At 41.3% G+C, this 72,089-nt stretch overlaps 5 protein-coding genes and 1 pseudogene across 6 annotated transcripts; 2 read left to right on the top strand and 4 right to left on the bottom strand.

Annotated features, from left to right (window-relative positions):
• Window positions 1-2,408: 2,408 nt before the first annotated feature.
• On the bottom strand, window positions 2,409-2,977 carry LOC123614321 (olfactory receptor 52D1-like; annotated as a pseudogene).
• An 11,449-nt stretch (window positions 2,978-14,426) lies between these two features.
• LOC105061861 (olfactory receptor 52H1-like) lies at window positions 14,427-15,371 on the bottom strand. Its single transcript, XM_010945996.3, is given in 1 exon segment — window positions 14,427-15,371. A coding segment is annotated over 1 exon segment (942 nt). The 5' UTR covers window positions 15,369-15,371.
• Window positions 15,372-21,566: 6,195 nt separating this feature from the next.
• LOC105061841 (olfactory receptor 52H1-like) lies at window positions 21,567-22,508 on the bottom strand. Its single transcript, XM_010945977.3, has one exon. The coding sequence runs from the start codon at window positions 22,506-22,508 to the stop codon at window positions 21,567-21,569; it is 942 nt and encodes a 313-aa protein (XP_010944279.1).
• An 11,505-nt stretch (window positions 22,509-34,013) lies between these two features.
• LOC105061860 (olfactory receptor 52H1-like) lies at window positions 34,014-34,964 on the bottom strand. The gene has a single exon (XM_010945995.2). It carries the CDS (start codon window positions 34,962-34,964, stop codon window positions 34,014-34,016), a length of 951 nt encoding a protein of 316 aa, XP_010944297.1.
• An 11,141-nt stretch (window positions 34,965-46,105) lies between these two features.
• OR52B6 (olfactory receptor family 52 subfamily B member 6) lies at window positions 46,106-47,116 on the top strand. Its single transcript, XM_010945994.2, is given in 1 exon segment — window positions 46,106-47,116. A coding segment is annotated over 1 exon segment (1,011 nt).
• A 6,287-nt stretch (window positions 47,117-53,403) lies between these two features.
• On the top strand, window positions 53,404-67,705 carry TRIM6 (tripartite motif containing 6). Of its 2 annotated transcripts, none has more exons than XM_045509872.2 (8): window positions 53,404-53,540; window positions 59,444-59,933; window positions 60,424-60,519; window positions 61,294-61,524; window positions 63,647-63,669; window positions 65,237-65,337; window positions 65,626-65,652; window positions 65,877-67,705. In XM_045509872.2, the coding sequence occupies exons 2-8, from the start codon at window positions 59,511-59,513 to the stop codon at window positions 66,437-66,439; spliced, it is 1,464 nt and encodes a 487-aa protein (XP_045365828.1). In that variant the 5' UTR covers window positions 53,404-53,540; window positions 59,444-59,510; the 3' UTR covers window positions 66,440-67,705. The 2 variants fall into 2 exon arrangements, with proteins under 2 accessions (XP_045365828.1, XP_045365827.1); XM_045509871.2 differs by having other exon boundaries at window positions 53,408-54,243.
• Window positions 67,706-72,089: the final 4,384 nt, after the last annotated feature.

The raw sequence follows: 72,089 nt of genomic DNA, 5'->3' as shown, positions 1-72,089 counted from the left end.
GACTTCCAGGCTCTTGCCTGGGGTACACCTCGAGAGGACCAGGAGTTTGGTTCCTGAGGTCCAGACCAGGAGCCACAGCCGTGTTCCCAGTGCCGGCCACCCTCGATTACTCTGTGTTCTTCTGCTCTATCTCTTCTCTGAGTACTTGTCAGGCAGTGACAAGTCTCACACCCACCCAAATGCCTAGAAGGATGTTAGATTTCCTATGAAGAGTGTGTTGCCTCCATGTTTCCACTGAGGAGTTTGGGCTCTGGAGATCTGCTGTCTAAACCCTTTATCATTTCCCTACTTCTCACTGCACCCTCAACTTCAGGTACTGTGAGCACTTAGCAAAAGGGCCCTCTGCTGACTCATCCCATCCTTTAGAATCCTTTATCCAGCACATAATACCTCTACTTCCCCTTCTAAGGAAAGGATCTCAGGGATCAAGTGAAAGTATAACTCCAGGAGGATGTGCCCAGGGCTCTGCTGGGAAAGCCTCGGCGAAAGAGCATCCCTTTGTATCTTGCTGTGCAGATTTTCACCCTCTGACTCCCTGCCCAAGGCCAGGAGCCCATTCTCCATTAACTCCCCTGGTCTGGCCTTGCTGTAACCATGGGGTCCAGAGGAATCACAGAGGTTGGGGAGGTAGGAGAAGAAGGAGTTGAAAAACCTAAGCTTTGTGGAGTGCGAATCCTATCCAGAATCAGTGCCAGTAGCCAGCAAGATTACAGAGCTTACATCAAAATGTAAACCTAAAGGCATGCTGTGGAAAATGACAGCTAAATGAATAATGGGTTTTGTGCTAGAGTAAGAATGAGAAATTGTATAAAAATCAATGTGTTAAATTCAAGGTAATTCTCTTTATTGTGTGATAGCATGGAAGTTGATCAAAAAAGTTTCTGCCTGATGAAGAATGATAGTTATTGTAAAGAAGAGTTCTACTGAGATGTTTGAACTGTGGAACAAAATTTAGTGTTTTTGCAAAATAAGAAACCTTTTTGGTCTCACTTTTTTCTTGAAGTTTTTTTTGGAGGTGGCAGGTAATTCAGTTTATTTATTTATTTTTAGAGGAGGTACTGGGGGGGGGTCCCCACTTCTTAAGGATGTAAATTGAGCAGGCTTTCTTATTTGATGACCTTTGGTAGTCTTAATATTCTGAATACTTTTATGCAACATATTTTCCAATAGTGGATAAATTTTACAGGCAAATACAGAAGTTAGAACTTTGGAAGATCAGAGTTTCTATGGAATGTTAATAGAACTTTAGGGAGGGAGGGATGGAGGGGAGAAGGGTAGGAGAACAGACAGAGCTTGAAGCCTGACAGCTTGTGCTGGGGTCACCTTCCTGTATTTTGCCAACTAAGGCTAGTGAGCGGCTCTAGTGGAAAAAACGGGAGAACGCTCAACATGTGAGCAAAGTGCCTTCAGGAGGCAGCACAGGGTCGTCCACGCCCTTCCCTCCCAGGGCCAAGGTCTCCCAAGATTTAGATAATAATCACCCAGGTCAGGAGTCAAGTCAGTTTCCAGGGCTGTTTTCTGTTTTATTCCTGTTGTGGCATTTCCCCAGCCCCTCCTGTTTTCATCCCTTCAGCAAACGTGGAGCTCCTGCTCCGTGTCACACACAGCAGGAGAGGCCCCATTCAGAGCCACCTTTCAGCAGTCCGGTTCTAGTTGTGCAGAGTGATGAAGACGAGGTCCTGATCCCGGGCTGTGTCCTAGGCCTCCCTGTCCGCCACCGTCCAGGCCCAATGTGTGTGATGCATCTACGGAGATCAATACTGAGTTAGAAAGAGGGAGGAATCGTGTCAGCACGGCAGACCCAGGTAGAGAGTGGTCAGTTCAATGTGCGCTTTGCCCCCATGACCGGAATAGGGCTGGAGTCGGCCTAGAGCCACCTAGTGGCAGACGATGGAGGTGCCTTGGTTAGAGCTCTGCCCAGATGGGTCCCTGAGGGGACGTGTTGAAGAAAATCGGGGCTCACTCATTCCTGTGGGAGGCCCTCTCAGGGCCCACATCCCTCAGGGTTCCCGCCCAGCAGAGCTGAAGCCAGCGTCTGAGCCTCTCAGCAATCTGTTGGGTCCGCACTCCATAGACCACGGGATTGAGAGCTGGGGGCACCACCACGTAGAGGTTGGCCAGCAGGATGTGGATATGGCTGGGCACCATGTGGTGGCTGAAACGGTGAGACAAAAAGGAGAAGAGGGCAGGTGTGCAGAAGAGAGTGATGACGCTGGCATGGGCCCCACAGGTGCCCATGGCCTTGCGGCGGGCACCACGGGATGGCAGGTGACACAGCCCGGAGAATGAGGGCATAGGAAGCACCTATGAGCCCTAGGTCCAGGGCTGGAGAGAGCAGTGTGGTGGCCAGTCCATACCAGACGCTGGGGCTCATGTTGCCACATGCCAACCGAGCCACGCCCATGTGCTCACAGTAGGTGTGGGGCAGGGCCCGATGCCCACAGTAAGGCAGTCTCCAGAGCAAGGCCACAGTGGGGGCCATGACACGGGCACCATGGGTCACCGCAGCTGCAGCCACAATGCCTGCCACGCACTGGGTCAGTAACGCACCATAGCACAGAGGCTGGCAGATGGCCATGTAGCGATCCACGGCCATGGCCAGCAGCACCGAAGACTCGGCAATGAAGGCCACGTGGGCAACAAAGAGCCGGGCTAGGCAGGCCCTGAAGGAGATCTCTCCCGACAGGCCCCAGAGCACAGCCAGGGCTTTGGGCACTGTGGTTGTGGCCAGAACCCAGTCAGCGGTGGCCAGAAGCCCCAACAATTGGTACATGGGGGCCTGAAGTGCCTTGTCAGCTGCTACCAGCCCCAGGAGAAGGGCATTCCCTGCCAGAGCTGCCACGTACAGCAGACACATGGGCACAGAAAGCCAGGCATGCAAGGCCTCCATTCCCGGTACCCTGAGCAGGACAAAAGGCCCAGGCCCAGGGATGAGCACAGTCTGGTTGAAAGCAGGCAGTGCAGGGCCTGGTCCCATCTCCTGGCTCCACCTAGCTCTGTCCCTGCAGGGAATAAGAGGGGCCTGAGAGAGGCAAGCACCAGTTCTACAGAGATCTGAGATAGGTGGGCGTGAGGATCGGGGCCGGGGTTGCCTCAGCCTTTGCTGGGAGCATCTTTGTGTCAGGCACTATTCTAGGGGCTTGACATACACCGACCTACAAATTCCTTAATTCTCTGTGAGTCTGTTGATGCTCCCTCCCAAAGGATAGATCAAGGAATTGGTTTCTAAGAGGCTAACAGACTTACTCCAAGTCATACATCTGGTACACAGAAGAACTAAGATTAGAATCCACTCATCTGACTAAAGCCCATGCTTTTCTGACAATCTTCTGGAGTTTCAAAGTCTTTTCTTCAGCCCAGGGGCATGGGGACATGGGGGTGTGCTTTCCCAGGGGAAGTCATTCCTGTTGTCTAACCCTAATCTAACCTCAGTTAACTGAGATTACAGGAGTTAGGCATCTGTGTTCCCTTCAGCCTAGGGGAGATGTAAGTGGGAAGGAAGAAGATATAAAACTGCCGTTTCTACTCCATGCACTGACAAGTGTTCAGACAAAACTCCTCTTCCAAGATCCTTTTCCAGAAGATACTTTATTAGCTCAGACACTGTCCCAAACATCATGTCCAGTGCTTTTACCCAGCTGCTCATGGCCTTTGGCGTCCCTCCCTCTGGCTCTGTTCCACTATACCTCTATATACTTGAATCATGGGACTTAATGTCTTCTTTGACCAGTGCAGACATCCATCCCCTGACTCAGCTTTGTGGCTCTTTTTCCTTCTGTCCTTTGTCCACAAGGACACCCCCTGGGTTCTATGGAAATTCAGTCTGGGGAAGTTCTGATCCCACTGAGGACACAGCAGAGCATCCAGGTTGGGTTTCAGTGGGAGGGCCTGGGGTCAGAGGCTGCAGTGCAACTGGTGGTCAGGTTAAAACGCTGGAGGTGGGAGGGCTTTACCTACCTGGGTTTAAGTGGGTAAAGGACAGCCTGGAAGAAGGATATAAGCCTGGGCTTGGCATGTTCCACCTGAGGACAAGAGTTACGTCCTTGAACTTCATGAGATATAGCACCTAGTATCTTTTCTTTTCTTTTCTTTTTTGGTGGGGGAGGTTTATTTATTTATTTATTTAATGGATGTCCTGGGGTTTGAACCCAAGACCTTGTGCATGCTAAGCACACACTCTACCAGCGAGCTATACCCTCCTCTCCCAGCACCTGGTATCTTAACCTGGTCCAGCAGACTGAGGAGCCGGGGGTAGGTGAGCAGAAAACAAGGTTTCTGGCCCTGGATGAAGCTCTCAGGGTCCTCACACTTGCGTCTGCTCCAGTCTTCTTTGTGGCACTGCCTCTTGGACGGTCTCGGGGACCCTCACACTTTGGCTCTTGCAGGGTAGAGGCAGGTAATGAACCAGCGAGGATTTCCCACGTGGAAGGCTTGATGGTTTCAAACCCAGAGCTTCCTTCTGAAGGGTGAGGCTTTGCCAAGTCACGGGGCCTCCTTCTGCCTCTCACAATGGGGGCCCTGCGGGGTCCTTTAGATCCTGGGAAACTTGTGCCAGGACCCGGAGGGCAGGCCCAGACTTGACAGGAGGCAGAGCATGCCAGCTCCCTCAGGGCCTGGGACTGTCTCTCCCCAAACCACAGGGCAGGCACAACCCATAGCCAGGGGCCTCATCAGAAAGGCCTGCACTCAGGGCGTGGGGGCCCTACTAGCTTACTTCCTTTTGGCAAAATTCCGAAGACAACGCCACCATCTCTCTCGTGTCTACAGCCCACACTGCTGCGTCTTCTGTTTCCTCCCACAGGCCAAGTGAAGGGAAAGAGGGGGGAGCTGGGGACCTTCCTCCCACCCTCCAGCCTCAGCCTCTGCCCTGTGTCCGGTTCTGTGCCCAGCTGCACCCTTCTCATCTTCCACCTGCCTGCTCTGCCTGCCAAGTCCCTCTCCTCATCACCAAGACATGACAAGGTGTTCCCTCCAGAAAAGAGCAGAACATCAAAGAACACATTAAGTGTTGCTGGAGGCATTCAGAGAAAAAGAAGGCATAGTGACAAGAATTCAAGAAATGAACTCAGATTCTTCAGCTCTACTTGAGCCTGGGTTTCCACACCCACCCTGAGGGTCTCCTTATTCTGACTCCATCCACACATGCGTGTCCAGCCTCACACAGCTCAGCTTCCCCTGTGAGTCAGAAATTCAGCAAGGGACACATTGAGGGAGAAGTGACGTAGTATCTACTCTCCCTGCTCTCCCTGAGCTCCCAGGGGCAGGACTGTCTCTGAGCTGTGCCTCGGAGTCCTGGAACATCTCCTGGGTGGTGATGCACTGCAAAGGTACCGTGTGATCTCGTGCCCCTTGCTCAGATCAGGAAACTGATGTACAGGAAAGAAAGAGTCAGAGAGACCTGGATCCCAGTCCAGGACTGTTTTGACCCCTGGATTTCTTGCCTTGCTCCTCACTTGACAGCAATATTCTTGTTGGTAGAGAAAGCTTTCTTTGCCACGCACACAGTTTCTGTGGCTCTATGTGACCCTGGCTTCCACCTCCACTCTAAGGGAATCCCCATTCTGACGCCATCCACACCCACGCTCCTTTTCACTGGCATGAGTCACTGGGGGCACTAGGGGACGAGACTGCATGAACGAGCTGCAGACAGACTTGTCTCCCACCGCCCGCTCCCTCCTCCTCGCAGGCACCCAGGCCAGCGCATCCCCTCCCTCTTCTTTTCCGTTGATCCTTCTCAGGGTGCCTCTGGCTCCTCAGAGCCCTTCTCCTTAGGGTGGCTCACATCCTGTGCCCTGCCTACCGGGCTTGGGGGACAGGTTTTCCCTCCAGGGGAGAGTAGAACATGAAAGAACATGCTGAACACGGCTGGGAGATTTAACAGAAAAAGAAGGCACAGTGAAGAGTTTAAGAAGTGAACTTGGGCAACATGTGTGTAGCCTCAGGTTTATTGCATGATTTGGGGTGAATCGATTAATCACTTTGAATCTTGGTTTAAACGGGATGTGTGATTCCCCAGCCTGATTTTGGGAGTGGTAACGGCGAGAAGGAGACGTGGCGCAGCATCACCGTTTTCTTATTTTTATTTATCCCCACTTGAGCACAGTGCTCAAAGTCTAGGGTGGGCTCTGTGGCCAGGTTGCCTAGTTTCAAATCCTCATACTGCCACACGTAAGCTGTGTGGCTTTGGACAAGATACTCAACTTCTCTATGCTTCAATTTCCTTATCTTTAAATCAGGGATAAAAATAAATGCACCTACTTTACAGGAATAGTGCAAGGATAAAAAAAAGGACCTATGTAAAGCAATTGCATAGGGTACAACAGTGCCTGAAGCACAGTAACTGCCCAGCGCACTTGAAATAATACTGTTGTTATTATCCTTGGCCCTCTTAGCTCTGTGGGAAGCCATTCTTTTCGTGGTCTTTTCTACTGCATTGGTTGTTTTACAAGCTGATAAAAAGTCCTTTATTAAATCTTAAAAAGAATAAGATGAGTTGGGGACTGAACTCAGGTTATTTGAAAGCATGGTCTTGAGTTCAAAAAAAAAAAAAAAAGGCTAAAAGGAGGCTGAAAGATTCAGATTGGATCTGATGAGACTAAAGAAAGAACTTCCTTTGCCAATAGGCTCAAGAAAAGGAAGTTGAGTACCAGACTGTTTCTACGTAAAATGGGGAATTTGGTGGCATTGTCTTTTTTTTTCCCCTTCATTTTTCAGTTTTATTAGGTAGAACTGTTACAATTTGACAGCACATATACAATATATTGCATGTAAATACATAAATACAATATACTGCACATTTTAAAAAAATTTACATATATTTGCTGTTCATTGTTTCTAAGAACAGTTTAGAGCTTTAGCTTTTTAAACTTACAGAGTTATCAAAGGAATAAAGCCAACCACAAAATAAGAATCAACAGAATGCAGTAATCCAACCATAAAGGACACTCAAATGTGCTTACATGTGTTCAAGAACAAATGAACTACTTATTATTTATAACTAAGATGATTGATTTCTTGAATGTGTGTAAGCACATTTGGCGGCATTGTCTTCTAATCATATTCTCAGTCCCCAGAGTCCACCTTTTCACACGATTCTGGCTCAGGAATGGTGAGAGAGAGCAAGGGAGTGGTGGTGCCTTACTCCTAGTTCTCAAACTTAACAGCCACACTGGTCCTCCTCTGCATGGGACTTGCCTTTGCATCCCAGAGTAGTTCTCCGAAAAAAAATCTTTAACAACTCATTTCCATCAGGACAGAGAGGCTTCCTGGAGCATCTCTTTAAGGATTGGCACTTTTAATGGGACTTTCAGTGTTTGGCTCAGTCTGGAATAAATCCAGGTAGAGGATAAGAAGGAGGCGTTTTCAGGAGCCCCCAGATCCTGGTTAGGATGGGACTGATCTCCCCTGATGAATTCCTGCTGCTGATGGGACAGGACCCTCTCACCTCTGCTGAAGAGGAAGGATTAAAGACGAGGAATGGGCATCCAGCCCCTATCTGCTTCAGTCCCTGCTGCTCCAGCTTGTCCATTCAGCTGTCAGTGCACCCAGGATCCAGGAGACTCCAAAGATGCTCTTGTGGAGAGCCTGGGAGGGAGCAGGTGGGGATACGAAGGATTTATGGCTCTCTCCTCTGAACCCCTCAGGAGGGCATGGGCCCTGAGCCCCTGGCGGGATCGAGAACTTGCTAGTCGCAGCTGGGAATAGTTAATGAGAAATTAACAGAGATCTGTGGTCATCTCTGCTGACTTTCCTGGACACATTCAGGACCTGGTAAAAGGTAGAGACTGAGCAGAGAGGAGACAGGACCCCAAAGAACCATTGGATGGGGCACAGCAAACTCAGATGCAGATGCACTACACTCTACGCAAGTGACAAACCCAGTTGTCATCTAAACAGGGACAGTCATATCATTTAGCGTTGTTTTTGCCTTAGTCCTATAAAGAGACAAAGCAGCTCCGTGGAAAGAGTCTGGGCTCTTGAATCGAGCAGACTTGGTTTTGAATAAGGCTCCACTGCTGTGAAGCCTTCAACAAGTCTCTGAACTCTTCTGACCTTAGTTTTCTCCTTCGTACAGTGATGATTGGTGTATCTTCCCCAAAAGGTGGGTGTGAAGAATTGAGTAACGTGTGTAAATCACCTAGCAGAGTGCTTTGAGCTCAGGACAATGAGCACAGCATCACTCAAGCCCGTGTGACTTGGAAAGAGTCGGCCTGAGAACAAATTCTGGCTTTCTGAGATAATTGCTGGACCCATATAGGGTAGCTCTTGGACCCTAATAATAGGCATTATTAGCTTCATAACATTTTCTCTCCTCCAAAAATGCATTCCCTTCCATTTAGAGGTAACTAAGAGAATGTAGTAATGACAGATACTTCACAATATGTCACCCACAGTTTATATTTGTTTTTAGTCCCTAGTTTGAATAAAATTATTTTGTGTTTACACCACAACAGAACAAATTCACAACTTACCAAAGACAAAAAAAATCCATATACTATTGTAATTGTGTTTTTTGATGTTCTGGAATCGTCCAACAACCCCCTTCTGTGCTGGACCATTTCCTTGTGGAGTGTGTGTGTATACATTCTAGCCTAGAGGGTCTGGAAGGAGCTATTGAGATGCGGCCCAGAGACCATAAACAACAAGCTCACTGTGCACATGAGACGATTTACTCCTAGGGGTTCTGGGGGAGGAATCCTTCCTTCACTACTTCTTGTGAGCGCACCTGCCCATCTTCCAACACAACATCATCTGACAGATTTAGAAGCTAGTTAATGACATGGAAGTCCGACTCACAAGACAAATAAAGCCGGCAATTTTTTAAAATTGCAGCTTGAATGTGCAAGTGTTGCTGGGACAATAATTATCTGATGTATGACTTGAACGTGAAAGTGCTGTGAAGGAAATTTTTTTTAACATTCTTGTTGACAAACCCAACTAAATCTGGACCGTATACGAAACTATGAAAGATACAATATGAACAGCTGTAGTTTAGGGTTTAGGTTTGGTGTAAAAGTGTATTCTGATGGAACAGTGGTAGGTTAGTTAGTCGGTGATCATTCTGCAGTAGCTAGCATGATTAAGGAGCTTACATCACAAGGTAAACCTAAAGGCTTGCTGTGGAAAATAAAAGCTCAAGTGAATAATGGATTTTGTGCTAGAGTAAGAATGGGGAATTGTATAAAACTCAAAGTGTTACATTCAAGATGGCTCTCTTCATTGTGTGATAGCATGGAAGTTGGCCAAAAACAAGAGTTTCTGCCTGATGAGGAATGATGGTTATTGTGGCTAAAAGTTCTATGGGGATGTTTGAACCATGGAATGAACTTTCAGTATTTCTGCAAAATAAGAAACCTTCTTGGCTCCACTTCTTAAGAATGTAAATTGGACAGACAGATTTTCTTATTTGATGATCTTTGTTAGTCTAATATTCTTAATACTTTGATGCAACGTATTTTTCAATATTGGATAAGTTTTAGAGGCAAATACAGAAGCTAGAAATTTGGAAGATCAGTCTTTCTGCAGAATGTTATGACACATTCCATAAAATAACGATAATTTTCAGTAAATAAATTGAGCTGCATGTAGCCCATCTACAAAAGTTATCACCGAACACCTTATAAATTTAATAGAATGTTCAAATTTTATTTTTCAACAAAACAAAATCCACACATAGGATTCAGAATTTCTTTTATTGAAAGGTCATATGAATTTAACTATAAAGCATAAAATAAATTGTTGAAACTGGCTACTAGTGAGCTCTGAAGATAAAATAATGAAAATACAGCATCGCTTGCATAATTTTGAATAAAATATAAAATGTTCTTATAATGATTAAATTTCTTTACAATCACTTGTTCCATTTTATTCAGTAGACCTTTGTCAGATAGATTTCCTTACTCTTCACATTAGAAAAAAAATAAACAAAACACCAAATTTGGTTTAGACGTAAATTATCGCCTACAAGCAACACTGTCATCAATCCAACCTATGTTAGACAAATTAACAAGAACAATGTGCGCTCATTTGATACCTTAAAATGTGAAGTATTGATACACATGGTGTTGCTTCAAAAGGTATTTAAGGCTTTCACTTTTCACTATAACTTTTGTTTAATTTTAATCACAGAATGACAAACTCTCATGATGCAATGCATGTTCTCTACATTAACCACCTGTACGCATACTCTCAAAAAAAGTGTGTATGATTTCTGTAAGTCCTTTATTTTTCACCTGTGTTTATTTTGGTTATAGTTACTGTAATATGTTTTATGTCTTTTGCATATAATAATAGAAGCAAGACTTGTGTATTCGACATTTATTTTTTAGTTTTATTTTTTCTACTAATTTATTTTTTGTACTTTACAGAAGTATTAATCTACAGTTTTTAGACATTAAAATTGTTAAAATTGTTATGTTCCTCATCAATAGTTCGAGAAGACCTGATCTAGAGACCGTTCTTTACACACGTCCACATATATGTAATCTACATTTGTGATTCGGTGATTTCCTTCTGCTGCTGAATGAGCTGGTATTACTGTTCTGTGGATTCCAACTCACTCTAGGGTGTGTCCTCCCAAGTTCAGACTTAGAAATAAAACAGTAAAAGTCAATCTGAATATATAGTCATATCATATTCTCGAATCCAATACTACCAGAAATAAAGTTCATACTTCTATATCCACTGTCTGACTCTTCTACTTATCTCACAATTAGGTTGCAAAAGGAAGTAGAGAATGTGTGAGTAATTATTAACTTTCAAATGTAAATCATAGCATCAAGCTACAGGACTGTTTACAAACCTCATCCACTGATATTCCATTCAGTTGCCTGCATCCACTGCAGGCTGGCTAATGAGCACCCATATTTGTCACTGCCCAACACCTGCAGCCCCTAAGCAATGTATCATCACCATGGATGGCTCCTCCATTAACCTAAGCTTTCAGATTTTTGAAATGCATGGTTTCCCACCTAGGCTTAAGCGATACCCTCCCTCCGGCAGGTCCCATTCCCCTTGTTCTTGAGGCTCAACTTCGTGTTCTTCAAGACAATCTCTGAAATGAACACTTCCAGGAAGCTTTCTTGGACTCCAAGGAATGGTTGGGCATCCTTCCTTTGTGCTTCCCTAACATCCTACCTCAATCATTGCAATACATAAAACTGCCTGAGTAAATTACCTACTTCTGTAATTTACCCTTTTGCTAAGCTACAAGCTTCTTGGTCGTAAGCAGCAGGTGTACTGGCTCTGTCTCTACTCCCAGTTTGTATGCATTTTCTTTCAAATAACAGGTACTTCATGGGTGCTATTGGACTGAAATTATGACATAAATCTTCTGTAAATTTATTTAGTAATATTAAGTTCAAAATAGCGGATACAAGGCGTGAAACCTCCAACTGCCCCCTTTCTTCCAAGGCAGATGCTGTAAATCTATTCTACAACTCATCTTTGGTAAGCCCTACATTATTCTTCTGAATACAGTAACTACATGAAATTGCCATTGGCATATGACAGAGCATATAAACAATACCGGGTCTAGGCACATGGTCTGGCTAAGATTGCAGAAAGTGGAATGGTGGAGTGAGTAGGGCTAAAAATCTAAGAGGCAACAAAAATGGAATCACAAAGACCTAAAGAATGGTATATATGGGACATCTTGAAAAGAGGGTGTTACGGACACATTTATGGAGCCCTACTATTTGTAGAATAAAGTTCTAAGTTCTGAGTTTAGGAAGATAATAAGTCAATTCCCCTGTTGAGAATGTCTTAGTATCTAATATCTAACATGAGAGATGGGAATTTGCAGAAAGGAACAGATGTAGGGCAAGACCATTTATGTGTGAGCAAGTTAACTGCTGATTTTTGTATAATAATCCTCTTTAATCCAAACCAGAATGGGTGATTTAATTCATGATTTGACAATGGAACAGAATATTTGCAACCAGTCTCGCCAGAAGGAGGCATCGGCAGCTAGGGCAGTAAATTTACACTTGAGGGAAGAGCAAAACCGGGCTTAACTTGTTTTCTCCTCCCATAAACAGAAAAAGGGTGGGAGGATTTTAAACGACAATGATGATCTCTACTTTGAACATGATGAGTCTGAGATTAGAATATCAGTGAAAATTGGTGAAAATCCTAACATAACAGCTAATATTAGAACAGTGTTTTACAGCCTGTGATGCACATTCATCTCCATTTTGCTTTTAAAACTAGTACTGAAATTTATCAAGAATATCGCATATTAAAAACTAAGATATAGAATTACCAACCAGCAGAGTCACCATTAAGCCACAGTAATAAAGGAACTCTGCCGAGAAGGGTAGAAAAATAATAACAGATAACTGGCCCAAAGACAGAGGATGGGAGAAGAAAATGGAGACCGTGCAGGAGACAGTCCCTTCCTTTGTTGGTTTTTCTAGGTCATTAAGCCTCCATGGGAGCCATTCGTGCGTGTCAGTGAATAACCATGGGTTTGAGTTCCTAACAGGATGAAACGAGTATGTACTTTTAAATGATCTCAGCTCAGACTCTATTTATTTATTATTCTTTCAGCAAACTTTTAAAATATCAGCTCTTGGCCAATCCATGTACTCAGCAAAATGGAAATGACAAGAAGAGTTTAAAAGATAACCTCTTCTGATACAGCATTTTTGGCAAGCTGACACAGAAAGCTGAGTCCTCATTTAGTCAGTGGCTTGACTGATGACTAGTGGGGTTCACAAGGACGATAAAGACAGGCTCTGACAGCCCCGGATCCTCTGGAGTCTGTTTTCAGAGAAGAGAGGCTGTGTTCAGTGGGAATATCACCGAATTGGAGGGCAGCAGATTCTACTCTAGCTCCACATTTGTAACTCTTGGCTATGTGCTTTGGAAAACTCAGTTTCACTTTATTTCCTCTTCCAAGAATGAGGTCTGGATGATTCCTGACCCCCGGGGTCTGGCCCTGCCCCTCCTCATCCCTCACTCCTATCCCACCTCCCTCTGCTCCAGCCACACTGCCTTTGTACTTACTGTCCTCCTGCCGTTGTCTTCCTCATCCATCACTTTGTTAGGCTTCATTTTTCTATTGACTGTATTACTATTTGAAAGTAACAAACATTTGTTTTCTTGCTTCTTCTTTGTCACACTCCCTGGAATATAAGCTCCGTAGAAGCAGGGCAGAGCCTCTCCCTGTTATTGATCTTCATATCCTGAATGCTTAGAACAAAATTTGGAATATAGTATATACTCAATAAACAATTTCCAGATGAATAGATAATTTTCAAAAAAAAATTGGAAGAACTCTTGATATCTCTTTGATTACAACATATTTTCTCCACGCTAATGCTTATGGAATTTGAATGCATCTTACGTTGAATGTATTGCTTTACTGTAGTTTTCTCCTTCCCATCACACTCCTCACTGCAGAAATGTATTTTGTAATTGATTTTCTCTTTTAATCAAGGAAATGCACTCTGTAGATAAGAACTCCACAAGTCCTCTGGCCATTTTTTTTTTCTTTAGTGTCCAAACAAACTGGCTTGAGGTCTCATCTATGTATTGTGGGCAGTCCAGCCCTCTTCTCAATCTCCAACTACTTTGGGTCATGCTCTCCTGGGCACCGTCTCTGAAGCTCACTTTCTCAATATGTCTTGGAGCCTGGAAGCTACTCTCTCCTCCCAGCATAGGTGCCAACAATTCTGGCATTCTTAACTATATTCTCCCGCTCCCATTATAGCACTGCTGATAGAACTTACTGCTTATAACAGACTTGTACTGAAAGGTTTTTGGGGGTGGGGTGGGGGGTGACATTTAAAGGGAACTACAGGTCTCAAAAAACTTACAAAACTGTGCCTTGATTTCTAACTAGAGGAACAGTTCTCAGAACTTTCTGAGATGCTCTTCCTGGCTTATCATCCTCAAATTTGGCTCAAATGAAATTTTCCATTTCTTTCTTTAAAAATAGAAAAAATTAAAGGGAACTACAGAAACATAACATGGACAATAATTAGAACTGATATTATCATAAACGCCCTAAATCCATCAACTAATCCCCTAAATGAAAACTTTCTTCTTAATAGTTTCAGTTTTAGTCTCTCTTCTTCAGTGTCTCTGTCCCATTTAACACATTTTCCTTTTTCCGTAAGTGCGAATCTCAATTTCCACATTCTTATTGCTTTTTCTATATGGAGTAATTTAGCTCTTTGTCTTCCCCTCCTTCTTTCTGAGCGTATCCTGTGCAACTTCATGTTCCACAAGCAAGCAGGTCGTCCAGGATTTTTTTATACATACAGCTATTTCTTTCATATAGATTATGTCACCTTCTTGGTACACAAAATCACTTGTAGACAGTTCTTACTTTAAATACCATTTGCTTTTTTTTTTTAAATTCTGGATACATTAATAGATATTATAAACTTATCTTAGCTTTTCCATTGGGCAGTGGAACATCATTCTCTACCTTTGGTAGAAAACAGTATGATGACCTTATCTCTGATCCGCTTGGTCTTTACTCCATAAACAATGGGGTTGAGTGCGGGTGGGATGACAATGTAAAGGTTGGCAAACATGATGTGGAAGGTGAGGGAGACATTGTGTCCAAAGCGATGGGCAAGAATGGAGAAGAAGGCAAGTGTATAAAACATGAGGATGACACAGACATGGGACCCACAGGTGCCCAGGGCCTTCTGGTGGGCTTCTTGGGAGGGGAGGCGAAAGACAGCACAGAGGACGAGCATATAAGAAACAGCAATGAGGATCACATCTGAGATGACCGTCATGATGGGAACACAAAAGCCATACCAGATGTTGATGGAGATATCAGCACAGGCCAGCCAGGCAACTCCGATAAGTTCACAGTACGTGTGGGGTATGATGCGTGTTCTGCAGAAAGGCAAGCGTGTGAGCAAGAATACATCTGGCAGGATGATGCAGAGGCTTCGAAAAGAGATGCCCACAGCAATCTTGATGATGGTCTTGGGGGTCAAGATAGTGGTGTATCTCAAGGGAGAACAGATGGCCACATAGCGGTCAAATGCCATGGCCATCAGGATCGCTGAGTCCAGGACAAAGCTATAGTGGAGGAAGAACATTTGTGTAAGACACCCTGACAATGTGATTTCTCGAGCCCCAAGCCAAAAGATACTAAGTGTTTAAGGCACTCCTGCTGTGATGAGGTCAGTCATGGCCAGTATGGAAAGAAAGAAGAACATGGGTTCGTGAAGGCTATGCTCCACCATGATGAGGTAGAGAAGGATGCAGTTTCCCATAACAGCCACAATGTAGATGATACAGAAGAGAATCCCAATCCACACATGGGCTTGCTCCAGGCCTGGGATCCCCACCAGAATGAAGGGTCCTGGGTTGTAACTGCTTAGGTTGAAAATGACCATGGCAGACAAGGTGACACACGTCCCAGCTCCTGAGGACAGTGGGTGATAAAGGACAGTCAGAGTCACTCTCACTTCCAACCACTCATCATTACTGACTCCTAAAGGTAAGGTGATCAGCTAATTTATCATTCAAAGTAGGGCACCTTTGAAGTGATAAAAGGTTGGTGTTAGAACAATGGTGGGTAACACGCATAAACCAGATTGTCTCAGATGTATTGGGATGTATGGTCATTCTATCGAGAACATCTTCTTTCTTTTGGCCACCTCTGTTGATTTACACAACTTTTCCAGGCAGCTTCCCATATTGGCTATAATCACTTTTTTCATTATACTGTATACGCTTGATACAAGCTAACAAATGACAGGGTGTACTTTCCCATAGGTTGGTGGATTATAGTTTATATGATGTTACATACATTATTAGTTAAGATCTGTCACTGTGGATTATCAATCTCTGCCCCAAGACAATTACTCATTCTTTTCAAGGCCACCTGATAACTGTGGCTTTTAGATATGTGAAGTCAATACCACTTTACTGTCATCCAAAAATTCAGTTTAGCAAACACTACCTAAGTTCCTACACTATGCTGAAAAACAGGTGTAACTTAAATTTAAATTTTAAAGTACTTTACAGTTGAGCTTCATGAGCCCTTGCTCCTACAAAAACACTGTTTTCTGCCACCCTAACACTATACAGCTGCATAATATCTTAATATTTTGAATTTAATAACATTATTGGTCAAGACTTCCGTACAAAAGAAGAATTTTTTTCTTTTTAAATACATATTCTATTAGATAGACACATAAACTCCAAGACATATACTCTCTTAGATATACAAACATACTTAGTAGTACTTAAAATCTCAAGCATACCTTGACCTATACTTACATTCTCACATGCATTTTACCATAATTTATTAACCCACACATAATCTTACACAAGGCAAACTCCCTTCCCCCATCTGTCTTACGCAGATATACACATGTGCACACATGCATGTGCACACATACCCACATGCACATACCATAGCCTCACAAGCACACACACCAAGGAAAATATAAACAAAAGATTTCATGCCTGAATTTTGACACTGCCATTTTCTTTGTAAATTCCCAAAACCTTTACTCTGGGAGTTAATCTTTTAAAGACTAGATTCGTGAAACTTTACCATTTGCTCCAACAGGGATGGACTTGGAGGGCATTATGCTAAATGAAATAAGTCAGACAGAGAAAGACAAATGCTGTATGATATCACTAATATGGGGAATCTAAAAAAAAAAATACAACAAACTAGTCAGTATAAAAAAAGAAGCAGACTCACAGATACAGAGAACAAACTAGTGGTTACCAGTGGTCACATGGGGGGTGGGGGGTGGGAGGTACAAGCTATAGGGTGTGACAGGCTACAAGGATGTGGTGTACAACACGGGGAATATAGCCAGTATTTTGTAATAACTGCAAATGGAGTGTAACCTTTAAAAATTGTATTAAGAAAAAGAAAAAAAAAGATTCATTTTCCAAGTGGGAACAAAGGTGAGCTGTTCCCTCGAGGCTAGAAGAGAAGGAAAGGGGGCAGCTGTAGACTCCTGTTGTTTGCTGGACAAGGATGTTTGTGACTCAGTTGTCCAAGTTATGATTAAATAACATCATGCACAAAAAAAGGCTAGGTTCTTCAATTTTCTTCCTTCTCCAGTAATGCATCTACATAGAAAGTGATTTAAAATTTAGAAATAACCAACCACATCACAAGGCCAGGGACTCCCAGGATCAGCACTAGGGAAGAGTTTGTGATGGCCACATGCCTCAGATCCTTAACCTGACAAGGCCAAAACTCAGGTCCAACCTTCTCCCTCCCCTCACTTTTATCACATTCTTAGGCCCAGACCACCATACCTGCCATCTCCCAGGCCAGTGCTCAGTTTCTCCACTCTTCCGATTTTGCCAAAGAGAAATCAGGCACTCTTTTCTTTCGGACCTTCCCTTATTGATAAATAAAATCATATTTTTTTATAGCAACTTAAACATTCCTCAACAGTGTCTCATCATTCATATGTTCCGGGTTCTGGGAACACAGTCCAGAGTTCAGACGGTGGTCCACAGTCCAGCCCCTTCCTTACATGATCATCTGTTCCAATCATTGGCATTCATTTGATGGAGCATGTATCCAAGTACAGGAGACCATGACTTCAGCTTATAAATGGGAGTTGCTTGGGACAGAAAGTTACAGTGCTCAGTCCATGCCCTAGAAAATGGAGCCCTGAGCTTTTCATTCACTCTGTCTCCAAATCCTAGTCCCAAACAAACCCTGCCAAAAAGCCAGCACTCACCTAGTCTTGGGGCTTGGGTCAAACAGAAAGAAGAAAGATTGTGCTGATAGTCACACAGAAAATCTGTAAGAGACGGGGACACACTAACCAAAGAAATAAGTGGAGGGGAAAGGAAAAGACTCAAAGGTTTAGTCCCTGCTCATTTATTTATTTTTTTCTGTCCGTTGTTCGATGTAAGAAAGAGGTAAATAGTTAGGGCCTGAGGGACCTTAACACCCTCTCTTCTCACTCTCAAGGGAAGAGTATAAAGAAGATTATATTAACCCTGCCCATGCCTGTGAGTTAACACTACCTCAGAGTTTGTCTTATGCACTTACAGGTGAGCTATATGCCTGTGGGTGTGTGGCCTCGTGTGTGCCCACCTGTCTGATCACCTAGGTTTCGAGCTCATGCCCTCCCCAGGTAAAGGACTTTGAATATGGTACTTAATATCTATTAAAAGGTGATGATGTCTTCCCTACTTCTCAAGATTATATAAGGATTGACAAATTAAATAGGGCAGTGCTTATAAAATGCTTAACACAGTGGCGGACTCACCGTGCACCTGTTAAAATGATTATAGGTCCATTTCAAGATAGCCTAAAACTGCCTTTCAGAGTAAGGCTCCAGGATCTTCATTCATAAGCTCTACAATGCATTTGTGCACCTTTTCTTTTCACCTGAAGGACTGGTTATATATGTGGATGAGAGCATAAAGACTGGAAAACAGGAAAGTGAGTTGGAACTGTCTACATCGGGGCAGAAGTGGAACGAAAACTGGATGCAGATTCCTCTGAAGGACCACATGGGATGGTCCTGCCAGGCACCAAAGGGCTCTTTGAAACATCCTAGGCTAAATATCCCACTTCAGCTTCAAAATCATCTGGTCCCAAACTGCATTCACTGCCCCCTCTCCAAACCTGTTCTTTCAGTGTTCCAAAGTTCAGCAAATGTCACACCTCACTACTTAGATGAATTTTTTAAAACTACATCATGCTGCTGTTTCCCTCTAAAGATCTCTTGAATCCATTCTCTTCTCTGTCTCCAGTGCCCAGCTACCATCATCACCTCTTCCCTAAGGTACTCTAATAGCCTCCTAAAGTATCATTTTATTTCTGTTTTGTCTCCCTCAGCGCAATTTCCACACTGAGGACGGACTGCGCTTTCCAAAATGTACATCTGACTATGTTGTTCCTTGGCTTAAATCTCATTTTGTTCTCATTGGAATCTTTACTTGCTGTATCTTCTACTTCTATTTATCTTCATCCTGGTCTTTGGGAGGCTGTCATCTTTTCATTATTTGAGACTCAACACAAAATGAAACTTCACTATAAATGTATCGTTGGTTAAAACAAATAATTAATGAAATACATTCCTGTGGGGATACATTTAGATCTGCCTGTTGGTACTGTGAGGAGTCCCAGATCTCAGTTCGTATCTAAGAGGCTTTTGTCCTACAACTCTAACAGCCAGGTTAATTTCCGTAAGTGTGGTAAATCCAGTCTTTCTATCTATATGTCTACAAAGATATTCAACAATAACCCTGAATACTGGGCTTTAAAAGTGCTCCTTTTTTGCCTTTATCTAGTCCACAGGCAGCTTTCCTTCTGGTTGGACACTGAGCACAAATAATTCCATTGCCAATGGCTATCTTTTTATATCTAACATTGAGACTATTGAAAATATCAGTCAAATGCACACCAGTGTTTAGTTTGATGTACTATTGAGTTTTCTTGGGCCAATATTTTTAAAGGAAAAGTAGGTACATTTAAGTAGTGAAAATTTCCAGTTCTTACCTTCAGAGTACTCTGGGATGATATGGATATTTATGGAGACATCTGTCCTTTTTGACTAGATTTAGTGGAAAAGAACTGGCCATAGGTAACTTGTATGTATTTTATATGAACACCTGGTCCAAACAAAAGGTTATGAAGAACTTACTTAGAGCTTAATGTTTCCATAACCTGGTTTAATAAAAACATATTTTTCTAGTAAATCAGTTACTGATTTTCATTGGACTAAAATAGAAACATATTCTGGTGTCCCTTCTCTATTTATAATTCACACCCTAAAAATGTAAACCACATCCCCCACTCTTCACCCCCAATTAAATAACAGCAAACAACAAACCATTACTTTACATACAAATGTTATGGTTCTATCAGCCCGATGCAGGAGAGGTGCCTTAGCAGACAGCTGGTCCTGCGACCTGGTATTGTCATCTGGAGCACAAATCAGCTATGTCAGCAGAATGGAAGACCCCACAATTTAATTACTATCATGTATGTAACAATTTTTTTAACTGGAAATCATGTTAGTCTTTTTTTTTATGATTAAGAGATTAAGTGGTTAAAATGACGAAGGTGGAAATTTCCATATGCCGGGTTTAATATTTTGTGCATATTCATTTTGACCCCTATCAATTACTTGAACTCCCATTTAGTGATTTCGTACAACGTGGACTCAGAGTTATTTCACAGGGACTCCTTAGCCTCAGAGAAAGATATTCTGTTGGTTTGTTTCTAATTGTTTTATCTTTTGACTCTACTTTCTCTTCTCCTTAAACTTCAGACTACCTTTATTTATACAGATAATGTTGAAAACAACGTATGTGGCTGTCACCCAGTAAAATGATATACTAAAATTTGACTCCCTGAGGTCAAAGACCATATGCTTCCTATTAAAATTTTATATTGAGAATTATTACAGAAATATAAATCTAGGGACATGAATGGAGTGGTAGTGTGGAGATGGGAAAGCAGTCTAGAAGGAGAGATACCATGTAGAACCTTGGTAGTTTGATTCAGATGAAAAGTGATGAGTGTTTGAACCACTGTGATAAGAGAAGGGGTGTTTACACCGGACTGGGGAATCTGAGAGGTCATCTGTAAAGAAGCAGTAGGCTTTAAGGTCATAGTGGATATGGGAGGAAATCTGACATCCGCTACCATTGGCACCCACCAAATACCAAAAATAGTTATTTCTTAACTGATTCAGAAACTAAAGGACTCACTAGACCAAGTTAAGCATATTGAATTTGAAGAGATAATGAATAATATAAATGGAGATACACTTTGGCATGAGACCACACTTCTTTTGAGATACAAGAATGAACAAGAGAGTTGGGACCAGCAGTGCTTCTAATTGGTCAAGTCTCAAACCCACATCTTAGTCTGTACGTGCTTTTCTATCTTATTGGCCATAAGAATTTGGCTTCCTCTGTGTATTCCTTCTTAGGGGACTCTACCCATCCACATCGCATTTGGGTTTCTCAAAATTAAGTAAAAAATGAGCTTTGGATTTCATCATTGCCTTCTTCCTTTGTCTCAAATAAACCCCTGCGCTCTCAATTTAATAACTGCATGGGTATTTGCCATTCATTTATTTGCTAAACAATGCTTATGCACACAGTACATGCCAAGACTTATGCTTCAAGCTGTCCAGGAACGGATTGAAGCAACCAAACTAAAACTCTAGGAGCTCACAGCATCATCATGGTAGAAATTCCTTGTACTACTATGATGTATAAACTACTCTGATGTATAAATCTGAAAAAAAAATCAGATTCCTTAGAAGCATCTTTGTAAAGAAAAAGAGATACTGATCACTTTGTTTTCATTTAAAGTTTTGCAATTACCTTAGGGAATTTAAAAGAAATTAAATTTTTTTAGGTTCCAGAAACAAAAATATGTATGTTATCTCCTAGACTAAAAAATTTTTTAGGATGTATGAGAAGACTTCTGCCTAAAGCAACAAAGGAAGCAAAACCATGTTTCTGACTAATAAGGAATTTTTTCATTAGGCTCTTCTCTGGGGCCAAAGCAACAAGTGCAGTCTTTAACCTAATGTACACTAGGAACTTGCCCCTGCCTCCTAGGCTTCAGGCAAACATCAGTGGGACCCCTTAGGAAACAGGAGAAGGATGATTTTGTCTCGGATCTGCTTGGTCTTGACCCCATAGACAATAGGGTTGAGTGCAGGTGGGATGATAACATAGAGGTTGGCAAACATAATGTGAAAGGTACGAGGGACATTATGTCCAAAGCGATGTGCAAGGATGGAAAAGAAAGCTGGTATATAGAATATAAGGATGACACAGACATGGGACCCACAGGTGCCCAGGGCCTTCTGGCGAGCATCTCGGGAGGGGAGGCGAAAGACAGCACAGAGGATGAGAGTGTACGAGACAGCAATTAGAATCACATCTATAATCACCGTCATGATTGGAACACAAAACCCATACCAGATATTGATGGAGATATCAGCACAGGCAAGCCGGGCAACACCTATGTGCTCACAGTATGTGTGGGGAATGTTGTGTGTCTTGCAGAAGGGCAGACGATTTACAAGGAAAACGCATGGGACAAAAACACAGAAACTTCTGAAGGTGATTCCCAGAGCAATTTTGACAGTGGTCCTGGTGGTCAGGATAGTGGTGTATCTCAAGGGTAAGCAGATGGCCACGTAGCGGTCAAAGGCCATTGCCATCAGTATAGCTGAGTCTAGAACAAAGCTGTAATGCAGGAAGAATAATTGAGTGAGACAGCCAGGGAAACTGATTTTCTGGGGACCAAACCAGAAGACGCTGAGAGTTTTGGGGACACAGGTGGTAGACAATATGAGATCAGTAATAGCCAGCACAGAAAGGAAAAAGCACATGGGTGCATGAAGACTGTGCTCCACTGTAATGAGGTAGAGAAGGATGCTATTACCCACAATGGCCACAAGATAGATAAAACAGAAGGGGATGCTGATCCAGATGTGGTACTGCTCAAGTCCAGGGATGCCCAGAAGGGTGAAGGCACCTGTGTTGTAGCCAGTCAGGTTGTACATGGCCACTGACATCTGATGAAGAGCTTCTGTGTCCTAAAATAAATTGTATATAATGAACGTTAAAAAATTGTATTGCAATTCTCCCTGAACTCTTGTCTTAGGACCATCACTCCTTTTTCTGATCTACCAAGAGAGAGCCTCCCTTTGCTATTAATAGTGAAGGTCATTTCTTCTAGAAAGATTCCCCAGACCAGTACTCCGGGTACTAATCCCCAGAGCTCCCTCAAGTCTTCTTCAAACTGCATAAAATGCTATTTCCATTTTAATGCTCAAGTTTTCCCTGGCTCTGTGTAATGTGTTGCCGTATAATTACAAGAATAGAGAAAAACAATCTAACCACATGCTGAGAGAGAAAAAAATTAGAAAAGTGGGGCATAATTGGGAAAATAAGGAGATAATTAATCTTTACAGACTCTTCCCATGGGCCAGACTCTTATAAAAGTAGGATCTCATTTAGAACCATCTTGTGAGATATTTATTTTTATCCTCCTCTTTTTTTTCCTTTCCTTTTTTTTAATAGAAGAAAACTCTGAGAGCTATCTTACCCAAGATCTCACGTTCTGTAACTGGCAGAGCCAAGATCATTACGGTCCGCAGACAACACTGTTTTTGCTGCTGCTTCACACCAGGTGACTTTCTCAACACACTGCTCAATGTGAAGAATTGAGAAGAGGCGGGAGACGTAGAGAAGGTGTAAGGAAAGGCCTAACACGGAACCATAACTTGTCACACCACCCCTATCGCGGCTGCAGGGATTTTCCTGACACTAGACAGTCTCGGGATTTGCAGATCACAATGTTTTCGAAGGCTGTGTTGTTTGATGCCTTACCATGGAGAATAATATGAGAAAAAGATTCACACACAGCTCAGTCTCTAGCCCACTCGGACGATTTAATGAGGAAATCAGTTTAAGTGTGCTTTTGATAAATACCAAGGTGACCTCTAGTGGAAGAAATATAGAATTTATGTATTCTAAATTCTGGGTCAAGATAAAAGGAAATAAGCAACCTCCAGAACAAAAGGTAATATTTTTTAGAATCTTCATTATTCTACACAAATCTAAAACTTTTTACATGTAATCACTTCTATGATCATCTTAAAAAAATTGTGAGATAAATAATAACGTTATCCACATTTTAAAGATGTAAAAACTGAAACAGAGAGAAGTTAAGTAACTTGCCAAAGCCACCCAATGAAGAAATGGTAGAAATGGGAATCAAATCCAAGGGGTATTTTCCTAGACTCCTATGTATATGACCAAAATTCTCTGTAAAGTCTGTGGCAAAGGGTATACACATGATATGTGTATAGTAAAAGATATTAAATAACTCAAATAAAAAATATAGAAAACCAGAAGCACAAAATAACTTAACAGCCTAAAATCAAGCACATCACTTACGATTATAAATGTATATTGTTGAATTCCTATATTTAGAAACATAGGCATGAATCAAGTCCTTTAAATAAAATCCAATGTCACATTGCTCTCATGAGAAAGCTCTAAAAGAAAGTAATGGAGAGGGTAAAAGGGACAGATAGACAAGGCTACTTCAGAAAAAATTAAAGACAAAGGAAGCAAACCTGACAAAATGAAAATCAAAAAGTGTAAAATTTAATTTTAAAAGCATTAAGTGAAGCAAAAGATACTTTGTACAATTAAAAGGAGCACTTCTAAATGAAGGCATGTCATACTGCCTGCAGACAGCTCTTCTAAACCCTCATTTAAAATGAAAAATAAATAATGCATCAATCTATCCATTTACACACTTCTTCTCTTTTCTAATTATTAGCCTTCACAGACTTCCTTGTAATTCCCTTCACTCTTTGAAGACACAAGCCCAGCTATTACCTGCAATAAATTTAACATCCTTGCCATTCACCTACCCAAAACTTGCCCTCAAAGTATGTAGCATCACCCTGGATGGCTTTATTTTGTTGCAGAGGGTCAGCCACACAACTCCAGGGCCATACCTTTGAAGTACTGTAACCTAAAATTGACTAATGTCACACATCACAAATGTATTTATTGTATCTGTTCAATTATGTGGTTCAGTTAATACTGATTCTCTCTTCAACAACCTTGAGCCCTGAAGGGTGTTGACTTTTCACTATGATTCACTCAGGATCCAAGTTTCTTTGCATCCCTTGTTACATAAGGTAAATTCTATGAGTCATCATTTTAACAACTCTCTTACAAACATTTTGCTCCCCTTGCTCCACTGACCTTCCATTTCATGTATGTGTCTAAACTCAACTACTAGATTAATAAACCCAGTAAGCACTCTCGATCATAATGGAAATCACTTCTTAACTAGGCACATTTGTGTTCCCCAAATTTCATGATCATGCACGGTTAACTTAATCTTCCACCCTGTCCAGTGATCCAACAGCCTGAACTTGTTCAACTCAGTCTCCCTCTGTGGCTTTTCCCCTCCTCTCCTCTAAGCACATTCACCACCCCCAAACCCCTCTTTCTCAACAGATAATCTTTTATTTGACTTCAGAGAGAAATTAGAATCCATTAGCTATGAAATCATGTAAGACAGCCATCACATCTGCCTATTCTCTACCCTTTTTCCTTGTTATAGTTGGAAAAAATGCCCCTTTCATTTCTGGGACCAAAAACAAACTCATACCCTTTATGTCAACCTTCCCCCATCATCAGGTACCTTTCATTATCACCCATTCTCTTTCTTGCCTTTGTCTTCAACCTAGTCCTTTAAAACTTCTGCTCCTTCAGCACTGAAACAATTAAAATGTGCTCAAATGTCTTCCCAACTAAATTATAAAGTATTATATTCTCACCTCTATAACTAAATACATAGTTGTCTACACTACTCATCCCCATTCTCAGCTCCCACTTACCCTCTGTCTCATGTTAATCTCATTTCTGTCCTCACCTTTCCACTGAAGCAGCTGTCACTAAGGTCACCCATGGTGTCCACAACCCATCTTTCAGTCCTGATGGACGTCTCAGCAGCCTTTGACACTACTGATCATCCCCTCAGTCTGGAAACATCCACTTAATGTTTATCACAAACTTTTTGAGTTTTTATTCAACATCACTAACATTGTACCTCATCCTTGACTGTTTCTCCTACTCTGTAGCTCTTAAATCCTGCTATTCCTCAAGGCTTTGCCTGAAGCCATCCTTTTTCTGTCCATACTTTTCCTGATCTATGTCATCAACTCTTCGAACTCCAATTAATAGCTATACATTGCCTCTCCCAATTCTTTAGCTCCCATTTAGATCTTTCAAGACACACATATCCATCTGCACCCTGGATGTGCACTGTTTTTGGATATCTCATGGGTACCTCATATTTAACATTTTAAAAATTAAAATTAAAATTCATCGTATTTCTCCACAAACTTAATGCCTTCTACTGTGTCTAATATTTCAGAGAATGTTAATATCATGCACTAAATGAGCCAACAGAGAGATTTGAAATACCTCATTTGTACCTTCTCTCTTTAAATCCACCATAGACAATATTGATTCAATTATTTTTTCAATCTAAATTAAAAATCCTTAACATAACTAACAGAGTCTCCACAATCTAGACTTACAACCTTTTCAGACTTCTTGCTATACTCTGTGAATGCTTGCCAGAAAAAAATCCTGCATTTTCTAAAAATACACATGTTAAAAGCAATGTCCATGTGAGAGATGATGGTAAATTCCTCTACCACTTCATTTCCAGGGTGCCAGCTACAGTATTTAATTATTTCCTCATATATTTTTACTTCAGTATCCACTGAGACTCCTATCTTTTCTCTGAAGATGAACAGAAATGAGGCCAATGATGGTGGAAACCCATGTGCTGAAGAAGAATGAGACCACAGCCACTCCCTAAGGCTGAGCTAACACAGTGCAAGGTGTTCAAAGTAGTACCCAAGCATGGAGTAGTCATGCATTGATACTGCACTTCTCTGAACAGTGGTCATTTGGATGAATAAAAGTCTAAACAGATAACGTGTGCTATTCTAAACAAAGGTAACCTAAAACGTGTTCTTTCCGTTCCTTCAAAGTCTCCTGACAGTGAGACTATGTACATACTTCTCGCTTGACAGAACAAGTATTCTCATCCCTACTCTTTTCCCCAAACAAGGCTAAGTTCTATTTATCATTCAAGTCTTAATTAAGCCCCTTTTTCATTCAGTTTAAACATCTCTTCCATGGGAACCATCTTCCTGATCTCTCTATATTTAGAAACTTTTATTTTGTACATGTATTTCCTCTTTTCTGAAATTCATCTTACTTGTAACTAATAGCTTATTGTCATTTATTTTCCTGATAGACTGCAATTTCTGCAAAGATGAAGATCATGTCAATTTTGTTTTTAAAATTTTTTTTGTTTCAATTATATCTTCAATGTTTGCACAATGGTAGCCCTTAAAAGGTGCTTATTAAATATTTCTGGAATTGAATATCACCAATGAGTCAAGACAAAAAGAATATTCTCATTGTCTCTGAAAATGCATTTGCAATCATTAAATATCTATTACTATGTAAGTAAAGGAAAATGAACCTGTGCAAACTGCCAGCTCATAATATGCCAAACCAGAAGAATGCTACAGGCATTTCCACTAAAGAAAAAACAAAATCATCATTATCCTTTTTATTAACGTTTCTCAAGAAGTTCTATCCAGGCAAATCAGACATTTTTAGGACTGATTACTTTTGTCCATGTCCTTTGTCTCAGCTTAGGTTTTCTTCCAGAAAACCTTTCCTTAACCCTCAAGACTGTCCTCTTATTTACACCCACAGAACCATGGAGTTATGAAAGCACTTGTCATAATTTATTGCATTTATTTGCTTATCATCTACCTTTCCTGAGTGTAAAGACATTTTCATATTCCTACTTTCATTTCCTTATCCTAATTTAATTTCTGTAAACACTTAAGTTTTATTAAATAAATGAATGATGCACAGACACAAGCTCCTGTGTGACACGGGACCTTTGCACTTTTGCAGCCACATCCCTTCCCACCCCTCCTCTAGTCTCCCTTCTATTTATTCCGTATTCTATTAAAGTGCAGGTCAATGAACAAATGGCTAAAATAATGAATTAATTCATGAACTAACACACAAAGACACATTTTTACACATATACCCAGAAATTGTGGAATCACAGGCATGTAAATTTACATGAAATCATATTATAGCCCCCACTTAAGAACCCTGATCTTAGAGTCGAGGCTCTGGAATTTGCACTTAATCTCTGCCTCTTTTTTGATTATACCAAACAAACTATTTGATTTCTCTAAAATGTCTATTTCCTCGTAGAATTTTTTGTGAATGGAAGCTTTGTAAGGAGATTTTTCTACAGGAGAAAAGTTCTTAACTCAATGAGTGGAAATGTTAAGCTCTCAATAAATAATGACTAGTGATGACATTGCAATCACAAACAAAAGCAAATACACACGAACGGCAGAAACTCTCAAATCGCGTGAAAATCACAGAGCCCAAGTCCATTCTTTAGATCCAAGTTCTCAGACCATTTGTTTTTGGCTGTTGAACTGTGTCCTCTAGACGGCCCCAGTCCTACTTGTTTCCTTTTGCTTTAAGTACCCATCCTCACTCCAACTGCTAAGATTTTAAAATCCAGCCTCACGTCTGCATAGTATATCCAGGGGAAAGCTGGACTGAGACCACCTTGTCTTTGCTTACTGACTCTTTGTCCCTCCTCTGACGTCCTCTGTAGGTCTGTCCTTCAGTCAGCTGCCCCAGGATCTGGGCCTGAGCCATGCCCTTGGCTTTCCAACCATACCTGCCCTCCCAAGTAGATCTCACCTGGAGACTCCGCAGTCCCCGGGCCCTTGATGAGGGTGGACAGAAATGGCACCCTCAAGGTGCCAATGTTCTTTCTCTTCCTGGGCCTTTGGAGAAGGCCCTCAAGCTGGTGGGCCCTCAAGAGGCTCCAGACATGAATCCAGTCAGTGAGCTGTGGGCTGCACGGTAAGGCTGTTCCCAGAGGTCTAGGTCCTGCAGTCCTGAGGTCCCACGGGCTGGGGTGGACTGAGTCCCTGCAGGCTCAGGTCTTCTGGGACAGGAGTATATGAGCAGACAGAATGTCCTGGGCTTTCAAAATGACAAGTGTTCTCTCCACTCCCGCTAAAGCTGCTTACGTGGTATTTTGTGTATTTGTTATGTACATGTGTGTGTGTGTCTATGTTTGAGGCAACCTGCATGTCTTTGCTGTTATTTTGTTTATGTCATAAATTTCAATCATTTGTGTAAATATGTGTAACGTTTGTTTTAGTAGGAAAATGCAAACAGATTTATAGAAGAAAAGATACAGAATCTTTTTTCTGGTTCAGGCTTAAACAGGGAATACCCTAGTTATCACAAATCATTCATATTGATCAAGTGCTTGAACTTTCATATGAAACTCCTTACACATACAGTTGTCATTTCTGTCAATGTAGACATCAAAATATCTTTAGAACCACTTTCTGAGACAGCATGGAAGGGGGCAGGGCACAGCCACTCAAGGAATGACAGCAATTTAACACCAAAATGGTGGAAGATTCATTCACCTCCTAGTTGGCCCTGAGGATTCAGAGGTTTGACTTCTAGTAGATCTTGAGCTTCATTATATGCTCATTATAACAGCCTGATAAATAACATGCCTGCAGGTGCCAGATAGCCCCAAAGCTAGCTGCAAAAGGCCAAAGAATGGGCCATGGCCCGATCCCTGGGAATCCCACCCCTTCGCCAGGGCAGTTGGAATGATCCCACCTGCAAGGTATAAAGCTACTGAGCTCGTAAAAGCTGGCAACACCGCACCTAGTGGCCCTTTTCACTCCCTCCTCTTTGGAGACGGCCCACACTCTATGGAATGTGTACCTACTTTTTACTTTAACCTGAGCACCCAATTCCCACACCCCTTTCCTTGCCTTTCTCTTGCCTTACACTCTTTATGTCTCTCTAAATAAATCTACCTTTACTCAATGGTGGCTCACACTTGAATTCTTCCCTGTGTGAAGCCAAGGACCCACACTTGGTGGGGCACGTCCCAGGGGCTCAACCGGATCCTGGGACACGATCCTCCTCACGCCCCACATCCATTCTCCTGCATCATTTCCTCCATCAGTAACTATTCTTGTTACTGATCTAAAGATTTCAATTCCACCCTACCAATCTACCCTCTCCTCCGAAGCCATAATAATCTTTCTAAAATAGATATGTGATTGTCATCTCTGCAGAGTCTTTAGGATAAAATAAATCTCCATTAGCATAACATACAAGATCTAGCAATTTCAGGCCCTTAACTTCCTCTTCAGTTCTGTCTCCTGCCACTCATCTCCAAAACACCCTGCATTCCAACTGGTCTCTTTGGATTTTCACACACACGTAATTTTGCAAGCATCTTACATTTGCATATGTTGTTTCTTCTTTCAGAGAACATCTTTCCTATTCTTTTCTGTCTGACTCAGCTTAGAACCTAGCATCACTTCATTTGGAAAGTCATCCCTCAATCACCCCTGTGTTTACCCCTTGCCTGGGGACTAACCACACCATGTTTCAATGATCTGTGTAGCTCTCTGTCTCTACCTTCAGAAGGCAAATTCCTTGGAGTTGAGGACCTCATTCTTAATGCTCACTATTGTCCACAAACTATGCTTTCAATCTATGTTCTCAATTATTATTAGTAGTAGAAATATCATCATGTATCTATATCACATTTATTTATATAACATTTTTATATATTGAAGTTACTAATGGCAATTAGAAAATAATTTTATATTACTTGATGCATCTAAAAAAGGCCTAAAACTTCCTGAAGTTACAGCACAATACAGAGAAAAGGAGAGAGAACACTGAATTGCTAAATCTTAAGAAACACTTTATTAGCTTATGGTGATAGCAAAAACTCAGATCACATTAGAATCATTTGACAAAAGCGTACCTTACATTAGAACCTCATTTTTACTGTAACATTTTTGTCCTCTTCTCCCAGTTCAAACTTTTACCTCTACCCTAGTTTTCAGAAAAGCCTATATCCCATGACAAGCATGATTAGTAGAGAAGAAAATAAGGAATTGTGGACTCTAATAGCTGCCCTCAATTTACTTTTGTCTTTGGGGAGGGGTTTATTCATGTTTTCTATAAATGCTTTATGTATTCAGATACAATTTTTGAGGAAACAATTGTTGTTCTGATTAGAATCAATGGTGACAAATATAGTATAAGCACTGTGGTTCATATGTAGAGCCCAGGGCATTTTAATGCTGATACCCTAACACATCAGAAAGATAAAGAACCTGGGTGATTATTAACAATGAAGCATGGTGGTTTTACAAAGTGTTCACAAATTTTGTGATACTGTTATCTTCAAGAGGTAGAGCTTAATTCCCCTCCCCTTTCGTACATACGGGCTGGACTTAGTGATTCACCTCTAACAAAGAGCATGTGGTGTGTGTAGCAGGGTGTCCCTTCTGAGACCAGCCCATAAGAGGCATCGAAGCTTCCTCCTTGCTGTTTCTCTTGAATTGCCCCATCGGGAAGCAGTTGGCCTCCACGACATGAGAACAAGCAGCTTGTGTGAGGAGGGATTGAAGCCTCTCACCAACGAACAGCACTACATAAGTGACCACCTTGGAAGTAGACCCTGCAGCTCCCACCAGCCCTTCTGAAGCTTGTGACCTCAGCAACACCTTGACTGCAACCTAGTGAGAGACCCAAGACAGAACCACCTAGGTAGCCACTCCTGAGTTCCTGTCAGGCAGAAACTGTTTTAGATAATAAATGATTGCTTTTGTTTGTTTGAACTGCTAACTTTAGAGGCAATTTGTTACACAGCATAGATAACTAATATGAAGAGGAATGCAGGTTATCATTACATAGCCCTACCCATGGATAAGGAAGTGAAGGTCAAGGCAGGGTATACAGTTCTTGGCCATTTAGGCTTCTTAAAGACAATCCGCTATAATTCTATTTGAATAACCCCCTTTGAAACTTACTTCAGCAGAAAAGGTCCCCTATCCTGTATGTGTGAAATATGGGAAGCACTATGAATAGCTATAAAAGGACTTCAAGATCACTTCTTTTTCACAACAAATATTTACTAAAACTAGGAATAATATGTCAGGCCCAGGAAACTAGGCATCAGACTGGACCCTGAATATTCAGAGATAAATAACAGTCTATTTACTTGCGGACATAAATTTCTAAGGTCAATAGACTTGTAGAACAAAATTTCAATACAGAATGAGAATCATAGGTAATCCAAAGATGTCCATGGAAACTGAGTGCAGGGGTATTAATACCACAGCCTAGGGATCAGAGACCATCTTGAGGACTAGGTTCACTTACTATGAGTCTTGAGGATGAATAAAGATTCAAGGAAAACACAGAAAAGTATTTTGAGCCAAGAGACCAGCATGTGCAAAGGCTTAGTGGTATCAGAGGATATGATGTGTTTGGGAAATGTGTGTCATTTAGTAGAGCCATGTGCACATTTAGTGAAGTTCTGAGAAACAAAATTGCTGAGGTAGACTGGCAACCTACCATGCATTCATGCATGCAGGACTTGAATCATTCAATACAGATACACTGAACACTCAGTAGGAACAAAACACCAAGACAGACACCAGTAATATAGTGAAAAGTGAATCAGACATAATGCCTTTCCTCGTGGAATATTCAATCCTTTGAGGAAGGCATGCATTATTCAAATATTCAACAGACTATAAGTGCAAAAATAATCACTACCTTTGATAACTGTTATGAAAATCTGTAGAGTGTTCTAAGAGTAAATGACAAAGGTATCTGATCAGGCCTGGGGATGACAGGAAAAGATTCCTTGAGGAAAATATTTGAAAGATGAAGATAATTCTAACTAAAAGCTAATCAAATAGAAATGTTTCTTGGGCTCTTGCTATCTGTCAATTACAGAGCCAAACCCTTCAGAAGCATTATTGGATTTAGTCCTTACTTCCTTCCAAATTGATAATATCCTTATTTTTTCTATATTGCAGATACGACAAATGATGCATAGAAAGTCAATCCAAATTGTTCAGCTGTGAAGTAAAGAATTGCTAACTCTGCTTCACATTATGCTACATTCTCTCCAGCAGGCTTAAAAAAAAAAAGAGAGAGAGAGAGAGAGATTCCAGTCACAAAGAAAAGAATGTGTAAAAGCCCTTAGGCAAGAAGGAAGAAGATGTGAATACAAGCACCTTAGGAACAGGTAGTATTTTGTTTGTTTGTTTGTGGTTCATATACTTAAAAATGTTACCAGCAACAAAAGCCTTTTTTAGTAAGTAAATAGACTTTCCAAGGAATTATGTTGAAAGATGATATTCAGCTTAACAGCATATTCCTTGCCCTAGTTTACCATTCATTCATTTGTGTATTCATCCAACCTACATTTGTTAAGGCATCTACAGGAAGCACATAAGGGGGATCAAGGGGAAAAGGCTTGAGGCCAAACACCGACTGCTGGCTGCAATTTACCAACTCCACCTTTGGATGGAATTGAGAAATTTATCAAATCATCCAAGCTTCAGTTTCCTCGTGTGTTCATGGAGTTCTTACCCATCACACAAGGTTTGAGGATTGATTGGGATGTTGTGTGAACGGTACTTTGCACATTGTTTGGGATTACATGAAAACCCATTTTTTAATCCGATTTTACTTTACTGCGTAACAGGTGCTGTGGCTGCAGATGTGGCTAAGACATGTTCACTGCCTTCAAGGATGTCGCAGATTAGTGTGGGAAAACACATCAGGAAGCAGGCAATTCCAGTACAGAGTGACAAGAGATCTGTCCTTACGAAACACAAGGGGCCATGAGGACACAGGGGAGGTTACTGACATCATCTGGGGACAGGGCAAGCTAGTCACGACTCTTACATCACAGCTGAGTTTTGAAGGAAAAATAGGTGTTTTCAAGGAACATCATGGGAATAGAAACATGCTAGCCAGAGAAAACATTATCTCAAATGCAAATAGTAATTTACGTCTGCAAATACGTGGATTTTTAAGAACCTGTTTACCTTTGAAATAAGGGATCCATACAGTCTGGGCCATCCCTAATTAATTCTGTAGAAAGTAGAGCCTGTTCTTTAGACTTGGAAGTTTTTCTCATCCAGATGGTTATTGAACTTATGAGCTTACTTTGTGTTAAACAAATTTAATCTCACAATCAGCCTATAAATTAAGTACGATCTTTTCTTTTATTTTAAAAAGAGGAAACTGAACCAGGATAAAAGGATCAAAGAAAGAGTAAAAATGTTGTGCTTTGACATTTTTATTGTAGAAAATTAGGAGCCTTCCATCTGATGCCTATCACTTTCTTGGTGCTGGAATCCTTACCTTTCTCCCTCTAATTTTACCAATAATTTTCTCCAACAGAATTGAGGCCTTGAAATTCATAGGAATTGGATCCATTATTGAGGCTTCCTGCTACTTATTTACAAAAGAAATTCTGTTGAATCAATGTGATTACTTGACTTCCCACAATTTTTCTCCTCACCCATGTTCTTATCCCCAGGTCACTGCATATCTTTAGGAAAGAATAGAAAGATGACCTTGTCTCTGATCTGCTTTGTTTTGACACCATAAATGATGGGATTGAGGGCGGGAGGGATGGCTACATAGAGGTTGGCAAACATGATGTGAAAGGTATGAGAGATACTGTGGCCAAAGCGATGAGCAAGGACAGAGAACATGGCTGGTGTGTAGACTATGAGGATGACACTGACATGAGAACCACAGGTGCTGAGGGCTTTCTGACGGGCATCTCTGGACGGAAGATGGAAAACAGCATGAAGGATAAGAGTGTAGGAGATGCCAATGAAGATCAGGTCTGAGATAACAGTCATTACAGGCACGGCAAAGCCATACCAGATATTGATAGAGATATCAGCACAAGCGAGTCGGGCCACCCCTATATGCTCACAGTATGTGTGAGGGATGATACGTGTCCCGCAGAAAGGCAAATGCTTCACCAGGAACACGACTGGCAAAATGACACTAAAGCTCCGACCAACAATGCCCACCATGATCTTGACAACTGTCGATGGTGTCAAGACGCTGGTGTATCTCAAAGGGGAGCAAATGGCCATGTAACGATCAAATGCCATGCCCAACAAGATGGCTGAGTCCAGAGAGAAGCTGAAGTGGAGAAAGAACAACTGAGTGAGGCACCCAGCAAATGTGATTTCTTGAGCTTTCAACCAGAATATGCCAAGTGTTTTGGGAACACATGTGGTAGATAATATGAGGTCTGCAGAGGCCAACATCGAGAGGAAGAAGAACATGGGCTCATGGAGGCTGTGGTCCACAGTGATGAGGTAGAGAAGGATGCCGTTACCTGCCAGGGCCACAAGGTAGACAGCGAAGAAAGGAATCCCAATCCAGATATGGAACTGCTCCAGCCCCGGGATGCCCACCAAAATGAAGGGGTCTGGATTAAAATTTGTTGAATTCAACGTGACCAACATGTTGATTGTCATTCCTTGAGGACAAAATATCACAGCTGACTCCAGGGACAGACAGCCCATGAATTCCCTTTCAGTGTTTTCCGTAACTAGGATCCTCCCATTCTATCACGATCACCTAACAAAAACTAGGGAAAATGTGACCTACCTCTTGTCACAACCACTACAGCATTTTCCAAAAGCTGCCAAGAGACCTCAATTAAACCAATTATTCCCCATCTATGGATATCACCATAACTGTATTATTACTATATTAGGACCAAGTCCCAACAGATTCATGACCTACGAGCATATTGGCCCTTGGTTGTCAGTTAAAATTTCAAGATTGTCCTGCCCTTACCAAGTAACTCAGTCTGAGATTTCTCAAAGATGTAAATATTGACTATCTATCCTACACCATGAGTCTCAGTAATATCTTCACTGAGGTATCCATTCAAAGAAATAACAGGAACCATGTGCAAATTAGCAAATCTGCATTGTTTTAAAACTAATGTATCAGAGGAGGGTATAGCTCAAGTGGCAGAGCACATGCCTAGCATGCACAAGGTGCTGGGTTCAATCCCCACTACCTCCTCTGAAAAATAAATAAATAAAATCTAATTACCTCCCCCAACCAAAATATAAAAAAATAAAAATAAAACCAATGTATCATTAGGACTCTGTTGAGTTAATCTACTACTGCCTACTTGCCCCTGCTTCTTCAATATCTGGAGGAAAATCTTCATCTAAATATTCGGTCAACTAGCACATCATTATCCAAGACTCAGTATCTTCTTACACCTGCTAACCTCCTGACCAGCTACCCTACTTTATGATTGCATCATTCTCCCACTTCTGGAACAGGAATCTGAGGGTTCACTGTGACTTTTTTTTCTTCTTCAGTCTCTATATCTTATCTGCCAGCTCATAGGATCCTTGTCTGAAATCTCTGTTTGATCACTTATTCCCTTTTTTCTCCACATCCTCACCTACTCAATTCATCTTAATCACTAATTGGAACCATAGAATAAGAATTTCCGTTCTTCCATAGTTTTGAAAGTCTTTTCTTCATCTTTTGCTGCCATATTGCTCTCTCGAAAACATGATGTTATCAAGACATTGGCAACCTTGTTTAAAAGTGCATAATCACACTCATCGTGACTACAGAATACATAAGTTTGGCAGTCGGTGCTTTCCTTAATACATTAGATCTCCCTATGTGACTGCGTCTTACACTGCTCCCTAAAAAGCATCTATATAGGCCTCTCTATATTTCTCCATCACTCCTACCTTTCATTGAGTATACTGCTGTATTTTCCAGAAATGCAACCTTGTCTTCTTTCAACATGTCGAAATTCTACTTATTACTCCTGATCCCTACAAGTGCTAATGTCTACAAGAAATGTTCTTTAGTATAGCTGAACCACACAGTCTACTCCTCTGTACAATCACGGTTCTTAATTGTTATACCAAGAAGCTATCAGATAGTTATATTGAGCTTTGCATTATTCTCCTACTTATTCTCTTAGACTCTCCTTCCTAGGTACGTAGCTATCCTTCATAAATGATTGAGATAATCCACTATAATCCCCCTAATTTAAAGTCAGCTGATTATCAACCATAAATCTTCTTTGACTTATAACATATGCCCAGGTTCCAGGGATTAGAATGTGCATGTGTTTGAGGGACCATTCACTATTCTGCCTATCACAGGACCCTTTACGCTACCTGGATCTTTCCCATTCTGCCTCCCCAAACTTGTACCACCATCGCCACCATTACCACACTCAGATGATACTCACAGACACCTGATTTTGAGGTTAGTGCTGGGTTAGAAAGCCAGTAGAGAGCTTGTAGAGGATAGCTCCAAGGATGAGAACACAAAGATGCAGGATAGAACATAACACAATTGAGGAGGACATATACGAAGACAGAAAGGAAGGTGAGGCATAGGGAGAAAGAAATTTAATTCCAGCCAGGAAAGACAGACACACCTGGACGACATAACATTTTATCTGTTGGTTTTCTCAGGGGGTGGTGGGAACTCTGAAAAAAATGAGGACTCTAAAAACCTGGGGGAATTCCAGGAACTCCAGTCCCCAGACAATATTATTAGTACCTAATTGTTTACATTAACATTTTCCTAGCCTAGAAATGACAGCATATACCCATAGGATATGATTCAGGGTTTTAGACAGAGGTAAGAAACCGGAAAGTGCCAGGATTCTTCAAGGTATGACCTGTATAGACTAGTCAATTAACACTTTTTGAAAGAATAAATGAATTAAGGAGGTAGGCACCAGGCTCTGACTCAGAAGAATGGTGTGATGATGATATTTAGAATTCTGGGTCCCAGAAGATGATTTATGTGAATGTTTGGAGACAAGACAGCTGATTGATTAGGGATGCTAGTGAGTTCCAGATGATAGGGTTGTAGGACAGATGTGAATACCAGTCTTTCCATGTCCTCCAAATTCTGGTGCATTCAGTTCCTCAGCCCCAACTCCTCCATCAAGTGAGAGTTTTCCTGGATTGTTATATCACCTTTTATTTCACTGAATGAGGCTTTCTGGGCTCTACTTGTAACTGCATTGAAATACTTTTTGGATGAAAAAAACTCAGCAACTTCTGAGCAAGATAGATGAGTTAAACTTTTACATAAACTACTCCCTTACATCACTGACTATTTAACTCCTACCGAGTGGCTGGAGATGTATCATTAGAATTTGTTGAATTCAAAGTGATCATCCAGCTGCTAATGGTAGAAACCTAGAAGTTATACTTGACACATTTTTTCTCACTTCCAATACTATTCTTTCATTTTATTGATGCTGTTAATACATTGCCACAAAAAAAAACAAAACAAAACAACAACAACAAAAAACTACCATAGATCTCAGTGTCTTACAGAGACATTTCTTACTTGAATTGTCTTTTATAACAGTGTAATGGATTTATAATGCAGATGCAGCTTTACATTGGAGAAAGAGCTGAAGATACACTGTAATTTTGTGGTGCTAACTATTCTTTGCATTTTACTAATTCAGATATAATTATTAAGTCTAGAATATCAGAAGAGAACACAGAACAAGATATTAAAGGTGGCTGCATGCTGACTAGCTTGGTAGATCAATTGCGGCACATAAAAATGGGTAAAATAAACTTCTGCCTCCCTAAAAATTACATTTATTCTTTTGATTCTGTCTGTGTGAGTGAGTTCTTGCAGGTCTCTCAGCTTCTCACATGAAACTGTCTTTCTCTCGTTTCAAAAGTCAGAGTTGATTCTCTGGCAAAAAAAATCAAATTGGGAACACAGTGACATCAACCCCATCCATTTCAACAACATAGAAGAATAAATTAAACATTTTCCAATAAAAACACATAACATACACAAAGAATTAATTTTTAAAAATTAAAGTAAAATAGTAAGAGATGGAAAACATTTAAAAACGAAACTGTTGCTTCCAAAAGGAGCCTCAGGAAACATGACAACTAAATGTAATGAGGTTTCCTGGATGGGACTTTGGAACAAAAAAAGAACAGTAGGTTAAATCTAGGGAAATCTGCCACTGCTGTGTGCACTGAAGTGTCCTGTCTCTGACCCAGGAGTTTTGTGTCTTCTACTAGCCTCATGAAACTGTGGCAGGCTAACTTGGTAGCTTGCAAATAGAATAAAATTCCAGACTCCTCACAGTTCCTAACGGAGACAATTTGAGAATATAGAATAAATATATCATAGTCTGAGCACAAAACCAAGTAAAACAAGATGTCCCTAAGAAACAATGAGTCACAGAAACAGAAACTGTCTTTACTACTGACTGGTCTCTTAATCAAACCAGCAAGATTATAATTCTTTGGAACAAATACATTTAATTATAAAGTGGCTGTTGAAAATGTGGCAGATGCATGCCATTCTAGAAAGCTGTATCAAAATAAGTCTAAGTTACAGCTCTTCCTAATAAGCATGAGTTATTTCCTGAATCTGTAAGACATACACTAAATGCCCCAAAGGCGTTCATTATTATTAGCTGTTATATGTAATAAAGGATATACATGGATACATACATTATATTATCTATTATACCAAAGAACTGTAAGGTTACTTGTCTGTATAAATAATCTTCAAGAATTATACATCACTATTTGTACTGCAAATACAGTGTAAACAGGAATAAATCTTTCTGTTACACAGTATATCAGAAATGGACTTGAGTTAATATATCTCTACCTTAATTAATAATAATGTACCAATATTGGCTCATTGATTATAACAAATGTGTCATAATGTAAGATTTGTAATAATATCTTATTATTAATTACAGGGCTTTCTGTACTATCTTTGTAAGTTTTCTGTGCTAGAAATGGCTAATATAAGAGTTTATTTCAGTAACAGGTTGCAAATTAATGTTTTGAAAATCACTGGCATCTCTCTCTTCTCTTGCAATAATCTGTAAAATATGAGAAAAATATTTCCTTCATTACAGTTTCCACTTCTCTCTCCCCATTCTCTCCAAACACTCTCAGTCTCTACCATCCCCTGGAACTGCCTTCTGCCTTGTGCCCAGTGACCTCCATAATACCTCATCTCATGAGCAATTCTTCATCTTTACTTTATTCAACAAATGAGCAACATTAGACAATTGTAAACACTCTCACCTACTTTGATTTTTCTCTCTTCGTGTCTGGGTTTTTCTGTTTTCTCCTATCCCCTCTTCTACTGCACTGGCTGCTCTGTACTGTCCCCTTTTCTAGGTCCTCTGTCTCTTTCCTTTTTCTAAATTTTGAATTATCCCAGTACTCAGTCTCCAACTGTCTCCTCTTCTCTTCCTCATTTTTCTCCAGAGAGATGACCTGACACAGTGTGTGCACATTAAGTGACATTTATTCGTGTTTAACTCCTAAATGTATCCTCCAGATTCCCCGATCCAGCTGCTTTCTCAGCATGGCCACCTGGATTCCTGATAAGCATTTCAGGCTGACATGCCCGATATCAGACTCTTCCTTCCTGTCCTTAAATCATCTCTATCACCGTGGCGACTCCATTATTCCAGTTGCTCAGACCAATAACCTCGTAATCATCCTTGATTTTTTCTCTTATATCACATGTGCGGTCATCATTAAATTCTGTTCTACTATCAAAATGCATTCAAAATCTGACAATTTCCAAGAACTCTAACTTTCCCTCTTTAGTCCACCTGGCCATAATCTCTGTCTATATTGTAATATCTTCTTAAATGGTGTCTCTTCAGTTTACTTTCCATGTAAAAGCCAGTAATATTTCTAAACATATAGGTCATAACATATAATTTCTCAGTTCCATTTTTTTCCCAACAACCACTATGGAAAATTGCCTGGCAGTTCTTTTTAAAACTAAAAATGAACTTACCATATGACCCAGGAACTTTGGGCATTTATCCCAGAGAAATAAAAGATATTTTCATGAATAAACTTGTACCTGGATATTCATAAAGCTTTACTTATAATAGCCAAAAACTGAAGACTATACAAATGTCTTTCAAAGGGTGAACGGTTAAATATTGTGGTTCAGTTTCATAGTGGAATACTACTCAGCAATAAATAGAAACAAATTATTAATACACTCAACAATTTAGATAAACCTCAAAGAAATTCTGCTGAGTGAAAAAGCTATCCCCCCCTAAAAAAAAACATACTGCATAATTAAATTTGTGAAACATTGGTAAAATAACCTAATTATAGAAATGGAGAATAGTTTAGTGGTTACCAAGGGTTAGGGAAGAGGGAGGGGATGGTTGTGGCTAAAGGAGATGAAGCTTGTGGTCCTGTAACAGCTGAATATCATGATTTTCGTGGTGTTATGATAGGCTACACATGTGATAAAACTGTACAGAGCTGCGCACAGACACACACACACATACACACACACACACACACACACACACACAAATGAATGCATGTATAAATGATGGAACTGGAATGAGCTCTATAGATTGTGCCGATCAATCTCTTGGGCTTGATTCTGTAGTATAGTTGTTAAGAGGTTAACTTAAAGGAAAGGCTGGAATAGAAGGCTTGGGAATTCCCAGCACACTTCTTGTAAACTTCTGTGAATGTATAATTATTTCAAAATAAAAAGCTTTAAAAACAAAACAAAACAAAACCTCTTACTATGTTTTTCTAGCTCACTAAGAATAAAATTTACAATCTATATTGCATGACTTACAAAACTCGGCATGGTTTGGCCTCTTCCCACCCAACTGCTCACCCCTACTGATTCTCCAGCCACAGTATGCCACTTCCTAGTCCTCAGATACTCCAAGCAAGCCCATGTCTCTAGGTTCGAGGCAATTAATTTTGTCTCTACTAGGGATGATCTTCAACCAGAACTCTGAATGTTTGCTTCCTTCAATTTATTCAAGTCTCTGATTAAATATCACCCTGATGACCCAATCTAAAATAGCACCAACTCGCTGCCCCCATTATTCTCAACCTCATTATCTTTATTTTCCTTCATAACACTTATCACAACCTGTCATGTGATGATTCATTTGTCTATTACTTATTAGTATCTATCTCTCTTCTCTAGAATGTAAGTTCCACGAGAGCAATGGCTTTCTCTGTTTGGTTATCCTCAGCAAGTTCTCAATAAATAAATAAATAAATATATATATATATATATAAAATTGAATGAATAGCATTTAACTATGGGGCAAAGAATAGTCTTATACAAGGTACACACAGACTTGTATGACTGTCTATTGATACAGAAATCCTGGAGAATAATTTGATACTAATTTTAAATACACTTGAAAGAGTTGAAAGAACAGTTTCCAAAAAAAGGGAGCCGGACTGTTAGAATAATATTTCAGTGAAGAAACTACTGTATCTGAGGTCAAACCGTAAAAAATATCAGAATGAAGAAGCTGCCACGTCTGCCTTCATGTTACCACAGGTGATTCTCAAGTTCCAGAAGTGCTCGGAAGAAATCGCCATGACGTACACATGTTTACAACAGCATTATTCATAATAGCCCAAAGACGGAAATAGCCCAAATGTCCACTGATGGGCAAATGGAGGTACACAATATGTTACATCAATTCATTAAAATATTATTTAGCACACAAAGAAATGAAGAACTGACACACACTACAGTATGAATGAGGAAGGGAAGAACACAAAGGGAGGAGAATTTTTGCTCCCAAAGGAGAAGAGGAAGTAAACACCATATGAAGCAAGACCCAAGATTCAGTTCTGTATATTAAGGAAGCCTCAGCTGTGTATGAAATGTTGAATTGAGAAACTGTGAGTCCGAGAAGGTGGCATTGGGGAGGTAAGTCTGGGTCAGATACTTCAGGATTGAGAGGAGGTTATTAATATGGCAAGATGGATGGAGAATGGGAACCAGGTAAGTGGAAAGCTCTGTAGCAATGTTCAAGGAGTGGAGGGCTGAAAGAAAAATTTGTCCAGGGTAGCTAGAGTGAATTGTGTTTTCCTGGGAAGTCAAAAGGGAGAAGTTTGGAGGGTCATTGTCCAGGTGAGGATGGAGAGATTAATGAGTAAGTGATCCTTGACTCCTAAGGAGGATGCAAGAATCGTAAACACGATGTTCTGCCCTTAGACATTAAGGAGCAAAGGCAAGAAAAGTTATTCTACTGCATTTGGTGGACCACTTTAAAAGGACAAAGTTCCTGGGCAGAGCAGTCAGGTAAAGGATTCAAAAACAGGTAGAAAAAGGAATTCATTATAGAAGAGACACTTTTTTTCTGGTAATTTTTCCAAAGATGACAGAAGCAGGAATCAGTGGGCAAGAAAATTGGGCATTTAAAAAGTAGAAGTTCTGAAAAAGTAGACTATCAGACAGATAACTTTAAGCAGAGTACTTGGACTTGCTCCCTAGTTTGGGGGTGAGTCAACATCAATGGATGCCTAAATTGGAATGAAAGCAGAAGTCACATGAATAAATGATAGGAAGAAACTGTGAACAAAGCCTGCCTTGGAAGTTGATTATTTAGATGGAGAACTGAAACTGGAGAAGAAAATTTTGTGCAGGTGCTGATGTGACTGACAAAAGTGGGAGCATGTAGTGATGAGTGTGTTGAGTGATACTGTGGGAAGAATAAACACAATGAATGACACAGACTACAGACAAGAAAATAATGTGAGGACAGAAGATCTGTGATTATAAACCCCTGATTTTTATGGTATTTGTATGTGTCCTGCATGATATATCAGAGATGGTAATATTTCAGTGTGATAAGTGCTTGAAAAAGAAATAGATAAGTGCAGGGGAATATAGGAGCACAGAGGACATGCATAACCCAGCCTTGGAAAATGAGAAAAGTCTTCCTGAATGAGAAATATAGACTAGCTAGATTAATGAGGAGGGTGGAGACAGAGGAAGTGGAATGCACAAAAGACCACAGAGAAAGAAGAGCAGGTTTGGAGATGTGCATCTTGACCAGTATCAGTAGAGAAAGCATGGAACATGTGTATATGAATCTATTAAGCAATGGGAAATTATCTGTAATCAAGTACGTAATGTGCTTGAAATGATTTTTTGGAAATAAAATAGATACTGAAAGGACTGCAGGCTAGGAGACCAGTGGGGAGGTCTTCGGATAAGCAGATCTGGAGTCTGAAAAGCAAAATAAATGGCAACTGTAGATTTGGGAGGTCTTAGTACATGCAGCCTAAATGAAGCCAAGGCTGGTGAGCAGCTTGGCCAGGTAGCATGAAGAGTGAGGGGAGCATAGAGACACCAGTAGGAAACACCAGCAGGGGTCCAGCCTGTAAGGACAGAGGAGCCCTTCGTGAGGACTAGGATGGAAGTTCAGGGGCAAGAGAAGAACCAGTGGAGGGCAAAGAAATCAAAGCCAAAATGAGTAGCTAATGAAAGGTATGATTTTGGAGGAAAGAAGATAGAACAAAAAGTGAGACAAGCTGGGTGAATAAGCTATTTTTTATTATAGTAGTTAAATTTTTGTTTACTTTCAAGGTTAAAAGTATTTGAATGTTCATAAATGTAAATACTCAAGAAATCAGGAGTAACAGATGATAAAGAAAAGAAGAGATAATTGATGGAACAAAGTCCTTGAGGAGGTAGGAAAGAAAGTGGATTCAGAGAATAGGTGGGCAAATTATTCTTGGAGATGTACATACATACATAAATACTTACACACATGTGCACACTTATAGACATACACATATATGCAAATATGTATATATGTATATTTGTGTTCTTGTGTGTTTTTTGGTATGGTGTGTGTATATCCAGCTTATTTTTAAAAGTAATTTAAGATAAGCCCACAAAAATAAAATGGCAATAGTGTAATGAGTATGTTAACTTGATTGTGGTAATCATTTCACAGCGTATACATATATTATATTATCACATTGTATACCTAAAATATATACAGTTTTTATTTGTCAACTATACCTCAATAAAGCTGGAGAAATTAAATTAAATTAAAAACTACATATTTATTTTGAGAAAATTTATATTTTAACAAGCCATTGAGTCTTCTGATCTGGTACATGATATACGTCTCCATTTATTTATGTTTTAAAAAAATCTCTTCTGGCAATATTTTGTAAATCTTAATGCAGAGGCTTTGAAAATTTGAGTTAAATCTAAAAAGAAATTTTCACTTGAATTTATAGTTGTTTGTGACTAGGATAAAAAATAATTGATTTATATTGTCTTTTACTCTCTAAATAAATAAATGACTTCACGAGCTTTCCTGTGCCTAGGTAAAGTGAAATGTACCACAGCTCTAAGGGAGGAGACATCAAAATGCAGGCGTGGCATCGACATTACTTTCTCTGAGTGGAGAAATGCTTGCAGAGATAAAAGATAAATTTACAGGAGTGGAATAATAAAGTGAGGAGTTGGCTCCTGACAGTCCCGAAGTCTCAGGTAGGAAGGAAGTTCAACTGAGAGGCAGGAACAGGGATCTGGGCGGCGGTAAAGGTTTCATCGCCTTTCTGAGAACAGTTTAACAGGATCTAGGAGGGGTCAAGGGGTCTAACGTGTGGTAAAGTCTATTGCTATGATTGTGTCATTTACTTCACATGAGTTGAGGAAAGCACTACTTAGTTTTAGTTGAAGCCCGAGCATTTTCATGGACAATGCAGCAGAAACTATCAGGTTTGAGAAGTTTCTGGTCCTATGAGATCGCCATCTAGACTAGATAGAGGAGAAAGTAAAAACATCAGTCCTCGCATCAGTTGTTCACAAACTTCAGCATAAATTAGTATCACCGGGTGATCTTGCTAAAATAGAGATTGCTGCTCCAACCTCAGAGTTTCTGATTCATAAAGTCTGTGGTGCAAGAACTTGCAAGTCCCCTGGTGACGTGGATGATGCTGGCCCGGGGACGGCGCTCTGAGAAGAATTGCTCCACACCTTCCTTCATGTTCTGGGTGATGACACCACACTTCAGAGCCACAGAGGTGACTCCAGAAGCACCACACAGTTTAATAAGGCTTCCACAGACAAAATTTAACGTGACACACCTCCGGGACAACACTTAATGCTCATTTTCAAGATTGAACAATTGTTTCTTAGAAAAGACAGTAGCTTGTCCAAAATCTCACAGTCTCACTGACCAAGATCTCTGAACCAGAATTTTTCACACTGTCCAGTGTGATTTCTAAATGCCACAGCTGCCTTCACCGCCTCTGTAATTGTCAGAGCATCTGTGACTGGCAGAAGAGAGACTCGGGTCTGCAGGGCACGCCGCCCCCAACCCTAACTTCCCACATAGTCTGCGAGGCAGGGGCAATTGCTCTTTGGGGCGAGACTGCAGCCCTTCTGTGCAGAGCCTGGGGCTTTTGCAGACCTCATTCCAGTTCACATACCCGTAGAGATTACAGAGATTGTTTTTGATTTTCTAGCTACCCCTGCTCTTCTCAAAACCCGTGGCTCTCTACTGGCACTGGCAATGTTTCTGAGCCCTGTAGGTGCCTGAATATCTTATAGCTGCACGAGGAGTCTCTGAATAAGGACACAGAGCCTGTCTGTGGGCAGGGCCTAGAGCTGTGCACTTTGTGCAGATCTTGCTTGTGATTTCCTGTATGGAATACACACACGTGCAGAGCCCTGTGACCGTGCGCTGACCTCGTGGCTGACTGCAAGCCATATGGGCTCTCGGCCAATGTACGGAGTCTGAAGCTCTTTTTCTCCTATGGCACAGGCGAGGACTCTGTAGAAAATCATGGCCCTTTTATCTGTTAGCAACACAGCTGCTGTGAACAACTCTGATACTTGCATGGCTGGCTGCCTCCTGATTGGCATCCCTGGGCTGGAGCACCTCCACATCTGGCTCTCCATCCCCTTCTGCACCATGTATGTAGCTGCCATGACAGGCAATGGCATTTTAATTTGTGTCATCCTCTCCCAGCCAAGCCTGCACGAGCCCATGTACATATTCCTGTCCATGTTGGCCAGTGCTGACATCTTGCTCTCCACTTCCACCATGCCCAAAGCACTGGCCAACTTCTGGCTCGGTTTCAGCCATATTTCCTTTGATGGCTGCCTCACCCAGATGTTCTTCATCCACTTCCTCTTCGTGGCTGACTCTGCAGTCCTACTGGCAATGGCCTTTGACCACTACGTGGCCATCTGCTCCCCTTTGAGATATGCCACCATCCTCACCAGCACAGTCATTGGGAAGATCGCCACTGCCACCCTGACCCGCAGCTTCATCATCATGTTTCCTTCCGTCTTTCTCCTCAAGTGCCTGCACTACTGTCGGATCAACATCATCACGCATATATTTTGTGAGCACATGGGCATTGCCCATCTGTCCTGCTCTGATATCTCCACTAATGTCTGGTACAGGTTGGCAGCTGCTCTGCTCTCCACAGGCCTGGACATCATCCTTATCGCTGTTTCCTACATTCACATCCTCCGAGCTGTCTTCCACCTCCCTTCTCAAGGTGTCCGGTCCAAGGCCCTGAGCACTTGCGGCTCCCACGTCTGTGTCATCCTACTCTTCTACATCCCTGCCCTCTTTTCTGTCTTTGCCTATAGGTTTGGTGGGAAATGCATTCCACGCTATGTCCACATCCTCCTGGCTAACCTCTATGTGGTCATCCTACCTATGCTCAATCCCATTATTTATGGAGTGAGGACCAAGCAGATTTTGGACGGGGCTAAGCAGATGTTTTCAGATTTTGCCAAAGAATCTAAATAAATGCTCCCAACTTGACCTCAGCTTAATCCCTTTCTGTACTATTACTTGTTCAATAGTCACCTTCTCCCCATCTCTACATCTTCCAGTTACCCCTGTGCTATCTTCATCCAGGTTCCAATTATTTAGACATTCTACTCAAATCCTCCTTTGATTAACTTTTTTATAAATCCATAGTAATACCCACCCCACTTTCTTCCATATATTATTCAAATTAACTTCTGATCCCCCATTATCTCAAGAAAAACTAATTAGGAGCAATGTGATAACTTACCTGGAATCTACCATTTGAATAAGACTTTTTTCAGCCCCCACTTTCATTCTCTCCCTAATACGGTACCTAATCACTTGTATATAATTTTGACATTTAAATTTGCCAGTTTAACATCTTTCTCACAATGGGAACCCCTGAGAGCTATCATGTCTAGAATTTCATAGTCCCCTGGGATAATATTTATTTTTTTATTGTCCTCTACACACATCCATAATTAGACATGTTTAAATACTCAGGTTCAGAGATGCTAACACACAGCAGCATATGTAGGTGGACACATCTATTTATCACCAGCTTAAATATGAACATAAGCCTTTCAAAAAATTTTATCAAATAAGCCTGGGCTACTGTTACCTGTCCTAGACAAGAGCTGTCCTTAAAATATAAATAACTGTATGGTGATAGAGTACTCTTTTCCATCCAAATATGCTTTGTATTAAAAATTATAGTCATCATTAAAATAAGTCAAATACCTACTTGTATCTAATAGACATAGATTTATATATTCTTTAATAAAATGTTAAAGAAATGTAAGTGTGTAATTTGGTAACTTGCTCACTAATCATTATATTATTAACACCAGAGATTAGCCTAGCCTGTTGTCCTCTGAGATTCAGAAGAGCAATTCAACCCGAATTTTAGCCCAAGAACAACTCATCCTCAAAAACCTAGCTCACATCTCAACTCTGTCCACTTCGGTACTCAGCCCACAGTGAAAAATCCATCTTTTAAGATTCTCCACTTCTTTTCATCTAAATCACTAATTTGTTGGGCCCTGAGAATATTTCTTCTTGTTTGATTAGAGATCTTTTTTCATGTTTGTTCCCTTACATCCTGCCTAGAATGCATTCCTTGAGGAAAGAGTTCATTTTGAAAGGATTTTTATCTCTGTTACTCCAAAGCATAAGAACCTGCCCGAAGCAAATATGCAATACGTTTGTATGCGCATAAAATTCTTATTTTAAAGTTTCTTTGACCTCACTTTTCTGCTCAATATTTATTCTTCTTTGAGTGAGTTCTTCTCAGCCCTGAAATTCAGTGTCAGGTAGAGAAGAGACCACTGCTAGGTGTCAGGAGATGCTGATTTAAAGCTTGGATCTACTGCTTACTTAATTCAATGAGTTTGAGAGGTTGCATAATCCCAATGAATTTCATGTTCTACTCATCTGTAAAGAAGATGAGGATGATACAACATCATTTATCCATTACACAGTAAGCATTCAATGATTGTTCAGTTTATTTTTCTCTTTTTTCTTAATATTACTCAATCTCACATTCAGTACATACCAGCTGTTTATCACTGGGAAATAGATTTGATCTCGTAAAGGCTTGACGTCCTTCTCTTAAAAAAGAAAGATAATAACTTACTTCAGAGGAGTTTTGATTATTGAGATTAGCTAAGTATAACAAAATAACTAACTGGTGTTTTAATGGACATTTTGTTGTCATCACGTTTCACTACTATAAAAAAGGTGGAATCCATTCAGGAATATATTCAATCTACTTAGTGCACCTCTGGGAGAACTGTATTTCTATAGGTTAAATGCCTAAAAGTAGAACACTTAGATCAAAGATCATGCATGCTTGGAATTTTGATAAATTATTATGTTTTTCTCTATTTCAAGATAAAAACTTTCATCTGATCTTATTAGATTTTTAAATAAAAATTTTATACGTGCTATTAGTAAAGAATTAAAATTGAAAAGTGGAAAGCAAAGCTTCCCTGATGTTCTTTCCACAACAGTAACATGTTCTCGTTCAGCATCAAAAGGAGAATGTGACCTTTTTCATGTAAGAACACCTTCATGTGAGAGAGAAATACCACAGGGGGTAGATTAAGAGCTGAGAATCTGAGAGGAAGATCGAACAAGGAAGGTGTGATTTTGCAGGTATAACATAGTTTATAGAAGAAAGTATCTTCTCATTGATTCCCTTCATCTCAGCCCTCCCCTAACATTATCTGAAGAGTTATTTTCATTTATCCCTGAGAATGCCCAAATGAATGATGGCTTTACCACTTCAATTTGAGAGATTTTGAAAGAACAGGAAGAAGAAAAATTTGGAACACTTTCTTCCCTACCCCACTTGCATTTTTTCAAAGCCTCATGGCCCTCAATATCATTGTTTTAAACGTTAGCCCTAGAACAAACATCAAAAGATTTCAGCTAATTTTTTTTTCAATTTTTAAAAATTTTTTAATTGCCAGGTATCACAGCCTACTGATGGTCACCACCCTTTCTTTATGTATGCCAGTTTTATGAATGAGAAACCTTTTTAAACATCTTTTTTTTGACTGTCTATATCCATGCCAATTATGATTTGAATTAAACAAACCTAGGGTGTCTGTTCCATCTTAGCAAACTTTTGGTAAATACTTCTACCTCGCCTCATATTCTTCCTCTTGGTCCTTTACCTCTCAGTGTGAATAACCCTGAATAAGTTGAGAGACTTAAAATGCAGGACCGCCATGGGAGTGAGAGACTGAGGAAGGATGAAGATGAAAGACATGTTCATTTTTGGAGAAGTGATGAATAGAATTGAAGTTCAGAATAAGCAAGGATCATTTACATCAGTATTGAAGTTATCAAGAATCTTGATAAGATTCTTGAGACTTATGGAGGGAGAGAAAGGGAGAGAGACAGACAGACAGAAGCAGACACTACCTGGGAAAGAAGACGAATAGCCAGGGATGAGCCAATGGGTAGATAACTGGAATATGGGGGGCTAGTGAGAGGTGTAGTATAATAAAGTGATGAAAAGATACTAGAGTTTTATATTTTAATTGAAGGGAGGGGATCAGTGGGAAGGTGCAGGGATGACGATTAACCCCACCTCCAGGCCAGGAGATCTGAGAAGTGTGGGAAAGAGTGAATAAATGTACTCTAGAGAGCCAGGTTTCAGTTAGCCAAGAAAGTAGTAAGAATATTCCAAGACAACATTGATAATATAGGGGATTTTGCTGATGGCTGACTATGAGTCCTAGATTATCCAGTAAAGGATTTCAAAAATTGGAGAGGGGTGGTATATGGAAGCAAAACTAGGGTATCCAGAGCCTATAGAGATGAGGATCTGAGTGATGACCTTGAATCATGAGCTTTCCGCATCTGGCATAACAGGAATAGAATGTAATGCCATTGCTCCTAATGGTCTCAAAGCAGTGAGTGGTGGTGAGTGTTATGAGGAGGAACGTGTGAGAATGGGAGATGTGGAGGCTGGGGAGGTGCTAATCTTCTCTGGAGCAGGGGAGATCTTTTTTGATTCCTCAGGCATCACCCCAACATTCCATTCCCCTTTTGAACAAGATGAACTTCACCTATTCTCCACAAGGTAGTCAAGTTTTCCCATGCTCTTTTCTGCCTTCAATACTCAATTTTAGACTCCAGAATTTTTAAGTGCTTACAAAAAATATATGGATCCCAGAAACAATATGGACTTAATAACATTAATATAGGCGGGGGGGAGCAAGCAATAAAACCTAAATTAGTCACTGCTTCACTCACTCTTAACCACACTTCAATTATGCTTTGATTCAATTCTCCTAGTTAATTATTTTTAATATGTGGGATGTAGGCCTGTTTTCTTTGTTTTAAACTGTGGAGGAAAAGAAACGATCACCGAGGCTGGGACCTCAATATCACCATCTACTGGCTTCCGTTGTTATTTCAAAGCCCTTTGTCACTGCTGTTCTTTAGAATCCTGACACAGTTCTTCCTTACTTAGGACGCACATTTCTTTCTCTTCCTGCTTTCTGATTGGTGCTGTAGTGTTCTGGACTTGGAATGACTGAATGTATTTAAATTCGGCTCTGTAGGAGATTTCCTGGCCTCTCCGGTCCCTTCAAGATAATTGCCACTTCCAGAAGCTTTCCTTACTTTCTGTCTTTCTCAGCATTTGCAGGTATAGGCAAGTGAAGCCAGGCAGCCTTCACCATCCCTTCGGAGAGTTTTACCTCCCCTGCCAGACTTCAGTAGTTGGCTGGAGAAATGTAGGGAACTTTTCAGGTTTAATGTGTGATCCAAGCTTGGGGAGAAAGCACAGAAAACCTTCATGAAGAGAACACCAGTTATTCACAAATTCACTCTCTTCTATCCACACTCAGTAGCACCTAGCTGAACACTTTCTCCTCCATTCTACAGCAATAGCTAGACATTTACTCCTCTGGATTTAGGCACTTTTTGTCACCTCCAGCCCTCTTCAACCTGCTCAATGCTGCCAGGTGATCTTTTCTTAGATAACATTTAGATATTCAGAACATGTCATTCTCCACCACCTGCCCCTTCCTATCTTCCTGTCTGTCTCTGTCTCTCTCTCTCTCAAACATACACACACACACACACCCCTACCTCATTAAAACTCCTTAGTGGTTTCCCAGAAATGTCAAAACAATTCAACAGGGAAAGAATATGGTCCTGGGGCAAAAGGATACACACATGCAAAAGAATAAGACTGAAATCCTATCTCACACAAAAAAAATGAACTTAGATCATAGACCTAAGTGTAAGAGTTAAACTATAAAACTTTTAGAAAAAAATATGGGAGTAAATCTTTATGACTTTGGATTAGGCAAAGCCTTCATAGATACGACATCAAAAATACAAATGACAAAAAGATTGAATTTCATCACAATTAAAACCTTGTTCTTCAAAGGATGCTGTTTAGAAAATGAAAAGACAACTCGTACAACGGGAGAAGATATTTACAAATAACAGAACTCGTAAAGGACTTATATCTAAAATACATAAAGATCTCTTAATAAGAAAAAGACAAATTAAATTTTAATTACCCAATTAAAAATGGGTAAAAAATTTGAATAGACATTTCTCAAAAACAGATATGCAAATGGATAATAAATTATATGAAAAGATGCTAAAGAGACATGCAAATTAAAATATTGATGAGATACCAATTTACTCTCAATAAGATAACTATAATAGAAAAGATACATAATGACAAGTATTGGTAAAGATGTGGAAAAATTGAACCCTTCTTTATTGCTGGTGGGAATGCAAAATAGTATAATCACTGTGGAAAACAGTCTGGAATATCCCCCCAAAAACTAAATACATAATCCAGTAATTCTATTCTTGGGCAAGAGAAATAAAAAGACCATGTTTCAAACAAAACAAAACAAAACAAAACAAAACAAAACAAAAAAACCAACTTGTACAAGAGAATTCATAGCCGCATTATTCGTAATAGCCAAACAGTAAAAATCCAAATGTCTAAAAACTGATGCGTGGATAAGCAAAATGCCGAAAATCCATACAGTTGAGTATCATTCAGCCATCAAAGGAATAAAATACTCAGGTTACAACATAGATGAAACCTGAAAATATGCTACATCACCCAGCTCTCTCTTCAAATTTTTATCTGGACACCCTCCTCCCTCCACTCACCTTCCAGACCAGGTCAGTTTCCTTGGGACCGGAAGTTCAGCCTTCCTTTTCTTGTCAGAGTTGCTGTGCTATTGACACCCTGAAGCTACAGTTCCTGGGGCTTTATAAGCTTTGTATGTATTCATAAGGCCATAAGAACAAACTTTTGCAGTCTCTCAGTTTACACAGGTTAAAATTACAGGTGTCATTTTGACACCTGTAATATTTAAATTACATTCGTAATTTTAGACTAATAAAGTTTAACGATCTTTTTGCAGAACATGCCATTGTGATGCCAAGCGGTTATCTTTACTCACTCGTATAACTTTAGATACTTTCATTCGGACGTTTTAACTGATAGTTTAACGTGGAGTACAAATGTGTATTCTCAGTATTATTAACACCGACATGAGTTCTGAAAGCTAAAGCGAAGACGATTTACACGCGCCCTCCCTGGCCTTCCCGGGCTCCCCAGGGCCTCAGAACTTGCCGCTCATCAGGTAAGCGGAACAGCTCCCCGGCAGCTGGGTGGGCCCGGCGACCACACCCCTGGAGCGCAGGACGCTGCGCGGCGCGGGACCAACCGGCCCTATCCGCATCCTCTCCTCCCCCCTCGCCCCGCCCCTTCGCCACGAGTCTGTCAGCTCTGCTGGACGCGGCATTAGCTGTAAATCCTCGGCTCTGACCCAGGCCACACATTCCAGGCTGGTGAGCGAATCCATTTTCTGGCCCGCCACCGCTGTCCCCACTAGTACTGAGAGTTTGACCCGCCCTCCAGGTGCGTTGTGGGGTTCGCGGGCGGAGGCAGAGTGAGGGGGACCTCTGCACTTTTGAGTTGACTCCAATTCGGGAAGGGAGCATGAAGGAGGCACCTTTGGAACTGGGTACTTTGTGTAGGTAGTGATGATTAAAGTAGTGGCTAGTGATCATTAAACCCCGATTCTAGGAGGTATAGGATGTAGGAGTGGCAGCCCTGAAAGTTTTGTGAGGGAAGGCCGGCCGACCCTGGGACTGGCGTGGATCCGGAGGTCAGCAGCCCTTCCCCCACCCCAGCCTCTCTGCTCCAGGAAGTGAGCACCGTTTATCCCCTCACCCGTCCCCAGGAGGCCCTGACTCCTCCCAGAGAGTTGGGAGATGAGCCTTCCGCACCCAGCCCGGCATGCGGGGTCTGTGCAAAGGCCAGGCTGGCTGCCCAGAGTCCTGCATTTCCCCGAAGGGAGCCGGGCCGTTCGCGGTTGAGTTGGGATAAAAAAAGACCAAAGGAGTGGGCGCCCTGTGTTCCTCAGAATCTTTTTAAAACTCCTTGGTTTGCCCAGAAGAGCCTTGACCACCTGGAGGCTCGCATCTGGGGCCTCGATGTGCCTGTCACCCGGAGCTGTCTGCCATCTATGACGGGGCGGGCCACTTACTGTCACTCCTGGGAGAAGTGACCAGGCAGTGAAAGAAATGATGTCCCTTCCCTTTTGGAGCTCATAATACAGGTAATTCATCTTTATTTTTCTTTCATCCTCACCTTGAATGAGCTCATCATTTAATCTATCAATTAGTGAAGACAGAAATGCGTGGTTAAGAGCCTGGGTGCTGCGGCGAGAGGGTCTGTATTCAAAATCCGCCTCTGACACTTAGATGCAGGCTGTGTGCCCCCAACCTGTTGCCTGACCTCTTTGAGGTTCAATTTCTTCCATCCATAAAATGGACAGAGTAATACTTACATTCTAGAGTTTGGGTGAGGATTATGTGAGACAGAGGTTTAAAAACAGGAGAGTGCGTGAACAATCGTAAATACTCAAAATATTAAGTTATTATTGACGAACTCAATGCCTTGCTTTAAAAAAATACAAACTAAAATAATTTTTGAAAGAACAGGGAATAAAATATGTAAAAATGCACTAAGATAAAGGAGAATATGACTACTTCCGACATCTAAATAAGTTAAAATACAGCATAGTTTAAAAAATTAGGAATTACATAAAAAATGAGTCTGTCATGTGTGCTCCACAGCATGCTTTAATTTGATTAATTCAGTGTTTCCGATTGATGACCCCTGAGATGATTTTTGGTGTTATATGAATAAACTTCCAAAATGTTTAGTTGCCTATTTGAATTGGATGTAAACTAGAAAAATATACCCACACCTCAAATTCATGATTTGACAGGTTTTTATTGCTTAGACTGAGACAGGGTAAATATTAAAGTTTTTTAAGGTATCACTTTAAAGAAAATATTAAATATGGAATATGGAAAAAATCAGAAATTACAAGTGAGATATCACAAATGCAGAAAAAATAAGTGTATTATCTATCCTATAAAATCCTTAGTTAATGGATTATGTAACACAGAGAGAAGAACCCCTGTGTAGGACCATATTTTAAGAATTCGCAGTTATTAAATCATTGTAAGTTTTGAATGCATGAGGCAGTGATTTTTTGAAGTTTGAAAAAAAAATGAAACTATGCTCCAATTCAAATATTTACTGAGTGCTTCTTGTTTTTAATCAACTCCAGATAATTGGTTAAAGTGGAATAGAACCCTACAAAAGGGTAAAAAATATAATTTCCTCAGCAGAATCCCATCTCATTTATGAATGCAGTTGCTACCTGTTTAGACTTTTACTCTATTTACACCGGAACGCAGAGATGGGGTGCAGTCCTGCCTACCTTATTTCTAACTTTCATTCTGAGCCCCCAGCCTGGACCAGTGTTAGGTATCCACTACCCAGTCACTGACATTTATACTGAAAGCCATTTTAATATTGAAATGTGGGCTTCCATTCTCATAGGTGCTTCAGATCTAAGTATCAGTCCATTCTCTGGCCCTCCCCAGCCACCCTCACCTCTTTCTGTTTTGCGTCCTAAGTTGTATTCACCTGGGAAGAAGGCGCCCTCATTGAAAGCAGTGTTTCTGAAACCTTAATATGCAGATGAATCACCAGAGATCTTATGAAAGTGCAGATACAGATCTGGTCTCCGTGAGGCCCCCACCGCTGCCAGAGCAGCTAGTTAGATGGCCTGAGCTCCTGCTCCCGCTTCGGATTTAGCTGGTCTTGAATTTGGCCTCTTTCATTTGCTAATTTGACCCACAGGGCCCGTCCCCTCAGGCTCTGGGATCTGCACCCTCACAGCCGGACTGTCTGCCCACCCACACTGCTCTTGAGGCGGGGCCCGAGTTGGGTTCTGCTCTCTCAGAGTGGCTCCCCAATCAACTCCTCAATCCACTATTCTCCATGGCTTTTGGCTCACCCCAGTCTGAGGCATCTTTCCTTTCTCATCATGTTCTTTGGCTTCATCTGAAGAAACAACCCGTTAATGGTAGCTGAAAATTTTTCTCAGCTTGCTTTCTCCTGATGGAAAGTAGGCAGCCCAGAGGCCTTTGTACTGTCCACAAAAAATCAATCTAAGCAAAAAATGGAAAATTTTATTTGAGCCAAATTTGAGGATCATAACCCAGGAAAAGCATCTTAGAAAACTCTGAGTTCCACCCATTTGAAATCAAGGCATGGTTATATAAGTTTTTTGATCTAGAAGGCTGTACATCAAATGATGTATTGTTGACAGTTTACATAATCCAGATCTCCCGTGTCCTCTGGGCTGCACACCAGTGGTCAAGGGCTCGCTGGCATGTGGGCAGGGGTTACCCAAACCCTTTCCAGCTGAATTTTAGCTGACATTATGCGCCCCTCCTTCCTTTCCCCAACCTCAACTTTACCCTTTGACAAGAGACATCAACTCCTCTATAATCTTTTCTATTCAAGAATCTTCCTCTGCCTTGGATAGTTCATATAGAGCATTAGATGGAAAAGAAATACAGAAATATAATAGGGCCACATATATAATTTTAAATTTTCTAATGCCCTCCTTAGAAAGTTAGAGGAAACAGGTGAAATTTATTTTAATATATTTAACTCCATGCTTCCAAAATATATTTAGAACATGTAATCAATGCAAAAAATCTGTTAATGAAATATTTTAGATTATTTTTGCTTACCAAACCTTTGAAATCCGATGTGTATTTCATATTTAAAACATCTCCTTTCTGGAGAGGGTATAGCTCGGCAGTAGAGTGCCTGCTTAGCATGCATGAGGTCCTGGGTTCAATCCCCAGTACCTCCATTAATAAATTCATAAACCTAATTACCTCCTCCTAAAAATTAAAAAAAAAATTAAAACATCTCCTTTCTGACTAGCCACATTTCAAGTGCTCAAATGGTGTGGCTACCATATATTGACAACACAGTTCTAATTTGTATTGAGAAGATCAGAAAGTCAAGCCTTCAATTTTTCTCACTGCATGTCTTCTGTTTTCGTTAGCTCTAATGAATTATAATTCACATCTAATAAGTTAGCAATTTTGAGCATACAGTTCCGTGAGTTTTGACATGTATATTGTTGTGTAACCACCGGCACAGTCATGATATATAAAGGACATTTCCATCACTCTCCCCAATTTTTTTTTTGCAATTCATCCCTTTCTCACAGCTCTGGGCCCTGGCATCCACTAATCTGATTTCAGATAGTAGAGTTCTGTCTTTTCTAGGATTTCATATAAGTGGAATCATACAATAACTTATTCTTGCTGTCTAGGTTCTTTCACTTCATATAAGGCTTTTGAGATTTCTGTTGTATTTATCAGTATTTCCATTTTATTGTTTGGTGATATGCCATTATTTGCATATACCACAGTTTGTTTATTTACCAGTTAATGGTTTTATGAATTATTTCCAGTTTTTAGCTACTTCATTGCATTTATGAAGCAGAAACTCTCCCCCAAGAGAGTCATGTATATCAAGTACACATTTACCCGAAATAAATGTGTGATGTGTGTGTTGGGGGAGATGGAATGGACCTTCAGTTAAAATAGTAAATGTTGTATCACCAAAAATTTTTTATTAAGATGTTATTTTTTTTAGAACAGTTTTAAGTTCCCGGCAAAACTGAGGGGAAGGTGCAGAGATTTTTATGTATACCCTCTGCCCTCACACATGCGTAGATTCTCAGTTATCACCAACTGCCACCACAGTGGTACATTTGTTACAGTTGATGTACCTACATTGGCACACCGTAATCACCCAAAGTCCATAGTTTACTTTATGGCTCAGTCTTGGTGTTGTACCTTCTATGGATTTGGACAAGTACATGAAGACATACATCACTGCATGATTCCAACTACATGATATTCCAGAAAAGGCAAAACTATAGAGACAATAAAATTATCAGTGGTTACCAGGGGTTGGGGTGTGAGTATGAATAGGTAGAGCACAGAGGACTTCTAGGGCAGAGTAACCTTTTTGGAACATCTAGTGTTTGGGACTTTCTGCAACTTAATGGTTAGTTTCTGCAAAGCAAATCATACTTCCTCGGTTTAACCGCATCCCTTCCCTACTGCTGCCGAGCTAACAGACCTTGTGTTCTTAAATTACATCCACGCTGATGGTGTTGTACATCAGTGCACATCTGCCTTTGCTGGGGGACCAGACAGAAAGAATTACAGTGTCACACCTGCCCTCAGCCACCCTGTACAGGTGCATCCTGTCCCTGAGGGTCACAGCCGGGGTCAGGGATAAGTCAGTGCTTCTGTCGACTGGCTGGCTCGTCTTTGGTGGTCCAGACTAGACTTCATCTGGGCAAGCAGAGCAAATGGCTTCCAATGAGAGTGATTCAATGCTAGAATAGTAAAAATAATTAAGTAGGTAAGTAATTTAGAATGTCTTTTAAAAGTTACGTGATTTAAGACAACAGCAATATGATTTAATGACTGAAAACTTTCAAGAATGAGAACAAAGATGTTTTTCCAGGAAGACATCTATTTTGATTCAGCACAGACAAAAAAGTTAAAAGTCAGGGTAAGTTCCAGCATCCTTAGTTGTCTTGTTACAGAAGCTACTAGCTTTCATAACTGACCCTTGCACCCAGTGCACAGAAACTGCTGGGTCAGGTCCAGCGTTCTAACGTGGACCTTAAATGCCGTCCTATTAAATCTTGTTATGAACTGAGATAGTGGATTTTTCTCCTGGGTCTAAAAAAGGTAAGAAGATAGGAAAGGGTGCGAGAAAGTGATGTGTTCATTCCTACAACAAGACTTATGTAGCACTGTCCTCCTGCCAGACATTGTTCTATTCCTATTCCCAGTAAAAATGTTGAAGAGGCTCTTTTCCTCCTGGTAAGAGGGCAGAGCACTGAAGGATGGAAGAGCAGTGACAGTAGAAGTGTAGTGACAACTTGTTTTTATTGAGACTCTTCTACACATTGGCTCCGGTGACTTATCATAGCGAGGGAGGAACTGATTTCAGCGGTACACAGATTAAACCACATCTCTCGGCCTGCTGGTCCCCTCCTTCCTAGAGCTCTCCCTCAGTCATCCCGAGGCTCCTTCTCCAGCCCGCCCCTGCCTCACTCCTGGCAGCACAGCCCCAGGACAGGGGCTGCTTCCCTTTCCCTGCAGCATGAAGTTGAACAAGAGGGCACTGACTGCAGTAACACAGACCTGGTCCGAGTCCTGAATTTATCTGTCTCATTCTGGAGCACTGAGTATTTCCTCATGACACCTCCTGGGAGCAGGGGCAAAGAACATTTTGAAGTTAGAAGGTGAAGCCCTTGTTACCCCAGGTGTCTGACCTCTATCCAGAACAGTCAGCTTCCCTCCTTTCTTACCCTGAGCACTTTTTTTGTTTGCCTGTCTGCCCAGGATCCTATACCCAAGAAGCACCTTGGAAGTCAGGGCTGGGCAGGCAGGAGCCAGGAGAGTGGCTACAATGACTTCAGGAATCCTGGTGGACATCCAAGATGAAGTGACCTGCCCAATCTGCCTGGAGCTCCTGACAGAACCCCTGAGCATAGACTGTGGCCACAGCTTCTGCCAAGACTGCATCACAGGGAGTAGCCAGGAGCTGGGCTTCTGCCAAGAAGAGGAGAGCAGCTGTCCCGTGTGCCAGACCAGCTACTGGCCTGGGAACCTGCGGCCCAATCGGCACCTGGCCAACATAGCGGAGAGGCTCAGAGAGGTGGTGCTGGGCTCGGGGAAGCAACTGCAGGTGACTGTATGTGTACACCATGGAGAGAAACTCCAGCTCTTCTGTAAGGAGGATGGGAAGCTCATTTGCTGGCTTTGCGAGCGGTCCCAGGAGCACTGTGGTCACCACACATTCCTCGTGGAGGAGGTTGCCCAGGAGTACCAGGTGCGAGCCCAGATGGAGGGAAGACAGGCAGGAACAGAATCCTTGTAGATCTGAACCTTTTTTTATGCTCTAATCTAACTTCTTTGTAGTTCTCTCATTTACCTAGAGGCTGAACCTAGAAAAAGAACTCCTTCCCTCCCCTTGCCAAGAGTAGAGACTTTTTCTCGCTGCTCCAGGTCAGCTCTGCATGAGTAGAGGATGCTGCTGGTGGCCAGGCGGGGGCTGGGCAGGTAGAATGCAGGGTGTATGTTGGCAGAGAGAGTAAATGACTTAAAGGGCTTCTTGGTCAAGTTCTTTTCCCCGGAGAAAAGAGAATCAGCCTATCCCACTGGCTTCCATCCCCTGTTTATAAAAGATGCTTTGGTCTTCTCAGTTTTTCACCCCAGGACAGACTTCTGAGGTCAGCGTAATCTCTCCCCCATTCATGCTGTGTCTAGGTACTGAGACAGTTCGACGCTTGACTCTGCTTGACTTGAGGTCTTTCTTCCAGGAGAAGTTCCAGGCGTCTCTGAAGAAGCTGAGGCAAGAGCAGCAGGAAGCTGAGAAATTAACAGCTGTTATCAGAGAGAAGAGGGCATCCTGGAAGGTAAGAGTGATCCCTCTGAAGGTGCCCTGGAGGGGAACCAGGGCATGTCTGTTCCCAGATCTGGCGAGAAGTGCTTCCTTGGCCTAGTCCTTCACAACAACCCTTCCAAACAAAAGTGTTGCTCTTGGTGCAGAACCAGGGGGAGGGAAGGGAGGGTGAGAAAATGAACATATCAAAGAGAATCTAGGATTTTGAAGACAATCACATAGGAGAGGAACCATGGCCCTTGGCAGCCCCTAATTCCTGATTCTGGACCTTGTACAGTTTTTTGGGGGGAAGGGTGTGGGAGTGGGTAGGCAATTAGGTTTTTATTTATTTGTTTGTTTGTTTGTTTATTTATTTTAACAGAGGTACTGGGGGTTGAACCTAGGACCTTGTGCATGCTAAGCACGTGCTCTGTCACTGAGCTGTACCCTCCCGCCTCCCCTGTTCTACAGTTTTGAGCTCTGAAACTTGGAAAGATAGCTCAGGCACAAGCCAATCATTCCTACCCTAATATTCAAAATTGGAAAGGGAGGCTGATGCCATGTCCTTAGATATCCCCTCTCCCCGAGGAATCAGTCTCTCTGGGAAGCCTAGGTAAGGCAGCCTGGGGCCAGTGGTCTGAGAAGAGGCAAAGGGAGAAAGGAAGGAAAGGACAGATTCTGTTGGACTAAGTCCCGCATTACTCCCCGTCCCCCCGTGAGACCTGGCCAGGACAGCAGTGCCAAGCCTGCCTCCCCCACCCCTTAAACAGGAGACCCTCAGGCCTCTTTTTCTTCTATGTTCCTGAAGAATCAGCTGGACCCTGAGAGACGCAGGATCCAGAAGCAGTTTGAGCAGTTGAGAAGTGTCCTGGACAGAGAAGAGCAGCGGCAACTGAAGAAGCTGGAGGAGGAAAAGAAGAAGGGTCTGAGCATCATAGCAAAAGCTGAGGCTGAGCTGGTCCAGCAGAGCCAGTCCCTGAGAGAGCTCATCTCAGACCTGGAGCGCCGGTGTCAGGGGTCAACAACGGAGCTGTTGCAGGTAAGCGTCACGAAGGAGCCTGTAGTCTGTGAGTCAAGGCAAAGAGAGGCTGACTCCTTCCCTTCTGACGTGGAACTGAGGTCCTGATGGAGGGAAGAAAAAAATATTCCTTTGACCCTGTAGTGCCTCTTCCCTATTAAACAGTGGAGAGTTGGTGGAGAAAGCATAGGATAACTAAAGGTACAGATGCTAAGGGAATGTCTCACTTCATCTCTTGTGTGTGAAGGACAGTGCAAAAGTTCATTTGAGACTGCGGAGAAGAGCTGTTATATCGAGTGATGTTTTATAGCAACATTTCTCAATCTCAGCACTGTTGACATTTTGGGCTGGAAAATTCTTTGCTGTGAGGGGCTGTCCTGTGCATCGTAAGATGTTTAGCAGCATCCCTGGCCTCTACCCCTTGGATGCCAGTAGCATCCCACCAGCTGTGACAACCAAAAAGCCTTCCAGACATTGCCAAGTGTCCTGGGGAGAACATCCCCCCCCCCCAGCCCTTGTTGAGAATCACTAGCCGTTAGGCACCTGTTGTCTTGATGCCGGGCTGGGATTTGTCATGCTGGGTTTTTTCACCCAGCTTAGTCACAGGCAGATGCGTACTAAACTCACTCCCGGTTTCACATCTTCATTTTATTCTTCTTTTCTTCTTCATCTTTGATGTTGGCTTTCCGTCATGCTTGCTCCTTCCAGTACTCGTTCTAGCCCCTTCACAGATTCCTCAAGCTGGAAAAATGGCTTTATAAGTGCAAATGGATCATCCATTCATACAATAGCAAGTTCAGGCACCTGTCGCCTCTTACACCCACTAATAAGGCTGCCTGGTGGTCATGTGAGCTTGAGTGTTACCTCGCAGTCAGTTTTCTAGACTTGCTCATTCCAGACACATTCCTCCTTCTCTTTTCCACCTCTGTTGGACAGTTATTGCCCATTAAGATTTGACAGCTGAATGCAAGCCTGCAGCTTTCGAGTTTCAAAATGTAAACCCTAAGAATAAAGCCAAGAGGAATAGGCACGAAACAGTATCCTGATTTGATCATTTGAGTTCCTTATTACAGCCATGCCTTAAGAGGATGTAATGCTGGGTATCTGGTGTAAGTTGACATATCTACCACCTCTACCGCTTTGCATGTTCAAGCCGGTTAGAGTTGTGGTTTTTTTCAAATGCAACCAAAAATAACCCCGATACCATGAAATGGTTGTTCCTATGTTATATAGATCAAACCATTGGCCTTTTCTTCTGATGCACTGAGGTGTATAGAGCAGAAGTTAGGAAGACTAATTAGGAGGCCATGAGACAGCTCCACTCAAATGAGGCCAGCAGTGGCAGTGACGATGGGAAAGCGGAGGTGGCTGCAAGGATTCAGGGGTGTGAAAGAGGTTGACGTGGTCTAGGATGGGACCTCAGGATGAATATAAAGTAGTTTTTAGGACAGTACTTTGTTTACATCTGGTCACTGGACGCTGGTATCAAGGAAGATGGAAGATAACAGAGAAGACCTCGTGGTTGCAGGAAATGTAAGTTTTATTTTACACATCTTGAGGTCGTGGTGCCCGTGGCTCATTTGCTGGGGTGTATAAAAGAGATGCAAGCAGAAGCACAGATTTGGGAACCATCAACACATGTGTGTTGAGATCAAGAAAAATATGTGAAATCAGCAAAGCTAGCACAGAGGATTAGGGGAGGTGAGGTTTTAGAAAACCATGTTTAAGGCCCCTGTATCCTTAGCAACCAGAATGTAAGCATCTTGAGGACAGAAATTAGGACTTACTCACATGAGAGCCTCTAGGGCCAGACATAGTGCCTGGCAAATAACAGATGATGTACACTTGTAACATTACACACACACATACACACATGCGCGCGTGCACATACACACACTGGTGTAAAATTAAAGGCACTAATGAATGAACTGAATCATTTCCTAACATCCCTACATGGAGTCTCAGGGACAGTCTGCTCTGAGTTCTTAGCTCTACTCTGTGGCCTCCATTACTGGGGCCTAAGTCTCCCCATCATACCAGGGGGTGGTGGGGTGGGGACAGGACAAGGGACGTGCATGAGTGAGGCTGTATTAGAGGACGAGGCCTATTACTCCTTGACTTAACCTGTCTCTTTCTTCCCTAGGATGTGAGTGATGTCACCAAAAGGTATGTGTAGGAGAACATGAGTGGGAAAGGACAAAATATAGTCACAAGGCAGGGAAGATTTTAGGAGTACAGTGCCTTGAGTTGCTTATCATGAGAACTTTGGGGGTCCCAAACGTAAAAGGAATGGCTTGGTTTCAAGGGTAGGAGAATTTGGGTAGTGAGAGGTCACAAACTGGGGACAGTAGTGCCCTTAAGAATCAAGGGTGGCACCTCATGGTGGAACTCCTTTTCCACAAACCTGTGAACCTGCTTCCAGCCCTGATACTAGTAGTTCATAGCTACCTCAGAATTCACAGGGATTTTCTTTGCCCACATATTTTATCAGAGGGAAATTTCCCATCTGCAGTGTTTCCCGAGGCTCAGGAATCAGCTCTTGGGACACCTGCTTAAGTCTCCCTTCCTCCCTTGGCTTTGAAGCAGTCCACGCCTTGCTACCTAGTCTTCCTCAGACTTCTATTTTTCTCAATTCCAGTAACAACATAGACCTGAGATCTTGAAAAGAATGGCTTTGGCCTTGGAACAAAAACACGTTCTCTATCACATGCTCTAGAATTTCATTCAATCAAGGTGACATCTAAAGTTGCCCACATACCTGGTTCCCATAAGGTCCTCACAAACACGTGACCTTAGAGCCTGTGGTCCCTTTTGAAGTCTTCACTCTCAGTGTGGAGGTGAGGACATCTCCTTTCTTCACTGTCCCGGAGACAGTGAGTCCTAAGAGGCTGTTCTGGGGGTCTTTCTCCCTAGGCCTCTGTGAGACCTTAAGACCTAAACCGGAGACCCTTCAGAAGGGAACCCTTCACCTGGTACTCTCCAAACCCCAGCAACAGGTCCTGATGTTCTGCCTGTCAACACAGGTACCTGTAGACCCTCTAAGAGGGCACTGACATTTTAAGTATTTTGTATCTTTTCGGGGTTAGCAAAGGATTTCCCAGCCATTATTTTATGTAATATTATACAGTCTCTGGGATGGAGAGAAAGAAGGGAAAATTACCATATTTTTACAAAACAACAACAAACCAAACAAAGAAACAAAAATGAGCCTTTGAGGGATAAATCTGATCAGCTTTTTTTTTAAATTGACGTGTAGTTGATTTGCAATAGTGTGTTAGCTTCAGGTGTACCACATAGTGATTCAATATTTTTATAGATAATACTGCATTTGCAGTTATTATAAAATATTGGCTATATTATTCCCTGCGCTGTACCAGAGACACGTGCACCCCAGTGTTCATCACAGCACTATTTACAATAGCCAAGATGTGGAAGCAGCCCAAGTGTCTATCAACAGGTGACTAGATAAAGAAGATGTGATATGTGTGTACGATTGATTATTACTCAGCCATTAAAAAGAATGAAAATCTTATCAATGTTTACACAGAAGATGAGAAGCTAGTTTTTAGTCCAGGTCTTCTGGCTCTGGTGCCAGGGCTTTTGCAGAATGATGCTAAGTTTCTTCAGGAAAGAATGTTGAAGTTCACCAGTGGGCCTGGGAGAGGAGGGAGACAGTTGTTAGAGGAACCCAAGGTCAGCAGTGTTGGAGATTCATATTGTCTGTTCTCTCCAGGAGTGAGTTCTGGACTCTGAAGAAGCCAGAAGCTCTCCCTACCAAGCTGAAGAGTGTGTTTCGAGCCCCAGATCTGAAAAAGATGCTGCGAGTGTTTAGAGGTGAGGACATACAGGAAACAGTTTGGATGGGGGATTATTATACTATTAAGAAATAAAAAGAACAAAGGGTATGGGTGAGATTTGGGAAGAGTGGCAAAGAGAGAGAGATGGAGATGGAGGGACATAATAATGTGCAGAAGAAGATGCAGTTCAGACTTAAGGGGGAATGAAATGGCCAGCTCACATCCTCACAGAATTCCCTGCTGCACCCCTCAAGCAGGTAAGGGGAGAGAGAGCGGACCTGAGATGGCTGGTTCTATGTAAGTGATTGACTCTTTGTCATTACAGAGCTGACAGATGTCCAAAGCTACTGGGGTAAGTAGCAGTCGTGACCTCTTTGAGCTGATGTGTTCTTATTCTCCCCAAACAAAGCCCCACACACGCTCAGGTGTGAGGTGTTGCTAGCTGCCTGCCCCTCCCCCAGGCCCACCACCGCACAGCACCTATTCCTCCCACCCACATCCTGTGTATCCTCTCCTCAGAGTCGTAAGACCCACATACCCATGCTCACCTGCTGATGTTGTGCCTTTTGCTCACAGTGGACGTGACTCTGAATCCACACACGGCTAACTTAAATCTCGTCCTGTCCAAGAACCGGAGGCAGGTGAGATTTGTGGGTGCTCAGGTGTCTGGGTCTCACCTGGAAGAGCATTATGGCTGTGGTGTCCTGGGTTCTCAGCACTTCTCCTCAGGGAAGCATTACTGGGAGGTCGATGTGACCAAGAAGACTGACTGGATCCTGGGTGTGTGCAGTGATTCTGCAGGACCCGCGTTTTCTTTCAGCCAGTTTGCCCACAGTCGGAATGTGTACTCCCGATATCAACCTCAGAGTGGATACTGGGTGATCGGGTTACATCATAAACACGAATACCGAGCCTACGAGGACTCGTCCACTTCCCTGCTCCTCTCCATGACAGTGCGTCCCCGCCGTGTTGGGGTCTTCTTAGACTATGAGGCTGGCACGGTCTCCTTTTATAACGTCACCAACCATGGCTTCCCCATCTACACCTTCTCTAAATATTACTTTCCTACCACACTTTGTGCGTATTTTAATCCCTGCAACTGTGTAGTCCCGATGACCCTGCGTCGCCCAAGTCCTTGAACTTTCTGCTGTTTGTACCCGCATCCGAGCAGTAGCCTGTACTCTGGGGCTCACCTGCATTTGTCTTTCCTTTTTTACTTTCCATTTTCTTGGGTTATCACTCCTTTCCCTTTGAACATTTACTCAATGCTAGAGTTGAGTAACCCAACAGTGATAGTGAACATCCTTGACTGATTAATTACAGATCTTGAGATGGGTGAGGGGACGCTTTCAACAGTTTACCATTAAGCATGGTGTTTGATGGAGATTTTTCTTTGCTGAGGCATGGAATCAAATTTAGGAAGTTCTCTCCTATTAATTTGATGTCAGTTTTTGTACTGAATGGGAAATTGAAGTTCAATGGATGTTGTCTCTAATTATTGAGATAATCAGGTGTCATCTTTATTCTGTTATTGGAGTACATTGATTTGTTTCAGTTTCTAAATCCAATACAGATTTCTGAAATAAACCACTACTGTTCATGTGCAATACTGGATTCGTTTGTGCTAATACATTGTTTGGGTTTTGTTTTCATCTCTATTTATAAAAGAAACTGACCTGTAATTTTACACTCTTGTAACATCGTTGTCAGGTTTTATAAAATGCAATACATGAGCAAAAAAATTGCTGTATTTTTGTACAAGTATATAGAGAATTGAGTGCTATAAACCATTATAGTGTTAATTTTCATAGCTTTAAATTCGAATTAGTGAGATTCTAACTTCCCTTTTCTAACTACAATCTTCATGGATCTTAAAAACCTAAGGTAGTAAGTGAAAAAAAATAATGTTTTTTTAATCTTCCAAATACCTTGAAGTGAAAACAGAAAAGAGGAAAATGATCAATTCGATACAGATTTTTTTCTCCCAGAATGGGAGGAAAATGTAAAGAGAAGATGGTTAATATAAAGCACTTTTAGGAAAAGAATGATTTGTTTTAACTTCTTGTACCTCCTTTTCTTCGTACTCAAACATGAACAGCTCGTTAATGAGCTGCTTTGACTTTGGTAGAGAGGTGCTACATGCTTTTTGAGCCAACTATAAAAGAAATGAGGTGGATGTGAGGGTGGAAATGAAAGTCAAGGAGTTGACTAGAGCTGGCTGTCCATCATGGTAGCCAGGAGCCGTCAGTGGCTGTTGAGCACCTCAGACGTGCCCAGTCAGAATTGGGATGCACTGTACGTATAAAATGCACATTGGATTTTGAAAACTTAGTTCAAAAAATAAAGTATAATACCTTGATAGTAACTTTTATATTGTTGATTGCAGTGATAATACCTTGGATATATTGGATGAAATAAAATATATATTAACTTTACCTGCTTCATTTGATTTTTTGGATGTAGAGACTAGAAAATTTTTAATTACATATGTGACTGACATTGCATTTCTATCACATACTTCTTCCTGTAATGCAATTTTATCCCCAGGGGCCCTAGTGGAAGGCAGATATGTTTATTTCTAGAGGGACTCCCTGCCCCTCAGAGGCATATCTGTAGCAGAAGATAATGGCAGGGAGAATTGGATCTCAACATATCTAGAAATTCACAATTTGGAAGATCACAGGAAGAGTTCATGGCCAGAGCGTATGACTGCCTAGTCTGGTCCCTATCTTCAGCCCTTAATCTGTTGGACACTTGGCATTCCTTCATGGTTTGAGTTCATCCACTGGGCTCGGCGCTGGTGTCTGATGAGATAAAGGTTACAGCCAAAGCCCAGGACTGGTTTGGTCTAGGGTAGGGTTTTGTTTGGGAGACAGAGGCCAAATGCACACTCCTCACCCTAATTTGCACTTCAATTGGAAGAAGTATGAAAGGAGAGAAAACAGGCAACCCAGTGTTCATGGAGCTGGTGGAAGCTGGGGGATCAGAGGCAAAAGGAGTTGGCCTAGCTGTCCGCTACCTGCGGAGGTATCCAGTGGATGACCTTAGATAATATGGAAAGACAAAGTACTTGCTAGAACCGAGTAGGTGAGATTTGGGGAAGTTTGCTCAATCCGAGATTTGGGGAGAATTAAATTCCTTGGAATGAGTTTGCAGCCCTGACTTCCTCCTAGGCCGTTGGGGGATTTGGGCAGAGGCCTGCTGGCTTTGATGGTTTTGCAGTAGATTGAACTGCTATGAAAAAAGTATATTCAGAAGTATATAGTGAATCAGATACTAAAGACATTCATTTCTTTTTCATGTAAAAATCTGCTATGAGTGCAACTAGCAGGTGAGTGGCACTGTTCCCTGTGGGATTCAGAGTCCAGTATCTTTTATTTTTCAATCTGTGACTCCTCCATTCCCTAGGACAGTATGTTCTCAGCATTCAGCCAGCAGAAGGATAAAGAAAACAGAAGGCAATTTGCTTCCTAAATCTTTAGTTAATATATGGGATTCATAATTTCTGCTCATTTTCTGTTGCTGAGAATAACCAAGGGGCCTCATCTATCTGCAAGGAAGATTGTAGAAATGTCTAGCCATACCCAATTATGTACAATCAAATTTCAAAGGAAACACAGATTTTGGTGGAGACCTAGTGGTCTATTACACGGATCCCAGGAGTGCCTGGAACTTTAAGGAACTCCTTTTCCCCATCACAGAAAACCCAGAGTCTCTGCTTTAGTTTCTGGGGCTGTGGTTATTCTGTCCTGTGGCCTAAGGCTCAAAAAGAAAAGAGAAGAGTAATGCTGTCACCAGAGCTCTAGGCAAATGGTGTAATTGTCCTGACACCTCCCAAGTCTGCTCGCTAGGGCCGGCATTTACACTTGATTCTAATTTAAAGGGAATCTGGGGGGTAGGGGGGAAGGAGCTTCTAAAGTATCTTCATTGTGGTATACTGACATACAGTAAATTGCATATATTTAAAGTATACAGTTTGATGAATTTTGACTTGTGAAACCATCATCATCATCAGAAAAAGATATCCACCCCCCTCAAAAGTTTCCCCTGCTCCTTTGTAATACCTCCTTTCTGTTCCCTCCCCCTAACCCCATCTTCTAGCAAACCCTGTTCTGTGTTTTGTCACTATAGTTTGCATTTTATAGAGTTTTATATAAATGGAATCATACAGGATTACTGCCTGGTTTCTTTCATTCACCAGGTTTTTGCATATATCAAGAATCTATTCCTTTTTAATTGCCAAATAGTATTCCATCGTGTGGATATACAATAATTTCATTCACCTGTTGATGGAAATTTGGGTTGCTTCTAGTTTGGGGCCATTACAAATATGGCTGTTATAAACATTTATTGTAGAAGTCTTCCAATGAGCATATGCTTTCATTTCTTGGATAAACACCTAGTAGTAGTGGAATAGGTTATATGGGAGGTACTATAAAGGTAATTTTTTTTTGAAAACAATTTTCGAAAGTGATTATACCATTTTACATCTGCCCTATTGGTGCAGAAGTTGCTCTACATCCTTGCCATAATTTGGTTTGATCGGTCTTTAATTTTATTTAAACTCTTTTTTTTCTTGTGATTTTGGCTGTTTGCACTTTTTTTAAGTTTTTAAACTTTTATTATTTTAATTTTAAATGTTCTAATAGATGTGTAGTGGGATATCTCATTGTGGCTTTAATTTGAATTTCTCTAAAGCCTAGGGATGTTGAGCTTGCTTGCTTGCTTGCTTGCTTGCTTTGTCATCTGCATAGCTTCTTTGGTGAAACGTCTTTTCAAGTCTTTTGCTAATTTTTTTAAAAAATTGGATTGCTTATTTTCTTGTTACTGAGTTTGAAGAACTTTTTATACATTCTTGATATAAGCCCCTCATTCTGTATCTGCCTTGCATATATCTTCTCCCAGTATGTGCCTTGCCTATTCATTCTCTTAATAGTCTTTCAGAGAACAGACGTTCTTAATTTTGATAATGTCTAACTTAGCAAATTTTTCTTTTATGGGTCATGCTTTTGATGTTTTATCTAAGAACTTTTTCCTAACAAAAGGTCACGAAGAATTTTTCCTTAGTTTTCTTCTAGATATTTTATATAATTTGGATTTTATACTAAGTCTATGAACCACTTTGCGATTTTGTTTTTTAAGTAGTGCAAAGTAGGAGATCAAAATCCATCTCTTTGTATTTGGATCCAGTTTTTCCAGCACTATTTTTTTTGGAGGGGGGGATAATAGGTTTATTTATTTACTATTATTTTTTATTTAACAGACGTACTGGGGATCGAACCCATGACCTCATGCATGGTAGGCATGTGCTCTACCACTGTGCTATACCCTCCCCCCCATTCCAGCACTATTTGTTGAAAAGATTCTCCTTTCCCACTGAATTGGCTTTACACCTTCATCATGTCTCAGTTGATCATATATATGTGAATCTATTTCGGGACTCTGTTCTTTTCCATTCATCTACTTGTCTATCTTTGCATCAATATTGTATATATTGATTACTGTGGCTTCATAATAAGTCTTGAAATAAGCTAGTATAAGTTTTCTAACTTTTGGTTCATTTTCAAATTTGCTTTGTCTGTTCTGTCTTTTGTATTCCTATGTGGTGTTGTGCCTTGGTTGACCTCTTTGTGATCTCCCTCCTCATGGCCTTTTATTCATTCATCTATCCTAAATTTTCTGAATGGATCCTGGCATCCAAGAAGACAAAATGGAAGTTACAAGGTGCAATACCCTGAATTTCACACAACACTTCAAACCTATTCTGTTGGTCAAAGCAAGACAAAAGTCCACCTCATATTCAGGGTGCTGGAAAACAGACTACACCTCATGTATGGGGGATGCCATGTCTGTACAGCAGACGGAAGAATGATTGGCAGCCACTTTTGCAGGTACTCAGCCACATGTGATACACAATCAGATTGACAAAGTTCAAAAGCTTGACAACATACTCTGCTGGCAAAATTATGAGAAAAAAGGCACTCATATTTTGCTAGTAGCAATCAAAAATGGTGCAATCACTGTGGAGGGAATCTTCAATATCCAATAAAACTATAAATGCATGTACTCTTTGACCAAGGTAATTGCACTTCTAGTAACTAACCATGAGACTTATTAGCAGAACTATCCAACTGAAGGAGAGAGAGAGAGAGGGAAAAAATGACAGAGAGAGAGAGATTCTTGATACTGATGAAACCACATCAAAAGATCTAACATATGTGTGGTTGGGGACATAAAATGAAATGAGAGAGAGAATGAGACAGAAAAAAACTTTTGACAATAATAACTACTGAAATTTTGCAAATTAGGCACAAATCATAAATTTAGAGATTCAAAAAGCTCAGTGAACCTGAAAGGATAAAAACAAAAAAAGTATGCCGGGGTACATCATACTCATACTGAAAATTAAGATAGATTGAAAAATCTTAAATACAGCCAAAGGTGGCAGGGGAATGAAATACAAATGTCCAAGGTAATCAAGACGCACACCTCTTCTACGAATTATTCTGCAGGTACATGTAAATTCCCTTGGTTAACAGGTAAGTATTATTACCTGTGAAATGTGAAACTTACAAAAACCCAGGGGATGAATGTAACTTCCGTGCATTTTTTTTCAAGAGGAGCCAAACTTTACAAATCATTGCACATGTTTATTATAAGTCTTCACATTCCTGGTGAAAACATGGTTCACGTTCATTAAAATAGGCCTGTAGCAAGGCTAGATGAGGTGGAAAAGGCTTTTATATCAGCAGGTTGAGAGAAACCAGGAAGAGGAGGATCAGAAGGAAG

This window comes from Camelus bactrianus, chromosome 10, assembly GCF_048773025.1.
Source record: "Camelus bactrianus isolate YW-2024 breed Bactrian camel chromosome 10, ASM4877302v1, whole genome shotgun sequence".
In the NCBI taxonomy this organism is placed as follows: Eukaryota; Metazoa; Chordata; class Mammalia; order Artiodactyla; family Camelidae; genus Camelus; species Camelus bactrianus.
This window is presented reverse-complemented; position numbering and strand designations above follow the sequence as displayed.

Excerpts from the sequence above, each read along its gene's own strand:
- LOC105061841 (XM_010945977.3), bottom strand. The coding sequence starts at position 22,508 with ATGTACAACCTGACTGGCTACAACACAGGTGCCTTCACCCTTCTGGGC.
- LOC105061860 (XM_010945995.2), bottom strand. The coding sequence starts at position 34,964 with ATGTTGGTCACGTTGAATTCAACAAATTTTAATCCAGACCCCTTCATT.
- TRIM6 (XM_045509872.2), top strand. The coding sequence starts at position 59,511 with ATGACTTCAGGAATCCTGGTGGACATCCAAGATGAAGTGACCTGCCCA. Across the intron at positions 60,520-61,293 it reads AGAAGAGGGCATCCTGGAAG|AATCAGCTGGACCCTGAGAG; the intron begins GTAAGAGTGATC and ends ATGTTCCTGAAG. Across the intron at positions 61,525-63,646 it reads CAACAACGGAGCTGTTGCAG|GATGTGAGTGATGTCACCAA; the intron begins GTAAGCGTCACG and ends TTTCTTCCCTAG.